This window comes from Momordica charantia (genome assembly GCF_013281855.1).
Source record: "Momordica charantia cultivar OHB3-1 chromosome 6 unlocalized genomic scaffold, Mcharantia_2.0 BLBB01000006.1, whole genome shotgun sequence".
NCBI lineage: Eukaryota > Viridiplantae > Streptophyta > Magnoliopsida > Cucurbitales > Cucurbitaceae > Momordica > Momordica charantia.
Window position 1 is genome coordinate 9,336,505 of NW_028275164.1, and position 72,089 is coordinate 9,408,593.

Sequence of the window (72,089 nt, forward strand, 5' to 3'; positions counted from 1 at the left end):
TGAATTTTGGACTATGCATAATTGACTTACCACTCCTACCGCATACGCAATATCTGGTCACGTATGAAAAAGATATTTTAATTTTCTAACTAACCTCTGGTAAGTTTCCTTATTTACTCGAGGACTCTCTTCAGATGCACATAATCTATGATTTTGATCAATTGGCGTTCTCATTGGTCTGCTACCAAGCTTTCATGTTTCAGAAAGTAAGTCAATCACATATTTCTATTGTGATAGGAATATGCCTTGTTTAGAATAGGGAACTTTTATTCCAAGAAAATATTTCAGCTTTCCTAGTTCTTTAACTTCAAACTTTTGGATTAAACAATTTCTTAATTTATCTTGTTCGTTATTATCATTACCAGTGACAATAATATCGTCGACATAAACAATTAGTGTTGTTACTCCCCCTGTGGTAGAATGTTTTATAAACCATGTATGATCTCCCTGACTTTGTTTATAGCTCATCAGCTTCCTCATAACTTGAGAAAATCTACCAAACCATGCCCTAGGAGATTGCTTTAATCCATACAACGCCTTTCTTAATTTACAAACTTTATTTCCTACTTACTCATACCCAGGTGGAATCTCCATATAAATTTCTTGTTCAAGATCACCAAGCAAAAAACCATTTTTTATATCATATTGTAACATGCCCCATCCATGATTTACAGCAAGAGATAGAAGTACTCGTACTGTGTTCATCTTGACAACAGGGGCAAAGGTTTCAAGGTAATCAACTCCATATGTTTGAGTATATCCTTTAGCAACCAATCGTGCTTTGTACCTCTCAAGTGTTCCATCTGCTCTATACTTCACAGTATATATCCATCGACATCCTACAGCTTTCTTATCTTTAGGCATAGTAACCAGCTCCCACGTTCTATTATTTTCTAAAGCCTACATTTCAAGATTTATTGTTTGCCTCCATTCTTCATGTTGTGTTACCTCCATATATGTTTTTGGAATATTTACCTGAGTAAGATTAACCATGAAACTTCTGTACTGACTTAAGAGTTTGTCATATGATACAAAGTGAGACAATGGATACTGAGTACAAGTTCGTTTTCCCTTCCTTAAAGCAATAGGCAAATCCAGGTCTGACTCATCGTTAGCAGATATTGTAATATCTGATTTATCACTATTCTTTTATCGCCAATTTCAGTTCCAGAGATATGTTCAGACTCTTGAACTTGCGTATATTTTTCAATGTTCCTTCTTGAATAAACCTATAATGGTATAGTAGTAGAAGGGTTAGATGGCCCTGGTGAGGTGCCTATTGGAGGTAAAGGGTTATTTGGCCCTGGTGAGGTGTCTATGGGTGGTAAAGATGAGGAGGATTGACTAATGTTGGGGTCAATTTCAAAAGGGTTTGGTACTGGTGATGGTAAAGGATTTAATACAGGAAATGTGAGGTTGGGAATGGGCAAATTCTTATGTATTTCCTCCCCCTGAAGATAAGGTGAGGTAAAGAAGCTCATGTCTTCATAAAAGGTAACATCAGCAGAGATGAAGTACCTTTTTGAAGAAGGATGATGGCATTTATATCTCATTTGAGTGTTCGAGTATCCTAAAGGCTACACAACCAAATACTCAAGGAATTAAGTTATTTGTCGTTCAAAAATCAGGATAAAATTTTGATAGGATATCCGTAGGAGTTTTCTGATCTAGAGTAGTAGATGGTAAACGATGATTAAATAAGTGGCTGTTAGCACAGCTTTCCCCTAGAAGAATTTAGGAACATTTCTTTGAAAAAGAATGACACATGCCACAGATAGAATGTGACCAATTTTTCTTCGACCACTCCATTTTGTTGAGGAGTGTCCAAACAAGATGACTCATGGATGACTCCATTTTCGTGAAAGAATGATGTTAGATTGAAATAATCTCAAGCATTGTCAGAGCGGAATCGTTTGGGTTTCATTCCGAATCGGTTTTCTATCATATGAAAGAATGTTTGAATGGTAGAACCAACATCAAATTTTTGTTTAAAAAAAAATCCATGAGACCCGAGTACAATCATCAATGAACACAATAAACCAGCGAAATTTGGAAACATTTGACACATTGGAGGGACCCCAAACATCAATATGAATAAGAAAGAAAGGAACCGATATTTGTTTATTATTACTAGGGAAGTGTACACGCTTGTGTTTAGTGAGTTCATAAACTTCACACTGAATTGACACTGGATTAATATTGTTGAATAAATCGAGAAATAAAATTTTAAGAGTCCGAAATGAAGGATGTCCTAGTCTATAATGGTTCAACAAAAGCTTACTTGAAGGATGATGAGTTTGTGAGGTGAAGGAGACTGGAAAACTATTTTGACCAATAGGTTCATCAAGATAATATAGTCCATTTTTTCCGTTAGCAAGTCCAATCGTCTTCCCATTGCCCTGTTCCTGTAAAATACAAGAAGAATCAGAAAAAATTAATCTGCATCCTAAATCTTTGATCAAATTCTTCACTGAGATCAAATTAATAGTTCGAATTTTTCTTTCTAAGGTCCCATCTGTTGTAGAAATTTTTTTTATTGCTCAGACAAGGACTATAAGAGATAAAATGACAGCTACTATTCGTCATATGGTCAGTTGCACCAGAATCAATAATCCAAGTACAACGTTTAGGCTGAGAAGTTGTACTTGTCAAAGTTACTGAATGTACCTTCACTAGGAGTATTATCCAAAGTTTTTAAGAGGCTCCTTAATTATTTGATCTCATGTATGTCCAACTTTTTGGTAATTTTAGACGTTTGTGATATTGATGCTAAAATAGACTAAACAACAACTCAAAAATGGAGATCTACGCACAGAACTGAAGGTTGAAGTACCAAATAGAAGGATGAGGAAAGTGATCAGCAATGAAGGCCAATCGAAAAAGCCTCAACGCTCTGATGCCATGTTAATTGATAAGAAAAATAATTATTTCTTACTTACTGCGAATTGCCTGATTGCGACAGCTTATCGAGACTTGTTACTAGACCAAGAACAAAAAATTCCCTAGAAGAAAGCTTAAAGAGGGCTGAAGTTTAAAGAAAAGAGACCATAGAAAATAAGTCCTGAACTCTAGAATGAGGGGATAGATTGAATACTGAAATCGTGTTTCACTACGATTCGGCTTTGCTTTTGGTTTCACTAGAAAGACCTCATGCAAATGGAGATAATTGTCCTCTCTATATACCGTGGATCACTCCTTTCCCTAACAAATGTGGGACTTTGTTTGCATTCACCTTACATACCCAACAATATCAACTTTGGAAATAACCAACTGGTATTAAATTATGTACTAGTGGTTCCTAAAATTAAAAAGAAACTTTTATCTATTAGCATCGGATATTGATTTGTTCCGTTGAGTTATTTGCTAATGGATTTGTTGTAAATAATCCACAGGGACAAATCATGCCAAGGGATTTATAAGCAATGGCCTCTATGCTTTAAGAGAACAAGAAGATTTTGCCAACAAAACATTTACTGCTTTCATTGCTTCAAAATCTGCTACTTCTTTCAATACTAATTTAGTTGCTTCAAATAAACATTTCTCATCCATTTGGCACAAATGTTTGGGTAATTTGAATGAGAAAGCCTTAAAATTTATGCATAGCAAAAGTATTATTGATATATCTAATTGGAAAAAGACAGAGTCTGTTTCTATAAGTTGTCAAATGGCAAAAATCTGAAAGCTTCCATTTGTTTCCACCTTAAATCTAAGCATGTTTCCTTTAGAAAAGGCTCATTGTGACTAATGGGACCCTGCTCTTGTCAAAATTGCAAATATTATACTTGTTTTGTTGATTATTTTTCTAGATATACATGATTATGCCCTTTAAAAAAATCAAACTTCTTTCAATGCTTTGTTAGGTTAAAAACAAAAAGTCGAAAATCAACTTGATAGGAAAATTAAAGTGTTTCAAAGTGATGGGTGGATAATTGACCTCCCTTAACCTTAAAATGAACTCACTTAAAACAAAATTGAATCCATCACCAACTCTCTTGCCCTCACACACCTCAACAAAAACAAAAACAGTGTAGTAGAACGAAAACATAAACACATTTTAGAAACGGAACTAACATTTTTCTTTCAGTCTAATGTACCTACGACATGTGACTGAGTATGCAGGCATGGAAGAATGGATTACTATATAAGACTCAAATTCTCCACAACAGCCAGCAAAATGCGAGGAATGACAGTCAAATATTAGTGCTAACTATCTAAGATCAAGAAACAAATTCCTCTTTGAGGAAAAATTACCTGCTATTAATCAAGAAGATGCATCTCAGCCAACTACAGGTGATGCAAGGCCATCCAATATCAATAATGACTGCCAAACCCACATAAAGAGACTCTTCATTGAGGAATGACTGCTTACTAACAGCACTGAAGAGGCTACATCGCTGCCAACGGCACCAGAAGTGCAAATTCACAACAACTTAGAACCATATCTCAACCACAACCAATAAGTCATAAATCAGGACAACTCTAACCTCTTAATTACCTCTGATTTATCTAATAGTAGTGATCAACTCTACATTTACTTATCTATATCTTCTACAGGTATCCATGCCACTTACACTACAACTCAATCAAATCAGAACATTCACCCTATGATCACTAGAAGCAAAAGCATCATTCAAAATCAATCCCAATCCTTTATTGCTACAACACAAATCAGTGAGCCAAACACATATAAATTAGCCCTTAATATCCCTCACTGCATAATACTATGAAAGAAGAAATGAATGCCTGCCCTCCAAAAAAATCATACACGGGAACTTGTCCTTTGTCCTCCCAAATCCAAAGATCATCGAATCAAAGTGGGTCTTCAAACCAAAACTCAAAGATAATGACTCAATAGATAGATATAAAGCTTGTCTTGTGGCTCAAGGCTACTCTCAATTAAAAGAAATTGAGCATGCTGAAACCTTTAGCCTAGTTATCAAACTATCTACCATCAGATTAATCCTTAGCATTGCGGTTACATCAAGCTGGTTCCTACGACAATTAGATGTAAAAAAATGCCTTTCTCCATAACATTATCAAGGAATAAGTCTATGTAGCACAACCTCCAGGCTTCCAAGACCCCTACCCTCCAAGCCATGTTTGTGAACTAAACAAGTCTCTATATGGTCTACAACAAACTCATCGGGCTTGGTTTGGGTGACTGTTCAACTATCTCATGAAACTTGGATTTAGTTGTAGTCACGCTATCCATCCCTTTTCATTCTCAAACAAAACAATGTCAGCATCCTTATGCTCATTTATGTAGATGACATTATTCTCACTAGAAATGACCAATTATTCAAAAAGTCATTACAAACCTTGGAAATCTCTCTTAAGTTGTCAATCGAGTTTGTCAACATCACCAAATCAAACCGAGAAAGATTTGTGGGTTGTCAAACAGATCCTTCAATATATCAAAGAAACCATAGACTCTGGTCTTCCAATCTTAAGAAATATAACGTCTAATCTTTATGTGTTTTGTGATACAGATTTGGTTGGATGCCCTTCAACCAAATGTAGTACCTGTTGGGTTTAGTGCCCTGAGCTTGTGAGTTTATAATTTGTTTGCATTACTCGTATTCCAATAAACAAAAATCCAAGGTTATTTAATGTAACTTGAATAGTATATATTTGATATACAGTATATATTTAATATACAATGTATATATTTGATATACAATATATATACAGTATATACTCGATATACAAGTGGATAATGTTCCAGTAATAATCTAGATGATCTATAGTACATGGATAAGGTTGGGTATCTTATCGTGGCAACACTATGGATACGACTCGCTTTGTAATAATTACAAACGCATTATCCAGGTCATTCATGTAGAGACATGCGAGTGGGGGTATCCTATACAATGAGTTTGTATAAGACCGGACCGCGAAATAATTAATCATTGGCTCTAACATCGTTAGTCAATAGATTGTTATCTCATAGGATGATCAGGTAACTCGATCTTAATCCTGAGCGAGTTATGGACTTCTGTCTATAAGAGATCGTCCTTTGATTTGTACGGTTAAGAGTGGCTTGAGTTGCTGACTCAATAATCCTACCATTTTGTGGACGAGACCGAGTGAGGAGCTGGAAACATAACTACGCAAGATGAAATTCACTTTTTCCCAACATTAGGGAAGTAGATGAGTGTTCCCTTACATGCTGATTCTGGGACTTGAACAAGGGGCTCCATGTTGGGTTTGTAAGGTGATTGCAAATAAAGTTCCACATTGGCTAGAGAAGGTAATGATCATAGGTATATAAGAGAGGACAATTATCTCCATTGGCGTGATGCCTTTTGGGTGATACCAAAAGCAAAGACGTGAGGCTATGCTCAAAGCGGACAATATCATACCATTGTGGAGATACTCGGGGTACTTGGGGTACCGTTGTCCTTAACAAGTGGTATCAGAGCCATGGTCTAAACCTAGCTGTGACGGTGAATCTTCGAGTGCCGAACAAAGAAGTGGTGAGCCCCAGAAGGTGTGGTCACATGGTGTAATCCGTGGGTGTGCTCTATCAAGGTGTGCCTAGAGCCTAGGATAAGAGCAAGCTCTCGTTTGGTCTTCGAGAGTAGACGAATTAGTGACTACTTGAGGAGAGGCTCGGTGGTACTTTGTTCAAAGGGAGAATTGTTGGGTTTGTAAGGTGATTGCAAACAAAGTCCCACATTGGCTAGGGAAGGGAATGATCATTGGTATATAAGAGAAGACAATTATCTCCATTGGTGTGAGGCCTTTTGGGTGATACCAAAAGCAAAGTCGTGAGGGCTATGCCCCAATATCATACAGTCTGAGTAGTAAGAAGAGTGCAGCTGTTCAGGCAAGATCTAGTACAGAAGTTGAGTATCATGTCATGGCAAGTGCTACACTGCTGGACTCACATGGATAACTCTCCTTCTTTATTATTTCATTCTTTCTTTTCTTTAGTAGCTTGTTAGAGCGCTCTGGTATAAATGTATACATTTCTCGAGTCAAAATTCTTACAAGTCAATTGAGAATTATTTCCATGTTATCATTGAGATTGATTTTTTTTCTTTTTTTTTTTAGGATAGACGTACGCTAATGGAAGAGGCCACTTGTTGCAGTTGATTTTGCTCCATAACAATTTGCTCTTTACAGTGACCTTATCCTACAATTATATATTTTAATATTCTTATTTTATATAGGAAAGTACTTTATGCTGTGCATTAAAGTAAAATCCAAGTGTACTGTGTTAAGACTAATCAATAGTGAGCTTTTGTTATTTCTGTTAGTTTAAAATAACAAAACATTGCAATCTGTTTTAGTTTAGTTAAAGGCCCAAGAGTAAAGCCTTTATGATTTCAGTATTGAGTGTGAATTGTGACATAATTGAAAAATTCCGTTTACGTGCATTTCTCTCTCTGCATTTTATGATGTTATCAGAGGCTTAATGTCTAAGGACGATTTCAAAGCATGACTGATTTCATGGAAGAAAATTCATAAGTTACCGCAGATCAAGGAACATAGCTAATTACACCAGGAAATAAAATCACCACCGTAAGATTGATTGACATTAATTTCCTACCATGGAAATTTCAATTACTTTGCAACATTAGAAGGTAATGATTTAGAAAGTTATATTGATGAAACATCTGAAATACTACAGCAATACGTTACTAGTACAGAAAATGTGATACCTACACAAAGATTAAAGGCAGCGAAAAGATAAGACAGACTTATTATTTTTGGCTTTTAGGATTGATGTCAGAGGAGATTCTTGCCGATCTTATTCACTGCAAAACAGCATAGGAACAACCTTCCAACAAATGTTCTATACGAAATCCTTCCAACAAATGTTCTATACGAAATCTTGCCAAAGTGATGGAAATAAAAACCAAACTTTAAAATATGAAGAAAGGCAACTTGAGTATCAAATATTATATACCGCAAATCAAGAATTTGGTAGATGCTTTACAAGCCACATGAAAGACAATTCCTACGAGAGATCACATTCTTCATATTTTGTCAGGATTAGGCTCCGAATATGAGTCTACCATCTATGTGATTATAGCAAAAATCGGTTCAATTTTTATTCAATAAGTCACTTCTTTATTACAATTTCATGATAGCATAATGGAAAAAGACACAACTATAATCAAAGATACTACTCTACCATTAGTCAATATTGTTCAATAAAATTTTAACTCGAACAGTGGTGATAATCAAAGATTTCATAATTCTCAAACTTACGAGACTTCTAGAGGACGTGGTAGAAATCACAAAGGTGGAGGAAGCCTAGAAAAAGAGTACAATGCTAAATTTGTTATAAATTTGGCCACACAGCAGATAAGTGTTATTTCCGAGTACCAAATCTCTCCAATAAATGTTACCGTCATCCCCAACAAATGTTAGCCATGTTAATGACATTAAACCTTAACAAAGTACGAACTGGTATCCTGATTCAGGAGTGACAAACCATATCACCCACGATATGGATATCATCTCCAAATTCTAAAGGAATCTCAACTATCAATCATATTCCCCCAGCCACCACTTCTTTCAATACTAGTACTACACCAAATTGTAATTCACACATAGATATATGACATACAAGATTAGGACATCTCTCATCTCCTCTTATAGACAAAGTTTTTAACAATTATACTCCCCATATTCAAATAAATGAAAAGCTTTCTTTTTGTCAAGCATGTGCCATTGGCAAAAGCCATTCCATTCCCTTTTTCTCCTTCCTCTACAATATACACTCCCCCACTTCAACGGGTTGTATCTGACCTCTAGGAACCATTTATAAAACATTTTGAAATGGTTTTAAATACGATGACTATTCTAGATTTACTTGGATTTATTTTCTAGAATCCAAATCCAAAGCTTTCTCTGCATTTCTTCATTTCAAAGCTTTAGTAGAAAAACTTCTTAATAATCCTATTCTATGTTTCCAATATTTGATGGAGGGGAGAATTTAAATCCTTTACTCCTTACCTGAAAAATAATGGAATTGAACCTCGCCTATCATGTCCATATACTTCCCACCAGAATGGGATTGTCGAAAGGAAACACCGACATAAAGTCGATATTGGTCTCACCATTCTCTCTCATTCTTTTATGCCTCTAGAATTTTGGGATGGTGATTTCTCAACAGCAGTATATCTAATCAACAGATTACCAGCATCATGGGCATGTCCTCTTGAAAAACTACTTCACCAAAAACCAAGTTACTCATTCCGAAAAACGTTTGACTGTCTATGCTATCCATGTCTCCATCCCTATAATGATCATAAACTTCAACCCCGATCTATTCCATGTATTTTCATAGGATATATAGTAATATCCATACAGATTATAAATGTCTCGCCTCCAATGGACATTTATATATCTCCGACCATGTCATCTTTGATGCAACATCCTATCCTTTTCGAATTCAATAACTCTTGAATACCAGATCATCCTCACCTCCAATCTCTGTTACTACATCCCAATTAACATTACCTATGTCACCTACATTATCTGCTTCCCCACCAATGTCCACACCTCCAACTTCTAATGTTCATATTCAACCTGATATTTCACCTCCTGCCATAGACTCTACAAACTCTACTCTATCATCCCCAATGCCTACAAACCTCATATTACATGACTCTGACATTACACCTTTATGTCCTGACATAGACCTTACAAACTCTAGACCAGCTATATATACCTGACACTACGCCTACAAACCTGGCTCCAAATGCTACTTCATCTACTGTTAGACATCCCATGATTACTCGAAATACACATGCTATGGTAACACATGCAAATAGTGGTATTTTTAAATACAAAATATATCTGGCTGATTGTTGTTCAAATTCGCAAGTGTACGAATTGTCACAAGTAATATAGAAGTAAGTAAAGTATCGAACATTTAATGGTGGTGAAATGAAGTAATTTTAAAAGAAACTAATTCAATAACAAAAGAAAATATCACAACTATAAAGAATCAAGAGTAAATTCAAGCCGATTAAACTCTATAGAATGACTTCACTAATATCGTCTTTTAACTCTTCCTACTACTTTATTCAAAACTTTTCTAAACAATGGTTGTTGGCGAATTCTACCTATTGACTCAATATTCTTTCTCAAGTAATAACGATTTTCTTCGAAAAATAGAGTATCTATATCCCTATGACTATTCCGACGATTCAAATAATTAAGCACGTAGAACCCAAAAACTATGCCACAAAATTCACAAGAATATCTCTACCTCTTGATTTAATTTCAGGAGAACTATTCAAATCTAGTCAATAATCTTGTTTTTTAACCTCGATTTATAACAATAAATCAATGTAAAGAAGAGCTAGATCTCAACAATGCATTAAGAATATAAAAAGTTCTCACAACCAACAAGTTTAGAAAAAAAATCAAATAAAGAACATAGAAGAGTCAAGTTCGATAAATGCTACATCAATGTCCTAGAAAATGTATTTAGTTCATGCTTGAATCCACAAAGAAAATCTCAATCAACATCATTGAAGGAAGTTGAAGCTAAAGGAGAGAAAGAAGAATAGAAAGATAACAAATCCGGTGATCTCTCGAACCTCCGTTCTTCGCATTCCTGCCGATCTTCTCAAAATCTCCTTTTCTCTCTCTAAACAACGTTCTGCTTCCCTCTGTTTTGCTCCTCGGCGGCTAGGGGTAATATGAAATATTTAACCAATTTCGGTGCCTAGGCGCCTAAACACGTGCTAGCAAAAAAACCTGCTTCCAACTTTGTAGCGCCTAGGCGCCCAACATTCTGCCATTTTGTCAATTTTCGGCGCCTAGGCGCCCAACACACTGGAATTTGACTCGATTTTGCTTCTTTATTTGCTCTTTTTCTCCTCTTCATCAACTCAAGTCCTATAAAAGAAAGAAATACTAAAAACGATTAAACTACCCAAAGGAAATGTCCGTAAAAACTATCAAATAACTCAAAAACACCCTAAATTACAAGAGTCAAAAGTCACTTATCAATGATTTTAAAAAGGTGGAACCTACAATAGCCCAGGAAGCTATGAAACATAGTCACTAGAGAAAAGCTATAGAAGAAGAGTAGTTAGCTGTAATGAAAAATAACACCTGGGAGTTAGTACATGGGAAATTTGAAATTTTGACCCCTCCCATAATTCACCTTGGATTTATAACCTCATTTTGAAAAAAAAAACTAATCTATGACCCCACTCTTCCTTATTTATTAATAATTTCATAATTTTGAAATGTAAAATTATCGTAGTACCCTCATGTTTCAAAATCAACATCTCCCCCCACAAATCTCGGGAAATTGGGATTTTTGACCCCTTTCAATAACCACTTTGGACTTTTGACCCCCTTTTGATTTTTACCTATTTATGATCCCTCCACCTCAGATTTCTGACCCCTCCCCTTATTTTGCTTTGTAAATTGACTAAATTGCCCTCATTTCATAATAAATGCATTTATGATATAATAAATTTCCAACCAACTCACCAACGACCAACTTAACAATTCGCACTTTGTTTTTTCAACTCCAAATCACCACACACACGCAAGTCATGTTTTTTTTCCAATACTCAAGATTTTCTCCACGTGATTGTTGGCCCACATTATCCAATCGATCGGTCCCCACATAATCCGTTATCTCGAATCCATTGTTTTCACAATATAGGTATGTCCATTTCATCATTTTAGAATATTGTACTTCTTCAAACTTGTAATGATACGAAATTTTATCATTTTTCTAGAAAAAAACGTTATTTTACGGAAAACAGAAATGAAGTCTAGAATTTAACTTGGACCGGGATTGGTACCGGGATGAAATTTAGAACTGGGTTTGAGACCGAGATAGAAGGTAAACTCAAGCCCGGTCCTTCATGTCCAGATACGACCGGGACCGGGACCGAGATGGGGATAAACTGGGGTAGACCGGGATAGGGATTGGGACCGGGACCGGGATTGGGACTGGGACCGGGATCGGGATCGGGATAGGGACCGAGACCATGCAATATAAATCTTGAATTTTTCTTGTTTGTTTGTAAATTTATTGATTTGTATTTAATTATAGTGTTTTGGTCTATTTGCAGGATGCCTCGTGTTTTTATATCATTCGGTGGAGAATAGAAAGATATTGAAAAGGATTACGTGGGTGGTCGTACAAGAGGATTGACTGTGGATAGTAAAATCACCTATGCTGAATTTCTAGGACATGTATGTAGGCTAAGTAGTATAAATCCATTACAGGAAGATATCATAATTAGACGTGTATATAATTTTAAGGCGAAGGTTTGTGTAATGGAAATAACTGACGACGATGACCTGACTTTCTTCTTAACTGGTGAAGATGTCTCTGAATTGCCGCTATACATATCTACCGTGCCAAAGAAGGTACATCAGAATGAACCGTACATGCCTTATTTCCCATATTATTTAGGCCAACACGTGTCCAATGTTCCTATTCCCTCAGCTTGTGCCCCCCCATTTGCAAAACCCTTATTTCCGAGACCCTCATTTTCAAGTCTGTCAGTTCCGTCCTCGTCGTCGAACCCCTCTTCTTCCCGCCCACCACCCCCTACTTTGGTCATATTGGTCATGATATAGCATCTCTCGCATCGTTAGGGTCAAATGTTGTTCCTTGTAATTTGGGAGATGATAGGGCATATGATTGGGATGTGTCTGGCTTGTGGAATGGAAGTGAAAATGTGGATGAAGATAGTGATGAATCATATCGTCTAATGACCGACACGGAAGAAGGAGACGACGAAAGGGAATATGGAAATGAGCACGCCAGTGATCGACTTGATGTGCAACATGAGCATGAAGAGGTAACAATTCATAATACAATGGCTGAATATCCTGTAGATGTCGTCCATGAAACGGCAAGCAATAGACTCACCGGTCATTCAGAAGCTGATAGATTGCAAGCCATGGTCCAATCGGCTGGGACCAATGATGTTAAGGAGGGTGATGTATTTGACTCGAAGAAGGAACTAGTTATGAAAATGCATTTACTTGCATTGCGGAAGAACTTTCAGTTTCGAGTGAAGAAGTCTACGCCGGAACTATACTTGCTGCGATGCGTCGATCCTACTTGCACGTGGCGACTTAGAGCCACTAAGATTAGAGATTGCAACTTGTTTAAGATAAAAAAAATATATCGCAGTCCATTATAATCTCAATGGTGCCCTTATGAAACAGGATCATCGTCAGGCGAAGAGTTGGGTGGTCGGTCATCTAGTACAATCAAAGTTTACTGATGTTTCTCGCACGTACAGGCCGAAGGACATCATCCAAGATATTCGTGAGGAGTACGGTGTAAATATGAGTTACGACAAGGCCTGGCGTTCGAGCGAAGAAGCACTCTGACTTATCAGAGGGGATCCAGCTTCATCGTACGGGCTACTACCCGCTTATGGGGAAGCCGTGAAAATCATGAACCCAGGTACTATATTTGAATTGGAGTTGGATGATAGCAAGTACTTCAAATATGTATTCATGGTCATGGGTCAATCAATTAGAGGTTTTATGTGTTGCATTCGACCAGTTTTGGTTATTGACGGGGCACACCTTAAAGGGAAGTACGGAGGTGTATTACTAACTGCTTCTGCTGTTGATGCGAATAACCAAATATACCCAGTTGCTTTTGCAATAGTCGGGAGTGAGAGCGTCGCATCATGGGTATGGTTTATGGCTCAATTGAAGAGTGTTGTCGACACCGTTCAGAATTTGGTCTTCATTTCTGATCGACATGCCGCCATCTGTAAAGCGATTGATGAGGTATTTCCTACTGCATTTCATTGCTTTTGTATACATCATCTAAAGATGAACTTGCTGGCCAAATTTAAAACGCCCGCGTTGGAGGAATTATTTTTTAAGGCTGCGAAGGCATTTCGCGAGTCATATTTCAATGAGAACTGGGTCCAACTGTGCGCACACCCAGGAGTGAGGGAATATCTGGAAGCTATAGGAAAGGAACGATGGGCTCGCTGCTTTCAGACGAAACTAAGATACTCACAAATGACCACCAATATTGCAGAGTCCGTTAATGCCCTTTTCAGGCATGCACGTAAGTTGCCAGTCACCGCATTACTTGATCATATCAGAGATATGTTGCAGAGGTGGTTCTACAAACGTCGGACGCTTGCTTCTTCACGTCAGAGTACGTTGTCTGACTACGCAGAGGAAATGATTGCCGAAACTTCGGATAATGCACGGAGACACATTGTTATGAACATCGACCAGTTTAATTTTGAGGTACGCGACGGGAACCTCAATGGGGACGTTGACTTGCAATCGCAGACGTGTACTTGTCGGGAGTTCGATTATTTTAAAGTCCCGTGCTCCCATGCTATTGTTGCAGCCTGTTCTCGTAGCATAAATCCGTACACACTATGCGATGAGGCGTACACGGTCAACAGCTGGATGTTGGCGTATGCATAACCAATATTTCCAGTGGGTTCATCCTCAACATGGAAGAGTTTTCCGGGGTTTGTGAATATCGATGTTCAACCACCGAAAAAGGTCGTTAGGGTTGGACGGCGACAGACGGTGAGGATTCCTTCCACAGGCGTGGTCCGTCCACCGTGCAAGTGCAGTCGATGTGGTACGTTGGGACACAATCGTAAAACTTGTCGCGAACCACTAAATACTGTGTAGCAATATTATGGCTATTTACGTTGTAATATGTAGACATTTATGTATCTCAAACAAAAATTTATTAGAATGACTAATACATTGTATTTTGGGAAAATTGACTTTGCCTCCTGGGGCCTTTTAAGTTTTTTAATCGCCCTTCTCAAACCAAAACTTTCTAATCATTTGCTGACATCACCTACTTTGCCAAATGACCTCCAGTGCCCCTCCTTAACTTGGTCCAAATCTCCCTTACTTGGGTAATATGAATAGTTCGTTCCATCTTTAGCGCACTCACACTGTAGCATTCTTCGCTCAACTCAAATTTGACTGTCTTCACCTGCGATTGAAATTACATTTCTCTAAATCTCTTGTTCTTTCTCCTTCGTAATTCGATTGCGACTCGCTAATGTAACTCTGACCCTGTCGTCTTCAAGCGGGGAGACGAAGTGATTTTGGTTGCAGATTACAACGAAGGAGATTTCATCGTTAACTTTGGGTTAGTGCATTTATCTCTCGAATAGATTAAGATTTTCGTTTTAATTACCACTATTTTAGATATTGTTCGTAAGTTCTGTACAACCCCGACGTTGTTCTTCTGTCTCTTTTGCGATTTTCGTGGATTTTTTACACTGCACATCTAGGGCTTTCGAAGAGGAGGAAAATAATACGTAATCGGCGCCAGGGAAATGAATCGATTGAGACTAGCCAAAGAGCCAAAAATGAGATCGAGAAATACAGTGAACATGAAAGGTCGAGAGCTAGAAAAATCGACAGCTAGAAAGATCGAGAGCGAGACATATCTAGAACAAGAGAATCTCCATTGATTGACAATTAACGTGAGTGTGCTAGGAAGAGCGAAATCGAGCGCTAGAAATATCGAGAGCCAGAAATATCGAGAGCTATAAATATCGAGAGCTGGAAATATCGAGAGCTATAACATCGAGAGCTAGAAAGATCGAGAACGAGAAATATCGAGTACGAGAGAAGCTACATTGATTTGCAATTATAGGTTGTGAAATAGATCGAGAAACATCAAGATCGTGAAACATCGAGATCGAGAGACATCGAGATCGAGAAAAATTACAGTGTTTTACATTTTGTATTTGAACTAGTTGCATGTTTCCCTTTCCCTGTCTTTTTAATCCGTGATTATGTATCATGTTCAATTATTAAATTTTTGAACTACTTGCGTGTTTCCGTTTCTCTATCTGCTTAATTTGTCATCATATATCTTGTTCAATTTGTTGCAGGTGCACAATGGACCATCAGTTGAGGATTAAGAAGAATGACCGCTTTCCGGCTCAAGCTACCAGCATGTCTCACTTGAGCAATGTCAACAGGCTTATCAAGGATAAACTCACAGCGGACCAACTTGATATGTTCCGTAGAAGAACAATATTTGGTCGATTTGTCGACTTGGAGATGATGTTCTGCAGTGGTGTAGTTCATCACTTTCTGTCAAGGGAGGTTGCTGGGAGCAGCGCACGACAGCATGAGTTTCTTAATTGGTGGCAACGTGTTGACATTCTCGAAGGATCAATTCATGCTTATAACGGGATTGTGGCGGCTGCCCGGTAAGGTGGTTCAGAAAAAGATTGGAAAGAATAGGTTGCGGAGGAAGTACTTCCACAATGAAGCCTCCATGCTGCTCGAAGAGTTTGTGGAGGTTTAAAAGCAGACTGATTTCGAGGACGACGAGGACGCTGTTAAAGTGACATTCATTTTGTACACGGAGCTTGTGATGATGGGAAAGAGCAAGAGCAAGTCGAAGGTTGACATCGACTTGTACAACCAAGTCGATGACTTGGACTACTTCAACCATTTGGATTGGGGTTCTAATGTCTGGGGTAGGACAGTTAACGGTCTGAAGCGTGCGATGAATGGAAAAGTTGCGGTATACAAGAACAAAGTAAGAACGAACAAAAAGTATCTAGTAAAGTATAGCCTACCGGGATTTCCGCTTGCGTTTCAGGTAATCAATACGTATGCATACTCGTCCTTGTTTGTGAAAACTTTTTTCAGGTGTGAGACTAAACTGAAATTTTATATTCAGGTGTGGATATACGAGGTTGTCCCATCTCTCATCACTCCTGGTGTCAATCGTTTGAGCGAGACCGCCATTCCCCGAATAATTCGGTATTCGTACAGTAGAGTCGTCGGTACAAAAGATCTGGGGGAGGAGGTCCTTGGTTCAGCGGTGGTAAGTGATCTATAATATGTTTATTGTTGTCTAGTTGTAATGGTATTTACACTTCCTTAGGTTCTTGTGATTTACGTTCAGTTGGTCATATCTTATCCACTCGTGGAGACGGAGCTGGATAAGGACTACCAGCGGTGTCCATTGGACGAAAGAGAGGTGATTGATTTAACTGCGCCTGGGTGTTCCACCTCCGACAGTGATGATGGACACAATCCTTCCCCCATCACCGACAATCTTGGCGCGGAAGACGATCTCCCACTCGACGATACGCATTTGTTGGAAACGAATGTACAGACAATGCCGGACGAGTCTTCGGATATGCCACGTACAGAGGCCGCATCTGAAGGTGGGCAACGAACACCGGTCGAAGTACTTCGACGAAGTACTTCTATTCGGTCGAATGTGGGGCAAAGCCCGCGACAATCACCGCGAGCGACGTCACGCGCTGCTTGCCCTACACAATGGCACGACACCCGTCGATCGAATGATAGATTCGGGGCTATGGAGAGAAGGCTGGATCTTTCAGCTTCGGACATGGCGGAGGTGAAGACGGATTTGGCGGAGGTCAAGTCCGACTTGAGTGAAATGAAACTCCTGCTTCAACGGTTGTGCCAGGTAGCCTTTTCCTATGACTTGGTATAGTTCGTATATTGTACGTACTCATTCAATCGAAGTGCTAATACGTTAGTTCATTTGCAGATCGATAGGCGAGAGGTGAATATTGGTGTCTCTCCGTCGGATACAGTCCAAGTGTCACATCCATTGGTATCCAATGTTATCCCCGAGCATGATGGGGATGCTGATGACCACAAACCTGGAGGTTCCGAGGGTGGAAAAGAGGACGATGTGGTTCCTGTAGAAGCGTCGTTGCATGAAAAGACAACGGATGGAGTAGAGATGACCATACCCCCATTCGATCTTGGAGATGCAGAACTAGCCAACCCCGCATGTATTGTCGATTCGGTGGAGTTGGACGTTGCAGTGGTGACACCCATTGAGATGGTGGAACTCGAAATGGCACCGCCAATAGTACAGGATCCACAATCCCATACGACGACGTCCGATCCAACCTTCGAGCCTCCTGCCTCAACCAACATTGATGGTCTGTGTGGCATGATCCATGGGCCTCGTCAAGCCGAGCATATTGAGTTGGCCCTTATACCAGCGGATACGAGCCCCACAACTCAGTCGGCCAGGAAAATCGAGGTACGGTCCTGCACACCCTTTTCTAAACTTAACAAACTACGTACAGCATAAAAAATTACCTATTTCTTGTGTTTTGTAGGTTTCGTATCCCGACGAAACAAGAAGGACCGAGCGTAAGGGGACGAAAACGAAACCATTCAGTCCGGAGGATACGCGTCGGCAGAAGAAGAAGCAGAAGATGGTGGATGTGGATCCCGTACCTGCCAGCCAGGTTAGGCCATTCCGTCCCAAATACAACCCGTTGCATAACTTTCCGGATGCCAAGTTTAGGGAGATGATGCGTTGCGTACGGGACCCTGGGAGTGACAAAACAACGCGGCCGTCTACAACTTGGAATGTGGAGAGCGGATATTCCAGAAGATTCTTCATTAACATCCTCAATCCTGTGGAGAAGGTGGAAGACCCGGTAAGTGATACAACACATCCTATTACCCTATGCCCATTACTGAACTGTGTTTCACCAAACATATCTGCTGTCCTCGTGTGTGCAGGAAGCTGCTGGCATTCTATATTTCATTATGAGGAAGCTCGGTAGTCGGCCGCACCTGTGCGTTCAGAAGTTCTCTGTCCTGGACCCACTACAAATGGTAAGATGGGTAGTTTTTTTAGAATACACGCATAATATTTGTGTTTCGACGAACCTAATGGTGACTGTGCTGTGTGTGTGTGTGTGTCTCAATCTCGATTTAACTCGATCTAACCCTCTCGCTAACTCGATCAAAATCGCTTTCGATGTTATCCAGTCTCGATCTTGATCTTACTCGATATAACTCGATATAAATCGCTCTCGATGTTATTCACTCCCCATCTCGATTTAACTCGATCTAACCCCCTCACTAACTCGATCAAGATCGCTCTCGATGTTATCCAGTCTCGATCTCGAATCTCTGTAGTAGTATATGCTCGATCAAACTCGCTCTCGATGTTATCCACTCTCTGTAGCAGTTCCTCCTCTATGAGAACACCCAACAACTTCTGTAGTAGTATATACATTTGTACTTCAGTATCTGGAATCTGTCTCGCTTTATGACTTATTTGTCTCGCTCTCGTTGTCTCGATCTCGCTGTATCGCTCTCCTTGACTCGTTCTCGATGTCTCGCTCTCGTTGTCTCGCTCTCGATGTTATGCTCTCGATGTCTCGCTCGCGATGTGTCGCTCTCGATGTTATGCTCTCGATCTCATTCGCTATCCTTCTTTTTTTCGCGTCTCCATTTATGTATATTTATAAGATCGCAAAGATAACAACCTATCTTTCTCGCTATCTCGCTTTCTAAATTTCTCGATTTGTCTCTTTCTCGCTATCTCGCGTTCTAGACGTATATACCCATACCCACTTATCTTATAATTAAGAGGTTAGTAAGAGGGAGGGTGGTTGATTAATTAATGCGCCCTTTCAAATCCTCCGTCCCAGCCCAGTTGTCTTTCCATCTTTCCAATGCAGTGATTAATTACTCTTCCTCTTCCTTCCTACCCGTTAACCCAATTTTCGATTTAATTATTTTTTCAATTTTCCATGAAACCAACCAAGAATTTCTCTATATATAGATACCACAAAGTACACAACAACGACATCCAGATTAGAAGTATCTATCTATCTAACATTTATTAGAAGCAAACATGTCAACATCTTACGAGTCAGACGGTTCCTCTTCCGACGGAGCAACCAGTCCTATCTCAAACCATCCCTCCTCCTTCGCGGAGAGCAGAGTGCCAATTAATGGTCCTCTTCAACAAGCACGGGAAGAAAACGACCAGCTCAGGAGAGAGCTACGTCGAACGCAACATGAGCTCAACAACACGAGGTATAAGTTAGCCCGGGTTGAAGAAATGCGGGACTTGCTGGAGGGACTGCTGAAGGAGGAGAAGGAGGAACGACTTCGTCTAGAGGACAGGGTGGATCAGTTACTGGCCCGTCTACGCCGATACCGTAATAATAATAATAATTTGTAAAATCCCATTTTAGTAGTAGATTATGGTTGTTGTTTTTTTTAAGCTACTAAAAAAACACTTTTTGTAATGGGATGGATGGATGGAACCCCTGTTTCCTACTTTAATGAATCAATTATTATTATTTTTGTTGTTACTGCTTGATTACTTTCTCAAAATCCTACAGTCTTCTTTCTCTTACACGCTCATTCTCGTTCGTGGTAATTTTCGCTGATTTTCGTTGTACTTCTAAAAAAATTTATCCTTATTGTCATCACGGTCGCTTACTTATTACGCTATTTTTCTTCTTCCACATTATTATATATCCACTTATATGCTGTTAATCGTTCACGATGACGTCTCATTTTCGTTCAAGATCATTCTCGTTCAAGCTTATTCACGATCTGTTTCGTTATCTGTTTTGCACTGTCGCTACTATTTTCCACTGCACCCGTTTACTCTCAATAGACTGAAATCGAATAAGTACTAAAAAAAAAAATAGATGCAGCCTTTCTTTAATTTAAAGAACATCAACCAACAATTGAAAGAATTAAATTTCACGTCTTTTCATCTCTCTTGCTCTCGTTCATGCACGCTCTCGATCAAGCCCATGCACGTTCTAGATGTACGCTCTCGTCAAGCTCATACACGCTCTCGCTGTACGCTGTCGATCAAGCTCATGCACGCTCTCGATATCGATCACGATCAACCTCATTCACGCCCTCGTCAAGCTCATGCATGCTCTCGCTGTACGATCTCGATCAAGCCCATGCACGTTCTAGATGTACGCTCTCATCAAGGTCATGCACGCTATCACTGTACGCTCTCGATCAAGCTCATGCACGCTCTCGATCGCGATGACGATCAACCTCATTCACGCTCTCGCTGTACGCTCTCGATGAAGCTCATGCACGTTCTCGATCTCGATCAGATCTCGCTCTCGCTCATGAACGCTCTCGCTCTCGCTAATGAATGATCTCGATCTATAACATACTCCAAGTAGCTATCCATATCCATTTAACGCGCTAACGATCTCCTTCTTCTTCACGCCCTGTCCGTCAGCAAATGATTTGGTAAAGTAGGTGATGTCAGCAAATGATTAGAAAACTTGTGTTTTGAGAAGGGCGATTAAAAAACTTAAAAGGCCCCTGTAGGAGGCTTATTTTGTCAATTTTCCCTTGTATTTTGTTAGATATGAATAGGTAGCTTGTACCGCAAGTAAGAATCCATGCACATGCATGAACAATAGGTTGCTATTCTTTCATATATGATTACAAACGTGTTTTATGTTATGCTACTGTTCATCAGTGACTACAGCTTAACATAAGTATGCTAAAACAAATTATGATAGGTCATATTTAGGTCCGTGGAAAAAAAATCGATACAAAGAATAATTACAACTAAAAAAAGGGTCTGCGAGCCCACATTTGTACAGCATATTGACAACGAAATAAAGAAATGTTACTTTGAGTCAAAGTGTCCATCTTTGACCCAGTTACATCGTACTCGAAAAATCTAACACAAAATATGCCGCAATCTGTGAACCCGGCTTGCTGAGGTATAGTACGTCTTCGGACCCTCCACGGCACCGTGGGCAGGTTAGGCCGAACTGCGAGCATCCCGCTCCAATGAAGAATCGCTGGGATTATCGTGCACATTGGCTTGATCGCCTTCTCGAGATCATCCAACGGGGTGATCGACTGCAGTGAGTCCCATACGGTTAGATCACCCTCCACAAGATCAATCCCGATCATGACCCAGTGGTTGCCGCCAATATTCATCGGCGTGTACACGATATCGGCCTCAGTCCATGGGGTGTCGTAGTCCGATTGTCGACCAAGCACGTACCGAAAGATGGTACGCTCTTGCCTCCAATCATACGTACATTTCGACGGCAGGACACCCGGCTTCATAGCTGCATATGGTCTGTCTGTTCGTTGTAGCAAGTTCTGAAAAAAAAACCCCCACAAACGTCATTCACGTATCGAAGTAATATCGTTCGTTACATGGGTGAAAGGTAACCCGAACTTACGGATAGAAGTACGTCGCCTATTGCGAATCGCACGCGCAATAGATGTTTACACTTCTCAACCTTCCTCGCCGTTAACATCATAAGCGAGTCGATATACTGCATGTGACATTATAAAAAGTATAAGTCTATAATTAAAAACAACTTTGCTGCTTCTAAACTTCACTAACCTCGTCGTCGAGTTGAAACTCAGGATCCAGGAGCAGGCCAAACCAACTCTTGTATTTGATCCCGACGGACGTTGAACGAGAATTGCCGTCGGTTGATGGGTCGTCCATCCATCTCTGGAACCCCTCGTCCAGGAGCGGTGGGATGGGGCATGTAGGGTCGTACGCTCGAACTTTGATACCACGTTGGCCGATGGGCGTGCATATGGCTCGCAACTTCCACGGATATTTCCTCTTCCGAAGACCCTGGCCAAGTGGGCCTTCAATAAACTCAGGTTCAACCTGTAACAAGTATAAAAGAAGTTCAATACAATACTTAATAACGTTGGAGTTGGAGTTGGACGTTGGCATTACCTTAACAACGGTCAGGTGTGGAGTTCCTCCATGTGATAAGGGTAGGGGTCGACTTTCTGTCCTATCAGTTTGCTTTCTCGGTGGCCCTGCGGGTTGCGGTGTCGGTACGTTAACCATCTGCCCCTTACTTGCCTCCCTGTCACTGGCGCACGTACCTAGAGTAAGATCCTAAAAATGGACGAATATTTGCTTTAAGTAAATAAAGTTAGGTTAACATAAAAAAGTTAGTATCGTTACAGAAATACCTCAATTACGTCTACCGGACTAGGGTGGCCACTTGAGACCTCCTGGGTAGCTCCAACAATGGTAGGAGCGTGATCCATCTCCACGTCACTCTCGTGAACGTCGGTGGGTTCTTCACAAGTCTTCGGATCCTCGTCCATCCTCGGCTCGTCCCCTGTCTTCGGATCCTCATCCATGTCCATATCCTCCTCGTTACGCCCACTCGGATCACGTCCACCCGAAGAACCATCCTGATCCGGCACACCGCCCCTTCTATCATATTTATTCTAGCCCTTCGACATAACCTACGTAATAAAAATTATAAATATACGGATGTGAACAAGAAATTCAGATAATACAATACAATAACCCTTACCTTTGTTAGCCTATTCATAAACTTCTTTATATCCTTTATGTCAGTCGTCATGCCCGTCAGAGTTGTCTCAATGGCCGTCACTCTGTCGCCGAGCCTCCGCAGCTCCCGACTCCACGTATGCTTCGACTTCTTCTTCTTCTTCTCCGTCCCTTTCTATGGCAACAATTGATCTTGTCCTCCATCGGTCCCAATAATATCTTCTGTTACATGATCAACCACTGGGGAAGCATCATTTGCTACATCATCGAGCTCAACTAGATCCCCAACCTCACCAGTAACGAGAGACTTCTGAGCGGTGGAAATAGTAGCCAGTGGTTCTGTAGCAAGTTCTGTGGGTGCAGGAGGTCCGACAGGGGGCCACTGGTGGATGCATAACGCGAGTCATATGCTGTCGTTCGACATCAGTCGCCTCCAAACAAACTACAACCTTCGACTGTATAACACAAATAGTTAGGTCAATTTTAATATTAAATACTAAAAACAATAAGAACATGTTGTACTCACCTTGACGTTCTCGAAAACCTCTCGCTCCAAAACATTAAAAGCACGCGAATAGGTGCAAGACCATCTAAGTAGACGAGGAATAGCATCGTCATTCAGCCTCAATGCTACTCGAGTCAACAAGGTTGATATTGTCTCGTATGCTCAAACCTGCAGTCACGTCAAGTTAGACTCTACGGTATTTCACAGGTACATAAATATATAATAAATTACATTTAAATTTCACTAACCTGAAAAGCGTATGGAAACCCATACAAGCTATACGTCTCAACATGGCTCGAGTCCATAGCGACCTTCTGTTTGTACGCCTCGACCTTGTCCTTCAGAGCGTTCTTCAAGCTCCAGAGAATCCTTTCAAAAATCATTGAACTCCAGTCATAATTACAGAAAACTTCCCACCGATCCACAATCCCAAGGAGGCTCGTGTCCATTTTCTGCTTCCTTTCCTTGCCCATCATGGCAAGCTCTATGTAGTACACTATAGCAATCTTCACAGCGTCCTCGTCATTTTCGAATGTGTGTTCTAAAAAAATTTTCTCCAACTCCAAACACTTCACACTCGCATTGTCTTGAAAATACAGAATTCTAAGTCTCCGGTTATGAACATCCTCGTCTACCCTATTCATGGTGTGTCTAAGACCGGTTATTAGGTCGAACTCCCGCTTCCCAAAAGAGACCATATTCCCGAATAGGTTAAAGCTAATGAGGTTGTCTCTAGGTTCCTCCACCTCTCTAAGCAACAGGTGATGGAGCAGCGGACCGTTAAATACAACGTTCATCCCTAAAATCGGACCAAAACATGTTTGACTAAACATGTCTAACTGAGAGGGAGTTAACCTAGCCTTAAGACGAGAAGAGGTTTTCCCTACGTGAGCGAGATTTGACAGCGCGGCCGGGAACCAGTCGTCTTGGTTGATCTTAAGTGTCATATCCATGTCTCCTGTAACAAAACAAAACGATATTGCTTAGAAATGGACCGGGTTGAAGCCTGTGATGGAATCCAGAAAGTCGAAGTACAAGATATGGACTTTCTGGATTCTATCTCGGGCCTCGTCCCCGTCCATTTTGAACCGGGATGAGTCCCAAGATGGATTCCAGAAAGTCCAACCATCTTTCTTGAATCCATCTTGGGACTCATCCCGGTCCGAAATGGACCGGGATGAAACCCTGAAAGTCCATTCCAGAAGGATGGTCTTTCTGGATACCATTTCGGTCTTCATCCCGGGTCTATTTCGAACCGGGATGAGGCCCGAGATGGAATCCAAAAAGTCCATCCTTCTGGAATGGACTTTCAGGGTTTCATCCCGGTCCTAAATCCACCGGGCTTAAAGCCGAGATGGAACCCTGAAAGTCAAAAATTAAAACAAAACAATGGAAGCAACAATAAATCAAACTTCATAATAACCTTGGCTACTTCAGATAGAGCCGAAGGTTGAAATCATTCACACCCACGCAAAGAACGAAGAAAAAAAAGGTAGAAAATCATTCACAATAAGATCGCGAGTTCGAAAGAAAAATTACCTCAATTAGGGAAGGGGGAAAGCTCTGATAGAGACGAAGTGAGGGAGACGAAGAAGAAACGACGGAGATGAACTTTCTCGTTGTGAGGGAGAGACCGGGATGAAGACTGGGATCGACAACGAGATAGTGAATGAGGGAGGGGAAAGACCGAGACAGGGAGGGAAAGGAGGGGAGGGCTGGGTTTGATTTCTTTTTTTAAATTGAGGGTAACTTGGTAATTTTACAAACCAAAATAAGGGGAGGGGTTAGAAATCTGAGGTGGAGGGGTCATAAATAGGTAAAAATCAAAAGGGGGTCAAAAGTCCAAAGTGGTTATTGAAAGGGGTCAAAAATCCCAATTTCCCACAAATCTCTTTACAAATCTTTATTCCCTCCACAAATTTCTCACAATAATTAATTTCAACGTTAAAAAATCTAAGTTTTAAGAAAAATATCTAACTCAAATAGTAAATTAAAAGTTTAATATGGAAAAAATAAAAAAACGTACATAATTACATAATTTGTGCGAATTTAATTACAAAAAAGTCAAGATTACAAAAATCTCGGGACAATATTGCATTAAATGCTCAAAATTTAATTGATAACAATAGGCCCAGAGGGGAGAAAATACAAAAAAAAAAATCTGGAATTTGGGATCCCGGATCGGGATTGGAGGATCTCGGTCCAGGTTAGAAGGATCCCGGTCCGGGATTGAACCATCCCGGACCGGGATTGAACCATCCCGGACCGGGATTGCAGAATCTCGGACTGAATAGTAACCTGGTCCGGCTTTCTGCAATCCCAGTCCGGGATGGTTCAATCCCGGACCGGGATCCTTCTAACCCGGACCGAGATCCTCCAATCCCAGCCCGGGATCCCAAATTCCAGAATTTTTTTTTTTTTTTTTTTTGCATTTTCTCCCTCTGAATTCCAGTTTCTTTTAGCCTTTATTGTCAAGTAAATCTTGGGCATTTAATGCAATTTTGGCACGACATTTATGAAACCTTAATTTTTTTTTGTAATTACTTCCGAACAAATCTTATGTATTTATTCTTGGATTATGCAAATCTTTTTTTCACCATAATTTACTTATTGGAGAATTTAATCTACAAATTTTTTTGTGTGGATTTGTTTGTTAAGTAATAAATTAATCTATATTAGATTCGAAATTAAAAAAAAATGCTAATGGTTGAGAGAAGAGATTGTGGATAATTTTACTTAAAATAAACAAGGATATTTTGGTAATTTTACAAAGACGAAAAGTGGGAAGGGGTTACAAATTGGAACAGTAAGGGTCACAAATTAGTTTTTTTTAAAAAGGGGTCAAAAATTCAGATGAGTTATATAATGGGGTTAGAAACCCCAATTTCCCTCAGTACATCCTTTACCAAATCAGAAAATAGTGCAAATGGGTCTTCAAGATTAAATGGAACACAAGTGACTTTATATCAGATTATAAAGCTCGTCTTGTGGCAAAAAGGTTTCATCAGATAGCAAAAATTTATTATTATGAAACTTTAAGCCATATCGTAAAACCAATCACTATTAGAGTTATTTTTACTTTAGCCCTTGCAAATGGTTGGGAGCTTGGTCAAACAGACATCAACAATGCGCCTTGTTACATGGGCTATTACATGAAACTATCTTAATGGACCAACCACCGGACTTTATCTATCCAAATTTTAAACACTTAGTCTGTAGACTTCGAAAGGCTTTATGCAGCCTCAAACAAGCCTCTAGAGCATGGTTTGAAAGGTTAAACACATGTTTCTAAACACACTTGGTTCATTGGATCTAAAGTTTGATCCTTCTTTATTCTACACAGTTACAAATGGTCACACATGCTACATTTTAATTAATCTATGTTGATGACATAGTAATGTTCTTCCTCAGACATTCAAGGCTGATCTCTACACTTAACAACAGGACTTGGGTAAGCTCAGCTATTTGTTTTCAAGGAATTGAAGTATTTTTTCCCAATTCTACTAGTCTATATATTTCTCAATCTAAATATATCACAAACCAATTACAAAGTGCTTTAAGCCAATGACATAGCTACCTCTATGTTTAGTGGCTCAATATGATCCGCAAGGCAAGGGGATTTATTGCCTGATCCCTTCTTATACCACAGTGTGGTGGATGTCCTACAATATGTGACTCTTACTAGACTTGAAATTTTCTTCCCCATTAACAAAGCATGTCAGTTCATGCATACACCGACAATTACCCACTGGCAACTAGTAAAAAGAATACTCAGATATCTCAACCGTTCTTTTGACCATGGCCTGTTACTATAGAAACCTACTCAAATGCTACCCAAAGGCTTGTCGATTTCGCAAAATTGTGTGACAATCTTATTTCGGTTCATCTCAGCTCCAATCATGTGCTACATTTCAAGACAAAACACATTGAAATAGATATCTATTTTTCGGGGACTTGGTAATTTTAGGGCAGACTAGAGTTCAACATTTACCTTTGGTGGCTCAAATTGCTGACGTGCTCACAAAGCCCGTCCCCTACTCGATTTCATAATCTAAAGAGCAAGCTCAATGTTGGTATTCCTATTACCATTGGCTTGAGGGAGGCTGTGAAGACTAATCATTAGTGGGCTTTTGATTTCTTTTGTTAGTTTAAAATAACAAAATATTGGAATCTGTTTTAGTTTAGTTAAAGGTCCAAGAGTCTATACATGGTCTTTTATCATTTTTGTATTGAGTGTGGATTTTGACATAATAGAAAATCCCGTTTTATGTGCATTTTCTAGCTGGCTGCCATCTAAGAGCTTGTAAAACTTTAAATCACATCTATATCAAAATCCCTCGAGTACAAATAGAATTTAAAAAAAAAAAAATCAGTAAATTTATAGTAAATTTATGTTTAAAATGAAAGATCATAATAGAATATGCCTCAATAGTTATTTCTTCATTCCAACTCTGATGACATCAACATCAACCCAAGTACTAAAAAAATGAAAAATAAAAAATAAAAAATAAAAATATCAAAACCCATGAATTTTCCCACTTCCCGGCTCACACACTGAATAATTAAATAAAAGGACATATTAGGTATTTGATAAAAAATGGAGAGTAACATCGTCTGAAAAAATTCGTTATATTACTTTTATATATATTACAGATATAGATATATAATACAAATTCTTCGTACATTGAGCAGAATTTTGAACATTTTTTAAACGATGTTGTCAAAATATTTTATTTATTTATTTAGTTTTTTTAATACAAACAATAGAATTTGAAACTATGGAAGTTATTAATGCCTTTACTAATAATTTAGTGGGATAAATACATTTTTAATTGGTGAGATCTAAGAAATAGTTTTATTAATTTGATCCTTAAATTTGGAAATCATATAATTTAAGAACATGTGAGGTTGTCATAAGTGTTATCATATAACTCAAGGACCCGTGAGACTGTCAGAAGTGTTGAACTGAACAATAGGAAAACATATCTACCACATTTTTGTTTTTTAAGATTTTATAAAAGCAATAAATTGAATTTGTGTGGTCTACATTATTTTATTTATAAAATAAAAAATCTTCGGATATCCAGCCTAGAGATCTGCATATTTTATAAATGAATAAACTTTTGTTTTATTTATTTATTTTTATTCAAACAGTGGGAATTTGAACTTAATTTTTTTTTTTTTACTTTAAGTATAATATATAAGAGGAGAGATTCGTACTCACGACCTTTTAGTCGAAGATAAATGCCTTTAACTAATTAAGCTATGTTTAAACCGGCAAAACTAAAATTTGAAGGTAAAGAAGTTATTAATGCCTTAATGTTGGAGGCCATTTATCAGCCGCCACGTGTCAACGTCTGGAGTCATTAATGGTTGAAATGAGAAGACAACTTATTGAAGAGGATTCTACAAAGTTGAGTTTTCTTAGCTTGGTGTCTAGCTTTCGAGCTACCATATATTCTACATTTCGGCTGACCTACGATAGGTACGAGCCGTGGTTAAAGAGCAACCGAGGGAACATAGACGACATATATTTTTTCTACAAGACAGCACAGTTCTAGATTATTGGAAGCCCTGTCGGGAACTCATCTTTGTAAATAGAGTCTCTCACCTCTCATATAAGGCATGCGAAATATATTCTCTTCAATATAAGTCGAATTATATACTCATTAGAATGTTAGAGTGCGAACTCTGTTCTGTAGGTCTACTGAACTTCGATGCATACAGTCAGAACTTCGGGGATCCGAGGTGGATCATTTTCACAATCAAACACCTTACTAATAATTTCTTGAGATAAAATACATTTGGTGAGATTTAAGAAATAGTTTCATTAATTTAATCCTTAAAATTTCAAAATCGTATAATTCAAGTGCACATGGGCAGGTGGGTGTGACCGTGAGCGAATGGGAAACATGTGTGTTTATCATTAACTACCACATTTTTGTGTAGATCAAATAATAATAATAATAATATAAATAGCATTTTTGTTTTTTTAATATTTTTATAAAACGTATTGGAGATCTTTCTGTTTGTTATTTTGTTAGTCTACAAACCAAATCTTGTTTGTAACTATAATTATTCCGAGTTTTAATGAAGATTCTACAATAGGAATTTTTCCCTCATTGTGCTTCAAGTTTATGTGATATGGTATTAGAGTAAAATTTTTCTTTTTTTTTTTATTTTTTGCTTGATGTGATTTTCTTCTTTTGTGAAATTCATTGTCTCCCAATCGTCGAGTAATTGTTCTCCATGACATTTCAAAATACTGTTATTATGCTCCAATCTCATTTTTATGCCACGAAATTGGACACCACAACACCAGCGATAACACATGTTGTGCATTTTTTTCATCTATCTATACTGATTCCATTTTGTGGATAGTTGACTCGGGTGCGTCTAGTCACATATGTCATCAACGTGAACTTTTCACGGATTTAAGACCTACTTCTAATATTACTGTTGTGTTACCTATTCATTCTCGGATCGCTGTTGGTTTCATTGGCACCGTTTGATTATCATAAAATTTTATTCTTCATGACGTGCTCTTCATTCCTGAATTTACATATAACCTGCTTTCTGTGAGTGCTATACTTCAGCAAGGATATTTTTCAATTGAGTTTTCTGGTACTTCTTCATTCATGACAGGTTTTCGAAGATGATTGGCAAGACTAATTGTGTGAATGGACTCTATTCCTTACCGTCTTCACCAAATACTCTTGGTTCCAAGCAGATTACTAAATCACAAGAATTTTCAGCCTTGGTGTGTCCGACCACAACTGATATTTGGCATAAGCGTTTGGGGCATACTTCTTCTACTAGGCTTACCTTTACAGCTTTCTAATAATTCATCTTCTACTGTTTGTCATACATGCCCATTGGCTAAGTAGCATCACCTTTCATTTACTGCTAATAATCATGTTTCTGATGCTATTTTTGACTTGATATATTGTGATGTTTGGGGTCCTTTTAATACCCCTACTGCTGCTGGATATACATATTTCTTAACATTGGTCGATGATTGCTCTCGGTTTACTTGGGTATATCTCATGCGACAAAAATCTGATGCTCTAACTATAATACCTCGGCTTTTAAAGCTCATTGAAACACAGTTCTCCAAAGTGATTCAGTGTTTTCATTTTGATAATACCCCGGAGCTTCATTTTACTGAGTTTTTTTGCATCTAAAGGGACTTTACATCAGTTTTATTGTGTTAATCGACCACAACAAAAATTCTGTTGTCGAACGTAAGCATCAACATCTGCTCAATGTTGCTCGGGCTCTCTTTTTTCAATCCAGAGTCCCTTTATCTTTTTGGGGCGATTGTGTTCTTACTGCACCATATTTGATTAATCGCACTCCTATGTCATTGCTTGCTAATACATCTCCTTGTGCTGTTTTATTTGGCTGAGAATTTAATTATACTTCTATTCGGGTTTTTGGGTGCCTTGCTTATGCTTCCACATTACCTTTACACTGTACAAAATTTGATCTAATAGCTCGTCCATGCGTTTTTTTGGGTTATCCAGCTGGCATTAAAGACTACAGGTTATATGATATTACTAAGATACAGATATTTGTTTCCCGGGATGTCATCTTCTTTGAACATTTGCTTCCATTTCATACTTTGGATTCTACTGTTGAACCTGTTATTGCTGATTTTTTGTCCAATTTTGTCTTACCCACTGCATCATCAGACTTGCTTTCTAATGGTCCTTCATTGGGTGATCAGTTTTTTCCAGCAGATATTAACCCTTCTGATGGTGTTTTTCCCCGCCTATAGCTGATATGTTTTCTGAGTTACAGCCCAATATGCCTCCTGATATGCATAACGTGTTCAATGTTGCTCATCCTATGCCCATTGACACACGTGATGTGCCCTCTGTCGTGCCTTCTGATGTGAACAATACATCTGTTGCTATGCCTATTGATGTTGCTATGCCTACTGATGTGCCTATGGATGTTATGAACCAATCTACTGCACCATTATCTCATCTGCAATATGATTTTTTGACTGCACCAATTGATTCGTTTCATTCTGATCTACCAGATACATCTCTTTCTCACAGACCACAACGTACACGACGCCCTCCTTCATACTTGAAGGATTTTTACTGCAACCTTCTCAAAGAAGAGTCTTCTTCTGAATTCCCGGTTTTGCAATCTGGTGCTCCTTATTCGTTGAAGAATTTTGTGTCTTATAACAATCTTTCTTCTACTCATCGACGATATGTTCTTAATATCTCCACTGAATTTAACCAGTCTATTTTCATCAAGCTGTCAAATTTCCGCAATGGAGGAAGACCATGGATGATGAAATTGCTGCCATGGAGCGGATAAACACTTGGTCTGTTATTGTTATTCCTCTCCCTTCTGGTCAGCATGCGATTGGATGCAAATGGGTGTATCGTGTCAAATACAAAGCTGATGGTACTATGGATCGTTTCAAGGCAAGATTGGTGGCTAAAGACTACAATCAATAGGAAGGTATTGATTTTGTAGACACATTCTCTCCTGTTGCCAAGATTGTAACTGTCAAAGTTTTGTTAACATTGTCTGCATCTTATGGTTGACCTATTGTTAAAATTGATGTTAATAACGCTTTTCTGAATGAAGATTTATTTGAGGAAGTATATATGTCTTTACCTCTGGGGTATAAATCTTTTGTTTCTACATCAGGGAAGTCTTTTGTTTGCAAATTAAATTGATCAATTTATGGTTTAAAGCAAGCTTCTTGTCAATGGTTCACGGAGTTTTCTCATGGTTTCATCTAGTTTAAGGGTGACTATTCATTATTTACACGTGGTTGTGGTTCCTAATTCATTTCATTATTAATCTACGTTGACGATATCATCATAACTGATCCAACTCCACATGAGATTGAGTCAGTCAAGGCGATTCTTCGATCTCATTTTCAACTGAAGGACTTGGGATCTGTTAAATATTTCTTGGGTTTGGAACTTTCTCGTTCTCAGCATGGTATTTTTTTGTCCCAATGGAAGTATTGTCTACAAATTCTTGAAGATACCGATTTGTTTGGGAGCTCGATCTACTACTTTTCCTATGGATCCGAATCTTAAGCTCTCTAAGGATGCTAGAGAACCCCTTTCTGACAAGGAGGCTACTTCTTACCGACGATTCATTGGTCATTTGCTTTATTTACAAATATCCCGCCCAGATATTTCATTCTTAGTACATAGGTATAGTCAGTTTCTTCAACAGCCTTTTACTGGTCATTTGGCAGTTGTTCATCACCTCTCACGTTATCTTAGAAGGACTTTTGTTGATGCTGATTGGGGATCTTGCTTAGATACCTGCCGTTCTGTTACTGGCTTTTGCATCTTTATGAGTGACTCTTTGGTATCTTGGAAATCCAAGAAACAACCAACTGTTTCACGTTCTTCTGCCGAGGCTGAATACAGGGCTTTTGCTGGTGTAACCAATGAACTGGTCTGGCTCCGTCACTTACTTTCTGATTTGAATATTCATTTTTCTTCACCTACTGTTGTCTATTGTGACAACCAAACTGCTGTTTCTATTGCATCTAAACCTACATTTCATGAGCGCACAAAGCACATCGAAATCGATTGTCACTTTGTTCGTGATAAAATTAATGATGGATTTTTAAAGCTGCTACCTATTCATTCTAGTTCTCAACTTGCTGACATGTTTACCAAGGCATTACCTTCTACTACTTTACATTTTCTCATGTCCAAAATGGGTGTTTATGATATTTTACGCTCCATTTTGAGGTGGAGTATTGAAGATCTTTCTAATTTGTTATTTTGTTAGTCTGGTAGTTTAGTGGTTATAACAAACAAACCTTGTTTGTACTATATATATAAACTATAATTATTTTATACATATCAGAGAGTTTTAATGAAGATTCTACAATATGAATTTCTCTATCATTTTGCTTCTGAGTTGATGTGATAAAACGCAATAATTGAATTGTGTGGTTTAAAGTTCATTTATTTGTATATAGTACAAATTCTTCGGTATATAGAACATACAATTTTGCACACTTTTTAATGGATGAATTTGTGGCCAACTTGCCAAAATATTTTATTTAATTATTTTTTTGAATTCAAACGGAGGGAATTTGAATATAAGTAAACTATTAATGCCTTCTCTAATAATTTCTTTAGATAAATCATACAAACCTATCAGAATCATACAATTCAAGAACGTGGGGTTGTCGCGAAGACCATGGGAGGAAAAAAATTGCTTGGACCAAAAAATGTTTTTTTGTTAAAGAATATATATATATTTTATTGGGTGTAAAACGATGACCTTTAACAATTTTTTATCTTTTCATCTTTCAATATATTTATCTTCAAGACTCAAGTGTTCAGTTTTCTCGATATGTTGGCACTTCTATATATTTATGGATTTGACACCGACAAAATATATGAAATATCAATAAAATTTGGACGTAATTAATATAAATAATTTAAAACTTATTTTTAAAATGTGAAATATTTATTTGTTATCAACGGTTTGCTTTTGTAATTTTTTTTCTATAAATATCTATCACAACATTTTCCATAAAATTAAGATCTTGACATGTGATTGACATTGATATTTAAAATTTTGATGACAGGAATGTTATCATATTATCGCAAGTTTGAAAATTGTTCCCAAGGGACATATTTAGTTTTACTTTCTATATATATTTAAATCAATTTAATTAAAATAAATATAACTTGTGAAAAATAAAATCACGCTTGTAGTGTTCCCACCAAAAAGGTTAATATAAAATCATAACATGCATACTTTATTTATCAATAATAACGCTCACACGACTTTTAATTATTACCTAACATAACTATAGAAATAACTAAGTGGAATGATGCCAAAGCATGAAGATACTTGAGCCGTGAAAGTATAATATCTACCCGACAATTGATTCTTTATATTCAATAACGTCAATTATACTACAATCTTCAGATCGTTGGTGAACAATATTAACATCGTATTGAGAGAACTCTACCTTGCTCATTTCTGGCATTAAGCTCCATGAAAACCCTTGAAGCAACCTAGCAAATAGCATCATGGTGATGTTTGTGCCTAGTGTGCTATGCATGCAACCTCTCTTCGCTTTATGATAATCTCAAATTACCCATTGTCTTATTCTTGAGATGGCGTTCTGGATTGAATCGCATCGGATCCTCCCAAACTTTTCGGATTTCGGCCGAGACCAATTCGACTTAATAGGACTTGGCTACCTTTTGGGATAAAGTAGCCAGCTACAATGGTATCAGAATTTGAGACATGAGGGACATTGAACGGTGAAAATGGAGTCGAAAAGATTCTCTAACACAAACAATAAGATACTTAAGTTGTGGGATATAGATTCTTAAACAAGTCTATCTCTTCCAACAATCCTGTCTAGTTCTTCGATTACTTTTTGGAGAATTTTTGGTTGATTGAGTAACTTTACCATTGCCCATTCAACAACATTTGAAGGATTGTCAATTGTTGCCGTTGTAGCTCCTATTAGACAAATTATAAAATGAACATGGATTACAGGAGAAAAGCTTTCTTCTACCTCTTTCTCATTAAAAATGAAATGATCAATACAGAGAGGCTTATATATTTCTCAAGAAAGCTAAAAAACTCCTACGAACAATTTCTCTGTAATGATTCTCCAAAAACCAATAATTACAAAACTATTGTTAAACTAAAATTAACTGAGTCACCAAACTAATGTCATGTGTCAACCATCCGGAAACACTTTTAATGAGCTGTCTTAACACTATTATTATGAACGATGAGAAGGTTGAAGTTAAGTTGACATATGCATGCATATATAGAGCTAACAACTTATCTATCACATGAAATTTTACTGATAATTGTATTCGAAAAATACTTTAGTGCTAGCTTGTAGTAGACCACCAACAAATTAGACATATAAAACTTAATTAGGTGTTTATCGATAAGTAGACATCTTCTTACTTAGGTTCCAATGATAAAGAATCTATCTCTATCTTGATCACCACTGAAAATTTGACAGCTCATTACTTTTTTAAAAAAGTGTTCTGTTTTTGAATTACTTTTTCTGCGTTGTCAAGCATTTGATGATGGTCACCACTACTTAAGACCGGTCACCACTACTTAAGACCTAAAGTACTTTCTATTAAAAAGTTGATGAATAAGAGAGATTTAATGTATGAAGGAAAGAGAGAGAAAAATGGGAGTAAACTTTTCTTACCTAGCTATAGTAACCGCAAGTTTTATCCAATAAAAATTTGTCGATTTTACTGTTTTTTTTAAATACAAAATATATCCTTTTTTCCCTTTCTCTCTCTCTTCTGCATGTAAAAAAAGTTTAGTCGGTGAAAAATGAGTGTACCTAAATAAATATTATTCTTGTATGTGTGACAAGAATTCTCACCGTGATTTCAGCTTTAATCTCTTCGATCGATAGCAACGATTTTCCATTTTCATCTCTAAGCGAGATAAAGATATCAAGAAAATCTTGAATCTCTTTCCTATTCCCATCTTTCCGTTGTTGCACTCTCTCATCTACAATCGGTTCATCATGCTTTCTCACCATTTCCAAGCCTTCTTTTACAATCTTCTGACGTTTGTCGAGATCAAACAAGGTATCAAATCCGACACAGAAAAGGCACTGACATGCATAAGCAATGTTAGTAATGCTTGAAGGTGCTCTTCTTCTTCAAATGTTGGCCCTCTATCTTCCCGGCCGGTATCGTAGTATCTTCTATTGAATAGCATTCTTCTGACAACGTTGCCACAATAATGAAGCGTTATGCTTCTCAAGTTGACCACCGCACCACCTTCGGACTTGGTGAGGCTGAAAATGTAGCGTAGAACAGTGTCGGCTTCGTGGGTTCTATGAGCAAGCATTTGACGGAGGGTGGAGGGATTCAGTATTTGTGAAGTACTTTGCGCATCTTCTTCCATTGGTCTCCCAATGGCGAAAGTGCAGTAGTAAGGAATCCACGGATTATGATTTTGGAAGTGTGGAGTATTGGTCGTGATGCAAAGACAGAATCATGGATCTTTGAAATTCGAGGGCAAGTTGTGGAGAAGCCACTGGAATTACATAGGTATTCCCGAGACGAATTCATGCTATGTCAGTGTCGTATTGCTTCATTATTGCATGAATCCATTGGTGTGGTGGTGTGTTGTTCCTCCACATTGTTGGGAGGCAGCCGACGAGGGGCCACGGTGTCGGGCCAGGCGGGAGAGCGGCACAGCGGTGGACGGGGAGCTTGCTTTTCTGGTAGTATTGAAAAAAGATGAGAGAAATGAAAGCCATGAAAAGGGAGAAGATGAAGGTTTTGGTTATGGCTATTGCATAGTTTTGATATGTCAATTGAGAGATCAATAAGAAAGCTTGTATGGCCATGTCCGATATCTCTCTCTTTTATCTCTTGTACATGAGTGAGTGCATGAAGGGATAGGAATCAGAATGTCTGTAATAATAGTGAGAATTGAAGAGGGAGAATAAGGTTATGGTTATAATGCAAAAAGTGTTCTAAATCAAAGCCAAAGTGTTGGACTTGTCTCCGCTTATCTTTTTAATTTCTTAAGGAACAATAGAAAACACCTGCACATATATAGTTTGCCAACTAGGCTAAGAACATATGGTTTTAGGAGCGTGGTGGTCCACTGAGTATTTTTACGCTAATTTGATATTATTTACTTTGAACATAAATCTCATACCTTTTGTTTTGGCTTCACTCAAGAGGCTTCGTACCTAACAATGAAGTTAATTGTCATTATTTATATATAATGGATTACTCTTTTCTAGCCAATGTGGGACTTTGTTTACACTCTTTGCAACACCAACAAGCGGTGTCACTGTCCCTATTCCCGTCTCATTCTCCCATTCCTGCGAAATCTCCTACGAAATTTCACAAAAATTCAATGCGGGTAACTCGCAAGGATCAAGTTCCAATAGGGAGTTATTTTCCTTTTATTATTATTATTTTAAGGAAATTTTTAATTAAATATTAATTATTCATGGAGACCACTTAAGGAAACGCAATAGAAGCAAAATATGCATATATCTTTGGCATCTGTCAACACTTTGACTTAATCCTCGTGGTTTTGCGTTTAGTTTTATCTAAAACGCTTCATACCAACAATGATAATAATGAATATTATTATCCTCATCTATATACTATGATCACCAATTTCTCTAGTCAACGTGATGGAAACAAATCAAGAATTTTGGTATATTATTGAATTTGTACAAACTCAATTTTTTAACCATACTAGGGAGAAAAAGTTCTTATATAAACTTACACGAATGTAACAGAAAAAGAAAAAAAATGAGGAAATTAGCCATCAAACTTGTTATGGATGAGAAAATCCTTATTTTCTACAATTCAAATCCCCTTTATTGAGGGATTCAAAAGGGAGATATCTTGATGATATGATTGAGGAGAAGATATCATATATTCAAAAGGAGAAGATATCCTGATTGCCTCAAGATTCTCTCCAGATTCAGATAACCAGAACGATCAGGATTCAAGTTCTATAAATAGGGAAGTAAGTCAAATCCTAAAGGGGACGACAAATCTCTACTCTTTGCTATGCTCACAACACTCTACACTTTATACTCAACTACTCTGATTCTGACTTAAGCATCGGAGCCTGTGTGGCAAGAGTCACACCGGTCTTTAATGCTATTCTGTTTTGCAGGTCCGACCTTTAGTGTTATGCTGTTTTGCTGGTCTCGTCAATCCCTTTTATTCTAGAAGATTGGTGCGAATTTGGCAGAATCCCAGAAGGCCAAATTTCTGCATCAACAATTGGCGCCGTCTGTGGGAACGACTAAAATCTAAAAGTCAAGACGAATTGACCGAAACTGCTTAGTTCCAAGGAGATCTCGGGAGAAACGAATCGACATGTATTCTAGAGGCAGACCACAACTTTCTAACGACGAATGCCATACGACTCGGGGGCTTCCCCTACCTGAGGTAGTCGAGGAAAAAACAAATCAATAAGTTATGAGACATGACCCAGAACGAAGGAATCAACAAATCCCAGAAAAGAAAAAGCAACCGATTAACATACAAAGTTTCTACTTCAGACGACGGTAAGTTTGCTGTGTAATTCTAGTTGTTTATGATTACAAGAGTTTAGGTTTAATTTTATGGTAACCGCATATTTAGTAGATCGCATAATTTAGGACTGGTTTTTTGATAACTACATGTTGATATTATGTTTCCAAAGATACTTACTCGTTTGTGATTTAAAAAAGTTCATAGCATCTGAAATTTAATTAATTACTTATTACTTGAACAATTATCTTTTTATATATTATGAATAAAACTTTTGGCATCTAAAATATAATTACATAATATTTACTACTTGAGTGTTTATCTTTTACTCTAAATGAAAACCTCTCAACTTGGGGCATGGGTAAGTAAATCAACAACTGGTCAAGGAACTCGAACAGGGAAAAACCTAGAAGCAGGCCAATAAGCTAAATGCCAATTAGTGAAACTAGGGAAAAGAATCCTGAGGTGCTAAAAAAGACATGCGTACAGGCCCAACAAGGTTAAAACAGAAAGCAGGCAAGCCTAACCAATCAATGAAACTCACAGGTAAAAAACCATGTGGCAAAAGCCAAAATAAGTTAGAAACCTGAGCGTGTTGATTTAACTTGGGGTAAAAATAGGCAGAAGCCAAATATGTTAGAAACCCAAGGGTGCCGACTAAACTTAGGGTATAAAAGCCATTGGCAAAAGCCAAATGGATTAGAAACTCGAGAGTAAACCTTGAGGTATAAAACATGGGCAAAAGCCAAAGAGGTTAGAAACTCAAAGGAAGTACCACTGGCCCTATTGAAAGTTAGATCCCAAGGCCAAAATCTAACGGTTAAAACTAACCGTATAGCAGTGCCTAAGAGACTTGATTGCAGCCAACTACAACAAAAGAGAATGGGGGCTATGACAGCCATCCCATAAAACGACAACCGACAACAACAAAAGGGTGTTGACTGGACTCAGTGTATAAAACTATTGGCAAAAGCCAAGTAGGTTGGAAACTCAGTAGTAAACCAAGAGATTTGACTACAGCCAACTACGACAAAAGGGTATCGACTGGACTCAGGACCATTGGCAAAAGCCAAGTAGGTTGGAAACCCAAGAGTAAACAAAGAGACTTGACTACAGCCAACTACGACAAAAGGGTATGAAGGCTATAACAGGCCAGCCCATAAAAACGACAACTGATCACGACAAATACTCTCAACACTAAGGGACTCGATTGCAGCCAACCACAACTAAAGAAAATGGGACTATGACAGTCAGCCCATAAAAAGTGACAGCTGACAACGACAAGTACTCTCAATGCTAAAAGACTTGATGGAAAGCCAACTACAACAAAAGAGAATGGGGGCTAGGAAAGTCAGCATAATTAAAATGACAATCAACAACGACCAAAAAAAGGCTATTCCACAAAAATAGTCAACCCATGAACGACAAAATACTGTCAAAGCAGAACTTTGACAATCTTCAACTTCTAGAGTTGTGATGGATGAGAAAATCCCTATTTTCTACAATTGAAATTCCCTTTATTTAAGGAATTCAAAAGGGAGATATCTTCATGATATGATTGAGGAGAAGATATCCCTATATTCAAAAGAAGAAGATATTCTGATTGCCTCAAGATTCTTCCCAGATTCAGATAACCAGATTTCCTAGATGTATCAGGGATTCGAATTCCACAATCCCTGGAACGATCAAGATTCAACTTCTATAAATAGGGAAGTAAGTCAAACTCTAAAAGAGGCGACAAATCTCTACTCTTTGCTATGCTCACAACACTTCACACTTTATACTCAACTACTCTGATTCTGACTTAAGCATCAGAGTCTGTGTGGCAAGAGACACACCGATCTTTAATGCTATTCTGTTTTGCAGGTCTCGTCGATCCCTTTATTCTAGAAGATTTGTGCGAATTTAGCGGAATCTCAGAGGCCAAATTTTTGCATCAACAAAACTTGTAATTTATTGGTCTTAATTAGAAAGGAAATATGGTGAGACTAATGGTCAAGGCTGGAGTAAATATATGGCCATTATTGTTGATTAATTTACCATACAATCTCAAAAAAGGAAGATACCAATCATAAGGAACGCAAGTTTGTTCCTTAGTGAGTGAAAGGACACCTTAGATAAAGGCTTGGTAAAGATGTCAGCAAGTTGATCATATGTTGGTACATATCAAATAATTAGGAACCAAGAGCAACTTTTGATAATCTTATTCAATATGTTTTGTTGTGGCATGAATTAGAGGATTAATAATAGACATATGCAACAAAATAATTGGGGAGTTTTAAGCAAAGGAATGTGCATATCTCTTAGTAAAAAGTCGTCCCAACTTCTGATCTCTTGGTTGTGTAAACAAACCAAGAATCACTGCCATCTCCGCCAACGAACAGCAGCAGCATAATGGGAGATGCACCAAGTCAATCAAATTACAGTAATATTAGGAAAATTGGAGCCAGTTAATTCCCTCCTTATTTGGCCTTTATAGTTTTAATTTTTCCTCATAAATGACTGATTCTCTTTCTAAAAGTGTGCACTAATTTTGTGCCTTTTAAAATCAATACCGTTGGACCTCTGTATAGAAGGAAATTATCAATCTTTCAAGATTTTGGTAAATTTCCATCCTTGCTTTCAACCGTGTGTAATATAGAAAGGTCTTGAGCAACCTTTGCTTAGACAATCTTTTCTGTAACATTTTGTAAATTCAATAACAGAGGAATTCTTCACTTTTCTATCAAAGGGCTCCAAACTTTTTAGGTTGGAGGTATATGCCAATTATCGTTGAGCTATGCTCGCTTTGACGATAGAAAATAATTCTGGATATCTTTTATAGCATTTATTGAATCTTTTATAACATTTATAATATGTTTATAGTCGTATTCATTTTTTAAATCCTATTGCCAAATAGAAGTCAAATAAATATATGATCCTCTAAATAAAAACAATCAAAATTCGTCTTTACTTGAATAAATAATCAATACATAATTCACACTGCTGTAAAAGAATAGTGTTGATGCGTGGATTATACTCTTCCGGTTCCTCCCGAGATTCGCACCAAGCTTGATTATCAGAGACTCGAAGACCTGTTCGGCTAGACCGGTGTGACACTTGTCACTCGGGCTCCGATGCCTAAGTTAGCAAAGGGGAGCAGTAGAGTCATAGAATTCAAGGGTCGAATTCGACTTACCCTAGTGTTAGGCTGCATAGCCTATTTATAATAGTTTGGAGAGTTCTAGAGCCTTCTAGGTGAGTCTAGATAACCGGTGTAAGGCCAAAGGCATCGTGGGCAACAGAAGAGGGAGGATGTCGGGCTCGGCGGTTCAGGTCGGCTCGACGGCTCTGCTCGGCCCGGCTTGGTTTGGTCGGTCATCTCGTCGATTCTCTTATGTTCCCTTGGTTGGTTTGTTTGTCGTTTTCCTTCCTATAACAAATAAGTACAGTAATGAATATCTATATAACTTGGTAAATGATACAAAACATGAACTTTATGAGTCTACCATCCCTTCATTACAAAATATGTTGTTCAAGGTGTTTTTTTGTTCGTGTTCTTAAGACGACATTCTATTTTGATGTGAAGTAATTCTTTCTTAAACCTACAAAAAGTTAGGAAAGAAATAAATATAAATATAAAATCATTCAAATAAAAATCTAATTTAAGAATACATAATTTTAGTTAATAATAAATAATTAAGTATACACGTAACTTTGACAATAGACCATTGACCTTCAACAACTACCTCTCATGTACCACACCAATCTAGCAACTATGTAGCGTTAGAAAGTTGTTCACTTTTATGAACCTAAACTAGAAGAATTAAAAAAAGCATATACATGCTAAATAATAAGAAATCATGAACCTACAATAATTCTACTGGTACTTGCATACTTGAAATCTGAGGATGTGAGACATCAAAGACCTCATTTAAGACATTTGTTCCTCCATCTTTTCATATATTCTTCTTCAAGTTTCTCTTAATTGTATTCTCTTTGAGCCAATATATTGACAACCTTGAGAAAGCAACTCCAAATTCAAGTACTCAGATATGGCCACAATAAGGCCCAACTTTACTTATTGCATAGCTGACTACATTAGTTGAAGAAGTGTTTATTCCTTCATTGTCAATTTGTTCAATATGCTCATAGTATTATGTCAATTAGCAAAGAAGGGAAAAAAAATCTAAACAAGTATATTAAAATTGTTAACTTCCACCCTCCCAACAAGAATAAGAAACGACAGAAAAAGAGCAGCAACTACAAGAATATTTTGAATATATAAGTACTTAAAGGGAGAAACATAAAAGAATCAAAAATAAAATTTACAGCCTGTTACAAGAATTTTATACTGTCACAAGGATATAATGAAGAATTATGAAGTAAAATGCATTTTCACATTGTTGGCATAAAATTGTGGAGTCAAAAACAAGTGGGCAAAAAATTGGAGAAGGCCCATTAGCTAATGTTGCCCTTATTTCAAGATATATATATGGAGTTTCTTTGGTTTTAAACCTAATCGTGGAAATTGAATCTTTTGGTGTTGGTGCAAAAAAGTGAGTGTGGCGGCTATAGTGTGTTGGCGCACAAAATCAAAGGTAGTTCTTTGGCAGAGCAAAGTTCAAGATTCTGGGTTGTAGTGCATCGTCGGCAACTAAATCTCGTGAGTATTGTGAGGTTTTTCATTTTTGTATTTCCTAGGATCGTATTGTTGTAGTTCCTAGAAGCTAGGTGGCTTTTGTCGAGGCCTCTAGATTTGAAAGATTTTTATTGCCTATTGTATTTATCCCAATATCATAGTAGAACTCGTTGTCGTGGAAGACTAGACGTAGCCCATAGTTGGGTGAACCAGTATAAATTGCTTGTGTCGTTTCTGTGCTTTTCTCTATATCTCTTATTATTGTGTGTGGCTTAGTTTTCATGGACGAACTGTGGAAGAGAAAAATATTATTGGTAAGTAAATTTTCTCAACAGTGGTATCAGAGCGCAGATTGCAGAATCATGGGATCCAGTGGAACGTCACATCATTACTTCAAGGCAGTTTTGAGATTTGACGGGAAAAATTTTGGGTTTTGGAAAATGCAAGTGACAGACCTTCTTACATACAAGAAGACACACAAAACCTTGAAGGAACGACAAGATGGGATGACAGACAAGGAATGGAGCAACAAGGTTGAATGTTTTTACTGCCATAAAAGGGCCACTTCAAGAAACACTACAGGGAGCTTAAAGAGGATCAAATGAGGACACTCTAAATTACGTGTCAGCAGATGTGTTAGCTTGTATTGAAGGTAACACAACACCTGTAGACCGATCATCAGAGTGGGTAGTGGACAGTACAGCTTCGGTTGATGTATCTTTAGACAGGAGCTGGTTCACGTCCTTTACTGCAGGAAATCATGGCACGGTGAGGATAGCAAATAGGAGACTCTCCAAGATCAGAGGACTTGGGGATGTACGTCTGAGGACTGACAGTGGGATCGAGTTAGTTTTGCATGGTGTCAGGTATGTACCTAGTTTCAGGATGAATTTGATCAGCGAGGAAACTGGATGACGAAGGCTACAGAAGTGAGTTTGCAAAGAATAGATGAAAACTCACAAGGGGATCCGAGGTAATGGTTGTTGGCCATAGAAAAGCTTCAGTGTATGTGTTAAGGTTTGGCGTTGCCAGAGGATCAGAGACAAGTTATGCACAGGGCTGCAGATAGTTCAGGGGGAGACTTGAAAGAACTAGCAGCATTGACAATCAAGATAGATCAGGAGAATCTGCCATCAGTTCAAGTACAACAGCTGGGAAGTAGATGAAAGGGAAAGGGAACAACTCAGTGAGATGTTCAACAGACTGTTAGTTTCGAGCCCCAGTTGTCAGACGGATTAACGAGCTGATGAAGTCGCGTAGGCGAAAAGGTGCATTGAGAAAGACTATAGTTGGTGCCGAGGTCGATGGTGGTGTCTCTAGAGTGGCAACAGACTTGAGTGGGAGTGCAAGTCATCAGATGGAAAATCTTTCTTCATAAGTCATTGGGTGCGAGTCAAGAAGGAAGTGTTGGTGACCACTTAGTTCGAGTGGGAGCACGTGATTGTATCTCTAACATCTGGGAGACAAGACCACGTAGGATTGCTCAGTCTCACGGCAATCACAAATGAAGCCTTGGTTGGTGCTAAGAAGATACTAGAAACTGTCGGTGCAGTGGGAGTTAAGCCTTGGTTGGTGCCAAGAAAACGTCGTTCAATTGGAACCTGTTGGTGCAGTCAGAACTGAGTCATGGGGTCACTGTTGTTGCAGTGGGAGGCGAGATTGTTGTTTTGTCTCCAAGTGGGAGATTGTTGGGATAAAATTGTGGAGTAAAAAACGAGTGGGCCAAAAGTTGGAGAAGACCCATTAGCTAATGTTGCCCTTATTTCAAGATATATATATGGAGTTTATTTGGTTTTAAACCTAGTTGTGGAAATTCAATCTTTTGGTGTTGGTGCACAAAAGTGAGTGTGGCGGCTAGAGTGTGTTGGCGCACAAAATCAAAGGCAGTTCTTTGGCAAAGTAGTACAGAGTTCGAGATCCCGGATTGTAATGCATCGTCGGCAACTAAATCTCTGAGTATTGTGAGGTGTTTCATTCTTGTATTTCCTAGAATTGTATTGTTGTTGTTTCTAGAAGCTATATGGCTTTTGTTGAAGCCTCTAGATTTGAGAGATTTGTATTGCCCATTGTATTTATCGCAATATCATAGTAGAACCCGTTGTTGCGGAAGACTTAACGTAGTCCATAATTGGGTGAACCAATATAAATTACTTATGTCATTGTTGTGCTTTTCTCTATATTTCTTATTATTGTGTGTGGCTTGGTTTTCAATGACGAACTGTGGAGGGGGAAAATATTATTGGTAAGTAAATTTTTCCAGAGACGCATACTTGAAAATACAAGCTAGTCTATTGTAATAGTTGAAATTAAGGACCTGCAAGAGTTGATAATCATCAAATTGGAATGGATTATTCGACAAAATGAGGTTATATATGCCATAAAATGACCTTGACTGACAAAGCAATCACATAGTGAAAATTCTCAATTCATTGAAAAAGTTCTATTTGCTCTCGGTAGCCATCGGCTTCCTTCTTCTAAAACATGCTGATTTAGTACTTATTCTCATTAATGCTTTTATTGGTAGTAAAAAATAAAAGGAAGGCGACATTAAAGCATATGCTGATAGACTTCTACTTAGAAGTTCAGTTTAATAGTTTGACCCTAAACTATTGCCAACATTGTGTTATGATAGTGTATTTTATAAGCCACATTTCATGATATTTAGGTGGAAATTATTTGGCAATTTTCGGTTGTTCATGAAATATTTACGTACCTAACTTATATTTTTACAGGATTGAGCCATTAGAAAGAATTGGAGCATAAGTGATCAATTGAGAGGAAAATTAGAGTCAAAGGGAAGCTTAATTCAACCAAAGCAGTGTCACAGTGCCATCACTTAACGCCATGGCGCTTACAGGTCAGAGATGGGAACAAAAATCCGAAGAAACAGCACCATCACACAGTGCGTGCAGATAAAACTTGGGGACTTTTTCTGTGATATGACAGGACCGCAGCATTGTCTTGTAGCACCATGGTGCTACGACCTTTGTAGCAAGCAATTTTATTGACCTGTACACTTGCGGTAAGCAGTTTTTGCAACATGTTACCTTCAAATTTTGTGAAATGAAAGTTCTATAAGATTAATAATTAGAATCTTTTAAGATTATGGCCAACAATTGTGTTAGTGCTAGTAATAAAATAAATAATTATCTTTAGTTTTTGTGGAAAAGAACTTTACCCACTAAATTTCATTCTCTCTTATTCTTTTTGGTTTAACCAAAAATTATGTTGTTCAATAAAAATAAGTAATACTAAATTATGCAGTTAAGACATAAAAACTGGAATAATTATAAGGAAAATATGGAAACCGATGCACTTAGCATAAGTTCAATGGAGAAGTATGAGTAAGCAACGGGATGCAATATAAAGGAATAGCGAATGTTGAAGGTAGGAGAGGTTTCAGAGTGGTTAGAATTGCCACAAGTAGAGTGCGAAAATGATCCCAATCGCTTAGATATTAAAAAGAATGTCAGATATGAACAGGAGCAATGAAGCAAATTCAAGAGAAAAAAATATTCTAGTTTTAGAAAGCAAAGTGGATTAGAGGTAATGAGATTGAAGAGATTACCAAAGTGGATTAGAGATAATGAGATTGAAGAGATTACCATCAATATTGGATTACTAATTTAGGGTGTTTTTGTGTTAAGGATCCCACATTGAAAAGAGAAGGAACTAATAAGGGTTTATAATAGACATGAACTACTCTGCTCATTCCCAATTGGTTTTGAGATGGAAGCCCATGAATATTAATATTTTGAATTGTTTCATAGTATTTGTTGGTTTTTTGTTGACTAGTTTATTTGTTTTTTGTTATTCTTTTTTTGTAGGAGCTAAGTTAAAGTAGTGAAGAGGAGAGCAAATAAAGAAGCAAAAGCGAGCCAAATTTCGTAGTGTTGGATGTCTAGGTGCCGAAATTGGCGAAAATGCATAATGGTCGGCGCCTAGATGTGGAAATGGGCACCTAGGCGCTACGAAGTTGAAACAGCGATTTTACAAAACACACATTTGGGCGCAATTTAGGTTAAGAAATAAGATTATTGACTAGATCTAAATTAGTTCTCCCTGATTGCAAGGGATAGAGATATTCTTGCAAATTTTGTAGATCAAACCGGTTACATTGCAAATGATTAAGACTTCTGTGCAGCTTTGTAGCTTACCCAGTGAAGATCCAAATGCCCATGTCTCTAACTTTTTGGAGATATGTGACAGTTTTTTAAGTATATTTCAGTGATGGACGATGCCATCAGACTCTGGCTATTTCCATTTCTTTAAAGGATCGGGCTAAAAATTGGTTGAACTCCTTGCCGACAGAATCAATTGAAACTTGGAATGATTTGGCTCATAAGTTTGTAGCAAAGTTCTTCCCACCTGGCAAAACAACAAAGATAAAACTTGAGATTGGCAATTTTGCTCAACTTGAGGGAGAAGAGGCATGGGAAAAGTATAAGGAGTTATTGAGAAAATGTTCTCACCATGGGCTATCTAAATGGATGCAAATGCATAATTTCTATAATGGGTTGGCTAATGTGATGAGAACTACAGTTGATGTAGCATCAGGAGGGGCATTCATGGGTAAAACTAAAAGTGAAGCATATGAGTTGTTGGAAGAAATGACATTGAACAACTACCAATGGCATAGTAAGAGGTCAACTAAAAAAAGACCGATGAGAGTAAATGAGGTGGATGTTATAGCTATACTAATCTCGCAAGTTGCTTTACTTACCCAACAACTTCAATCAAGCTAGCTTGTGGTAAATGCTATTAAAAGACGACCTATCTTTTGTGAATATTGTCAAGGTAACGATCTAAGCGAAGATTGTCAAGGTTGACGACCCATCTTTTATGCAAGGCCAACATGAGCAAGTTCAATTTGTTGGAAATTTTAATCGTAAGCCAAATAACCCATATTCCAACACTTATAATCCAGGTTGACGCAATCATCCTAACTTGTCATGGAGGCAAAATCAGAGTTAGAACTCTCCTTCACCACCTGGATTTGAACAACTTGAAGAGACAATGATACAGTTGGAAAACACTATAACTCAGTTCATGGCCGAAACCAAGACCAATTCCAAAATCAAGCAGATTCTATTCGTAACTTAGAGGTACAAGTTGGTGAGTTGAACAATATGATGGTGGATAGGCTTCCAGGTAATTTACTGAGTACAAAAGAGATCAATCCAGTGGAATATTGTAAGGCAGTTACCTTGAGGAGTGGAAAGGAGTTGGCTTAACAAGAGCAAAAGAATAAGCCTACAAAAGAAGTTCAACAAACATATATTACACCAGAACTGTCCACTAAGCTAGCTGAGGACAATGCGACATCATAGTTAGCCACTTTGTTAGTCATTCTATTTCCTTAATGCCTCCCGAAAAACAAAAAGGATAAGTAGTTTACTAAATTTATTTTTAAGAAACTGTATATTAACATTCTGTTTGTAGACGTCCTTGCATAAATGCCATAGTATATGAAATTCATGAAGGACATAAGAAAGTTGGAGCATTGTGAAATGGTCTCACTCACAGAGGAGTGTAGTGCCGTACTACAAAGGAAACTTCCACCCAAACTGAAAGATCCAGAGAGTTTTTCTATTCCTTGTTCAATTGGTGATATTGTCTTTGAAAATGCTTTATGTAACTTAGGAGCTAGTATGAACTGAATTCCTTTATATGTTTTCAGGAAATTGAGACTTGGAGAGATGAGGCCGACCACAGTTTCATTACAATTGGTTGATATATCAATAAAGCACCCAAGAGGGATCATTGAGGATGTTCTGGTCAAAGTAGGGAAACTCATCTTTCTTGTGGACTTTCTAGTGTTGGATATGGAGGAAGATGAAAACATGGTTATTATTCTGGGAAGACCGTTCTTTGCATCAAGAAGGGCGAAGATTGATGTAGAGTTGGTAGAGTTGAAACTAAGAGTTCAAGATGAGTCAGTTATTTTCAAAGTCTTCAAAGATCCCGACCCTTATCGTAAGCCCACGAATTGCTCTTGCATCCTAGGGGTGAGATCACCATCATCCTCATCTTCTTCGAAGTCATATACATCATAATACTACTTTAACCCACCTTGAAGAGGAGAATAAAAGTCAAGCTAAGGACTATAAATCAAGAGCTATTGGGTGACAACCCAAATGTTTCTTTTGCAACTTTTATTTTTTATTTTTTATTTATAATTTTTTGTTTTATTTATTAACTACTTTACCTTTTGAAGGTAGGAAAGAGCACAAAACGAAAAAAGAGAAAGAAGAAGTCATCAAAGTTATTGCATCTTAAAAGTCACGCCACTCAAGGAAGTTTCAGTATCCCTTATCCTATTTTTATTTCATTATTTGCTTGTCATTGATGCATTTTCATACATTAAGGACAATGCATGCTTTAAGTTCGGGGGTGGTATGATCCTTGTTGAGTTGTGATAGACAATGATAGTGAATATAGTGATTACAGTTTTTGCTCTTATAAAATAAATGGTAAATTATTTTCAACTATGTTGAATTTGTTGATTGCGTAGTTGGTTTGACTTTATTTTTTGGTCTTTTTACAATCTTATTGAGCACACAATTCTTAGTACCTTGTTTTTTTTTCTCTCAATGTTTAAAGGTAGCGCTTAGCAAGTTAATTGTCCATGAAAAGCATGCTAAATCTTTATTAACTCATCATTCAAGTGTATCTCGTTAGTACCTCATGTCTATGATGATATTAAGGAATTGTGAACTTTAGCATTTATTGTTTGCATAATCTGTGAGTCATTTGACAATGTGTTTGTTTAATAAGTTTTTTTTGCTCATCTGGCCTAAACATAAACTTTTAAAACATTATATGAAAAGTCCTTGTCCTAGTTGTCCAACCTTTTCTCTACTTTAAAAATATATTTTCCCAGTGAGCATACTGTTTCATATTGTATTTTGCTTTTTTTTTTATAGAAATAACATGCTTATTTTACTTTTTAGAAAGAAAATGTTATTTAGAAATAAAAAAAAATTTTGTTTGCATCTCTGTACATCCTTTACTTGAGAGAAAATAAGAGATGGAAAAAGATTAGCAAAACTAAGTAAGGAGAAAGAAAAGAGCGAAAAGAAAATGGGGAGGAAAGAAAATGCAATTATATTTTCGAGTATCACTTATAAACACTTCGCTAGCAATAGGCTATGAGTGTGTTTTTAGCTATCTCAATAGTAATCTATTGAAACTTCGTGCAACTCATTGCCGATATATTATGATTGGTCAATTACTTAGAGATCTTTATAAAGTGACTGTAGTGGAGGACGGAGAAAGTGTGTCTTGAGCTGCACGGCTAGTAGCCAGTCCATGAGTCACCTACGTGTAAAAATTGTTGAAACAGAAGGAAGTGTGCAGATTTTTTAGTGCTTGAAAAGTTTTTGAGTGAGAAAAAAGATTGGATTTATAAAACTCTTTATCATTTAAACATAATTGGCTTATGGTGACTTGGCTTGTAAGAATGATATATACTGAAGTTTTGATTTCTTTCTTGAGACGACATATATGAGCGAATTCTTGTCTATCCTATAATTGGGATGTTATGTAGTATTTTTCGTGTTGCTTGTGAATGATAAATGGTTAAGTTTGCTTGTGCGTTTTTTGTGATGAGAGATGATAATTTATGAAGAATTGTGGGCACAAACCTATATAGGGCCAAAAATAGAGACAAATTAGCATGTCGGTTAAACATTCTTTGCATTGGCTTGAGCTTAGTTTCATTTTATTTTGTAAGTAAGAAAGTGTTGTTTTGAAGCTTGAGCATATTTATCTTCAATGATATTTTGGCGGCAGGTTTAAATCTCCATTGCATGTCTTTGCTCGAGAACGAGCAAAATGATAAGTTTGGGGTATTTTGATGAGTCAATTTTGGGATTAGCAAGTTAGGGTGATTTTGAGTTATTTCATAGTTTTATGTAGGTTTTTCGTTGGATACTTTATTTGTTTTTTGTTATTCTTTCTTTTGTAGGAGCTGAGGTAACGAAGTAGAGAGAAGAACAAATAAAGAAGCAAAAAGTGAGCAAAATTCTAGCGCGTTGGGCACCTAGGCATCGAAAATTGGCAAAAAATGTTGAATGGTTTGCGCCTACATGCCGAAATGGGCACCTAGGCGCTACGAAGTTGAAACAATGATTTTACAAAGTATGCGTTTGGGTGCCTAGGCGCCGCAAACAGATTTTGGGTTTTAAGTTTAATTTTACTCTAGCCACAAAGGAGAGAAAGGAAGAGGATTTTAGATGAAAAGTCATTTTTTTTTAGAGAGAAAAAGTTGGGATTTAGGAAGAACTGAAGGAACGCAAAAAGGAGGCTCCAGATATCACTGGATTTGATGTAGCCATTATCAAACTTTAGTTTCTATGTTTTTTATTGAACTTGTTGGTTGTAAGAACCTTTTTCATTCTTAATGCATTTTTTGGATTTAGTCGTTCTTTACATTGATTTCTTGTCATAAATTTAGGTTGAGAATCAAGATTATTGGCTAGATCTGAATTAGTTCTCCCCGGTTAAAGCAAGGGATAGAGATATTTTGTAAATTTTGTGGCATCCTTGGGTTTTACTTGCACAATTATTTGAATAGTTGGAGTAGCCATAGAGATATAAATACTCTACTTTTTTATGAAAATCGTTATTGCTTGAGAGAGAATATCGAGTCGATAGGGTAAAGTCACCAACAACCTTGGTTTAGAATAGTTACAATTAAAGTTGTACAAGAGTTAAATGACGATATTGGCGAAGTCATGCTCTAGAATTTAATCCCCTTGATTTTAATCTTATATCTTGATACTTGTGTCGTTTTCTTGTTTTCATTGAATCAGTCTAGAATCATGTCTCTATTCATTCCATTTGATATTTCGGTGTTCAGATAAAATTGAACTAGAGAGTTTGGTAATTAATAATAATTCATTCTCTGTGGAAATGATACTTTATTCACTTTTATATTACTTGTGATAGTTCGTACACTTGCGGATTCAAATAACAAGAAATAACATTAAAGAACTGATGATCGAGATGGATCCCAACAGTTGTTACAAATGATAGTTGATGAATGGATAATTATTGAGGAAAAATCCACATCACACAGTTAGCTGCATATTTAACAACAAATGGAAAGTTTAAAATACAGCTTGGAATGTCAAAAACCAACCTAAAATGGAAAGTTTAAAGGACAGCTTGGAATGTCAAAAACTCCCTCAATATATCCAAAGCAGTTAGAAAACCATCGTTCCATAGTAGCCAAATCAATCCATATATGGAGTGCCATAGCAATTTTGGATAAAATACACTTTAGAACCTTTTAGATCTATTTTTCAAGGGTCAGGACCAAACTGTGACTTTTTGAAATTTAGAGACCAAATAGAAACATACCTTCAAACTCAGAGATCAAAAATGTATTTTACTCAATAATTTTTTATTGTATACAAAGAATTAATACCAAAAGATTCTTTTCAATTTTGGTCGACCAAAATTGAAGGACGTCCTTCAATACTAGGTATAACATAACAGTAGCCTTTTTGTTTTTGTTTTTAAAATATTTTTGTTAAAAACGTTAATGAAACAAACAAATACATTTTAGATAGGTAAATCATTAAAAAGAAGATTTAGAGTTATGAACAAGATCGTGTATCCTTGAGTTCTTAGAAAAACAAGATTTCGTTCCTATCACCAAATTACCCATATTTAGTACCTTAAAGTAGAAAAACCATATTAATTACATATACCAATAACTGAAAAACCTCCTAAGGAACTATTTAACTACAAAATTGAACTGCAAAACTTCGTAAGAAACAATTTAACTATGAAATTGAACAATCGCATAGCCTCTTAAGAAACCATTAACCATAAATGTTGTTGATGCTGAGATTTTGGCCTCCTTAGTTTTCGCCAAATATGCACCAAGCTTGATGATCACGGGACTGGATACCTGCAAAACTGAACAATCCTAAACTGATTTGACTTCAGTCACACGGCCTCCGATGCTTAAGTCAACGATGGGAGAACTACTTAGAAAAGTAATTAGGGTATATTTGCTTACCTCTACGATTAGTAGTTCTATTTATAAGAATTCTGTCTTCTAGAACTTTCTTGTTGAGCCCATCTAACTCGTTGTTGTTGGATCATAGTGACTCATGGACCGGCGTACCTCAACAATGGGAGAGGAGGGAAGGTGGGCCCGGCCAATGGGCCGAGCCCTACTTGGTGCCAAGCAGGGGTCAGGACCAAGCCCTGGTCGGCTCGGTCTTCTCTTTGTCGTTGCTTGGTTAGGCCTCTCCAGTCTGTAGAGGCCCATTTCTTTGATTGATTTCTATCTCATAACAGTTTTCCCCTACTCTCAAGATGATGCACTCTCCATTTGTCCGGATTCATCATTTGAGAGTATATCTGTAGATGTCGAAATGTCGGGATAAGGATTTAACCATTTTTGCCAAAATTGCTACTGTAGGTAAGCCAAGGGTTCTTCATAAAGAAAGTTGTCATTGACGATCATTGGTTTGAACAGTGTTTCAACAAGCCCGTGACCGACCCGTCCTCATCACACGGCGTGTAGTCCCATCTTTTGTCAAACCCATGGTGATAGGTCCGATCAATTAGTGACTCGTCACATCTCGGTCAGACCCATGATCAAGATGGTCTCAGATTTTCTTGTGACCGAACAGGTCTCCGCCTGAGGGTCTTTAACTAGTGGTTGTCATACCCGTGGGTGATAGGTCCCATCAATTAGTGACCCGTCACATCTCGGTCAGACCCATGACCGATATGTCTCGAATTTTCTTGTGACCGAGTAGGTCTCGACCTGACGGTCTTTAACCAGTGGTTCGAGGCATGCTCTTTTGATTCTAGGGCTATAAAAATCGATGACTTCCTTTTGAATCCTTGCTCATTTTCTTTGTCTGAGGTAATCTTCCTTACTCTCTCCTTTTTCTTCTTGTTTCTATGACGTCTGGTAACGGCTCGTATTTTGAATGGACTACTTCAGATGACGAGTTGTCATCAAACCCATCTTCTGAGACTGGGTCCTATCGACCTTCCTAGTTGGATAATTAGCCTCACTGCGAGGGAGCTACGCCGTCTTCGTGTGAAGTATCGCATCCCGAATTCTATTAGTCTCCGGCTTCCACGTCCCAGTAAAAGCATCGACGGGTCTTCCCCTGGGGAGGTCGTGTTTTATGCGACAATGTTCAAGTTCAATGTCCGTTTACCTCTTCCCTCATATCTCCAAAATTTTCTAGCCTTTAACCAAGTGGCTCATTCCCAAATTTTTCCTAATGGGTGGTCCACGTTAATCAGTTGCTTCATCTTGTGGTCTTACCTTGGGGGTGACCAGCCTTTGACCGGCCACCGCCACTTTCATGTCGCTTTACTATCTTAAACATAGCTCCGTTGACAATTTGCATTTCTATGTTAGCTCTTGAAATCAAGTCCAAAATATGGGCCCTTCTTCTCTAAAGAACTGGAAGGATGAATGGTTTTTTGTCGAAGGTGACTGGCTGGCTCATGATGACAATAGGTTGCATTTTCCTGTCCCGACGGAGTGTAGGTAGTTAGGCGAATAGATTCCCAAGCTCTATCGAGACTACTTTTCCTGTTGTTTTCTGAACATCCTTTTTCTTTTGTTGACAGTTCCTCGTAATTGCAAGCTTACCACTAAAGCGTTTCTACAATACCATCATCAAGTTACCAGACACTGAGTGGTGGGGTCCTGACATGGTGAAGGAGCAAAATCTGGTGGATTTTTGTTGGCACCTTCTCATTGGACTCCAGGTAATTGTCGGACTCTATTCATAATTTTGTATCCAAGTCGATTTTTCACCTTTGTGTTTCTTTTGTTGAGATGTCAAGGCGCGCTACTTCCCTATTTGAGTGGGAACGTCGGTGCAATGTTCGAAACTCTGGAGATGGATCAAGTCGAGCTTTCGATGTTGAAGTGACTGATTTAACAGAGGATGACCCCTATCTCAGCATCAAGCTTGGCCTTCGATGCCTCCTACCGCACCTCGTCGTTCTACTCGCCTCCAAGAGCTATCAACCTCGTCCTCTTCTCGTGGTCACCTAGGGTCCTCTTCTCATGCGTTGGTTTTCCCATTTTCTGGCCCATACACAACCGACACTGATGGGGCAGCTTATCTAGAGAGGGCGTTTGACCTTTGGCAAGGACTTGGTGAATCATCTAGTGGATCGACCTTTGGATACTCGAATCCCAAGCAGAGCATCAACACTTGTCTCAGTAACCTCCACCAGGTCAGCTACTGTAGATATCCTCATGTATTTGAAGTAGCATATATTCTAATGCTTGTGTTTTGCCTTGGCATACTTTTAATCGCTTGGTCGTGTTTTCGGGTAGGGTTGTTGATAAGACGAAAAATACACCCATATTTTATATATTTATTTTACATTTTATCAAGTTATTATGTTTAAATATTTGAATTTAATTATAATTTATTATTTTGTGGCAGATTGAAGATATTCAAGAATAATAATTTAAAAACACAATTTTAAAGGATAAAGCGAACTTCAACAAATTGGGAGAGCTCAACAAATAAATACAGACATAATTAATATGGCGGGACGCTTCAATTTAAGAATTATGAATTTTTAGGATATTTTGTAAATAAAGAGATATAATCAAAATAGGAAACATTATCCTAAATTGATTAAGAACTCTTTTATTTAATTTGTTCTCTTTTAAATATGATCTTCCTAATAAGTTAAGAATTCCTTATTAGAGATAATTCCTCTTTAAAAGAGGATAAAATTAATCTCTATAAATAGGGAAGCCTTATTGGGAGATTGAGGATCCAAATTGCAACAAAAAGCTCTTTTCTCCAAAATTCAAGTTCTCTCCCTCTACGAGTGGCTAGGCTTTAATTCTTCCACTCAAGGGTGATTCAAGTTTGATTGTGAGCTAGATGGATATTTCTTCTTTTTTCAAGTATTCTTTGTTTCTTGTTTTTATTATTCATGAACAATTTATATTAATTAAATTGACGCCTTAATTCATATTAATTATTCTACTGCTATCCGTGAGTTTGTGATCCGTACTTGTCATGAATGATTGAAATAAGTAGCAAGGGGTTGGCTTATGTGTGTGTATTTATGGCTTTTCCATGTTTACATAGCTGGCATAATAGACTCTAGGGAAACAAATGGACAAAATTAGTTAACTTGCAGCTATCTCAAATTAATTGATATTGGTTTAGTCATTCTCATCATCCTTAATGCTATTCTTTGATTAATATGGAACGCTATCATGCCCAGTTGATTAATTAATAAGATTTAATTTTGATGCTTGGTCTAAATTAATTAAATTAGGAGAATTAAAACTTACCACGACTGTTCCGGGTAAGTAGACTAAGGTCTTGAATCAATAAATCGATTTTTTTATAAAGCCTATGATCAAAATTACAATTGGATGAAAATCACACCTTTGGATTGGAAGCTTGGTAAGATTAACTTTCGTTTTCCTTTTAGTTTATCTTTTTAAATTTAAAATTTAAATACAAAACCCTCCATTTTTTTTAACTTTGAGAAATTAATTTCACTGATTCCCTTGGGATTCAACCTGGTCTCACTGCTTCTACAAGTTAGACTTAGTAAAATCAGTAATTATTTTGGAGGGCCTCGACAACCCTTACCAATTGCCAACAAGATTAATAACCTCCGTCGCAACTATGCTCCTAGGGTTGAGTTGGATCAGACTCTCTCTTCTCTGAACCAGGCAAACAGCTTGCTAGAGAATGCCCAACGTGACCTGGAGGCTGAAAGGAGGATGTCTTGGGTTGAGTTGGCCGACTTGCAGAGGAAGCTTGACGAGGCCAAGGCTCAACTTTTCAACTCTGAATTTTTGGCCGAAGAGTTTAAGAAGACCCAAGAGTAGATTAACTTACAAAATGCTGCTATGGAATGTGGCGTCTCATGGTCTCTTCGTCATGTCTCCAATGAACATCCCGAAATCGACTACTCCTTCCTCTAGGAGTGCATTAGAGCTGAGTGTAATGCGCCTGATGACATGGATGATGACAATGATGAATAGGGCAATAGCGAGTCCAGTTATCTGTATTGCTTTCTTTGCTTTCCATGTTTTGGAACATGGTCTGTTGTTGTTACTGTTCCTTTCTGTTATCCTGTTGGTAATTATCTTCGATGGAATCTTCAATTAAATCTCTTTTGGCATTACTAATGGTTTAATTTCACCATTAGTTCCATTAGCCTAGGGCTCCAATCTTAGCGAAGCTAATTCGCCTGCCTCCAACTTCCATAGGTTTCTAACTCACTTTGGCTGTGGCCAATGGTTTTATACCTTTTGGTTTTGTTGTTTTTGGCTTTGGCTTTTTTGTTCTGCCTTGTATTTTAACCTTGCTAGGCTCGGTGGCCCCCTTTTGGTTTGGCCCTGATTAAGATCTTTAATCGTTTTCCATCTTTCTTTGATCTATACACTATCCATGCCCCCCACTTGAGGAGTACATGGAATGGATGAGAAAATCCCTATTTTCTACATTTCGAATTCCCCTTATTTAAGGAATTCAAAAGAGAATTATTCTGATGGTCTTAGGTTTCCTTAGATTCAGGAGAATATATCCTATATTCGAAATGAGAAGATATCCTAATAGACTTAGGATTTTACCTCTATAAATAGAATATAGGATATATTCTAAGTCTTTAGTGCTGCTATGTTTTGCAAGTCTTGTCAATCCCTTTATTCTAGAAGATTGATGTGAATTTGGCGAGATCCTACGAGGCCAAATTTCTACATCAACAATTGGCGCCGTCTGTGGGGACAACTAAGATCTAAAAGTCAAGACGATTGACAACGAATTAATCGAGAATTACTCAGATGAGGAGATCTTGGGAGAAACAAATCGACATGGATTCTAGAGGCTAACCACAACTCTCTGACGACGAATGTCATACGACTTGAGGGCTACCCCTACGTGAGGTACCGAGGTAAAAGCAAATCGATAAGTTCTAAGGTAGGACCCAGAACGAACGAATCAACAAATTCCAGGATAGATCTTGGGTAAGTTAATCAACTGCTGGTCAAAGAACTCAAATTGAGATGAACTTAGAAGGAGGCCGTTAAGCTAAAAGCAAGTCAGTAAAACCAGGGAAGAGAATCCTAAAGGCGCTGAAGGCATGTGTAGAGGCCCAGCAAGCTTAAAATAAAATCAGGCATGCCAAACCAATCAACGAAACCTAGGGTATAAAACCATTTTGAAAAGCCAAAATATGTTAGAAACCCAAGAGTATTGATTTAATTCAGGGTAAAAAACTAGCAGAAGCCAAATAGGTTAGAAACCAAAGGATGTAAACTAAACTCAGAGTATAAAACCATTGGCGAAAGCCAAATAGGTTAGAAACCCAAGAGTAAACATTGAGTATAAAACCATGAGCAAAAGTCAAATAGGATAGAAACCCAAAGGAAGTATCATTGGCCTTCTTGAAAGTTAGATCCCAATGCCAAAATCTAATTGTTATAACTAACCGTATCAGAGCCCAAGAGACTTGATTGCAACCAACTACAAAAAAAGAGAATACGGGCCAGGAAAGTCATCCCATAAAGACGACAACCCACAGCGACCAAAAAGAGGGTTATTCCACAAAAATAGTCAACCCCATGAACGACAAAACACTCTCAAAGTAGAAGTTTGACAATCTTCAACTTTGAAAATAGGAACTACTGTTATGGATGAGAAAATCCATATTTTCTACAATTCGAATTCCCCTTATTTAAGGAATTCAAAAGATAAGATATCCTGATGGTCTTAGGATTTCCCTTACATTTAGGAGAATATATCTTATATTCGAAAGGAGAAGATATCCTAATGGTCTTAGGATTTTACCTCTATAAAAAGAAGCTAAATACTCATAATGAAGGTACACTATAAGTCCGTACTATTTGTTACGACTAAATACCCTACTTTCCATACCCGACTACTCCGATTCAGACTTAAGCATCGGAGCCTGTGTGGCAAGAGCCACACCGGTCTTTAGTACTACTATGTTTTACAGGTCTCGTCAATCCCTTTATTCTAGAAGATTGGTTCGAATTTGGCGAGATCCCAAGAGGCAAAGAGTTGCAAAGTTGAACTAATTTATAATACCAATAATAACTGAACGGTGATATTAAACATTTAAATGTATGTAGTAAATATTTGACAATAATAATCTGTTGGAACTACGTGCAACTTAATTCATGGCCTCATAGGTTTCAATAACAAATAAATAAATGATGCACAATTGTAGAATTATATATATCCTATGAGAGTAAAACACGATCAATAAACAGGAAATAATACCTCCAAGGGAAAAAGACTTGGTGTTTGGTGAAGTGGGTGAGTTAGCAAAATAATGGGAGATAATAATAGAAGCAGCGGAAAACATACAGAAAATTTAACCTATCATCTTCATAGCTTTATAATATTAAAATATTATATTCTAGATCGTTAATTCCAATCTCTGTTAAGAAACCACTCACTAGACCATTCTTAAAAATGAGACCAAACAAATATCTATCTAAAAATACAAAACAATGAAAAATTTTCCTACTTTAATTATTCTTTTGGTTCAACTTTTCCTTGTGCTTCAATATAATACCACAACACACAATAATTGAAAGCAAAACTACCACACTTTACTATGTTATAAAGCAACAACTATAAACTTTAGGAGCAAAACACCCACACAACTTAAATCACACAAATCAAGTCTATTGAACATTTTGCAAAATACAAACAATACTCAAAATATAAAAAAATATTACATTGTTTTCACATGCCCTTCAAGTTACGTAAGCAAAGTCCCACAAGAGAATCGGTAAGGAGGTAAAGACCCGACTATTTTGGAAGGTTTTTATCAAAACGTCACAAAAAATAGTAGTCCAAAGACTTTCAATTTCCCTCCTCAAAGATATGTTATTTACCAAAAACATCCAAACTCAATCCCAACAACGAGAATCCTTTTAAAATAGCAAGGGACCGTTCAAAAGGAGTTGCAATGAGTGGAGTGAGTAAAAAACTCCACTTCTTCAAGCGAGGATTTAAAAATTCCATATAATCTACTGTTCAACTCCCTCGATTTACTATTCAACACTCCCAATTTTACATTTCAACTCCTCACTTTATTTTATTTTATTTATTTATCTTTATTCAAGTGGGTCTCACATCAAATCATATATTTTTCTCTTATCTCTCTTCACACAATGTGGCCACGTCATCCCAAATTTGGTGGGTCCTACAATCTTTTTTCCTTTTCTTTTTAATTTTGATATTTTCTACCATTTATCTCTCTTATATATATTTTTTTACTTTCATAACTTTTCCAATTTTAAAATTATTCAACTTTTTTTTTTACAATTTAATTGTTTCGGTTTTACCTACCTCCATACTCACAATTATAAATATTGAAGTTTTTTAAATTGTAATGCAAATGTATTTTTTTTAATTCATAGATATATATAATTTTCAATTTTTATAGATTATATGAATTACCATTCAATTTTATGTTTGCATAATTTTTTTTTTCAAAAAAATATATATGTATATGTAGTTATGTCTTGTTATAAGAAAATTTAAAATTTCAAGCTTAAATAATTAAATTTAGCTTAATTTTTTAGTGAATTTTTATTGTTATTTTAACAATTATTATCTCTTGTACACATACTTGTAGTTTGTAACAATATGTAATTTTAAATGAGTGATCACCCTACAATAGAAATAATAACAGTTTATTTTGAATTTATACAAATAAAGATACTTAATTTCAAGCGAACAAATATTAAAACAAAATAATATATTTATGTTTTAAATTAGTCATAGTAACAAAATAAATAGTATTGTATTTTGAACCTACTAAAATAAAATCTATATTAAAAAATGTTTAATTTTTAAATTTAATACAATCAAAATGATAAATATAGAGGTATGATATTGATTTTGAATTTAGTTAATTAAAATAATCTATGATGTTGGCGATGGATGGGTGCAAAGTGGTGGTTAGTGTTGGCGATGGATGTGTTCTTTTGGAGATAGAAAGGAAGGGAAAGGATGAAAGGTGAGATTGGATTGAGGTTTTCAAAATTTAAGGGTGATATGGTAATTTCACATTTTTCTAAGAGGGCTCAAAATTTACTTATTGCTGTGGGTCACAAATAACGATTTTTCGAAAGGGGATTAAAAATCCAAATATATTTAGGAAATGGGTCATATATCTCAATTTCCCAAGTGAGTTAAATTAATCTACATCTATAATCTACGAAAAGCATTTTTGACACTTTTGTACCTTACTAAATTTACTCATTTACTCTTAGTACATTATTATAAATATTAAATTAATTATTAATTATGAATACTAATAAATTTATAGAATTTAAAAGGTTAAAATGCAAAAAGTTTTCCTACAACATAAAATTAATTTTTTCTTTAATTGTAATTCATACTAGAATTTAAAGAGTTTAAGAAGTTCAAAAGCTTTTGTAACTTTTTATTCTCTGGAATTATAAAAATAGGCTTTCTTCCACCATTTTTTCCACAACACTTTTTCACTACTTTTTTATTTTTAATTTTCTCAAAACATCTTAAGATTATTCAATCTCAAAAATATCTCAAGATGTTGGTGGCATATTTGCAAATGATGTACGTGTCAAATCTATATATCTCGAATACTAGGCTTGTGATGTTACCGTTTTACAATTTTATGAAGTTGGATGTATCTAAAAGATGAGTGTATAGTTGCGATTTGAATTTTTTTGTCACTATTTTATTCTCTTATTAAGAAAAAGAGTTCTTCCCCATTGCTCTACTCACAATATGAGCCCTTTTCCAGTATCCATAAACTCAAAAGCAATTTACGATGGTGTGTGCTGTTAAGGACAAATAAATAACCACTCAACCAAAAAGCTTAAGTTGATGAGTCTGATACCATGTTAAGGATGAATAAACCATCACTCAACTTAAAAGCTTAAACTGATGGATTGGGTAAATTTAATTCATTTATTTGTATCTCAACATGTGCAAGGGAAAATGATACATAGTCCATCTATATTATGAATTATAGATTTTAGACATTACAATTTGATTGTAAAGCTAGGTACGTTTATCTTGCAATATTAAGATACTAATCTTAAAAGAGGAAACATGGTGAAATCGACAGATTCTATGAATTTAGTTGGATTGAACTTTGATATGGAAACTAAGTGATAAGTCTAAAATGCGTAGAAAACTTGAAATTAGAAAGGGACGAAATAATGAGTCAAATCCTTAATATAAAACAATGTATAGATATGCTTATTTATTTATTTATGAAGTTTGTATAGATACACATTTTAATTTTTTTCTTTGTTTATTATTGTTTTTTTTACTATTAGTGTATTTTTTATAAAACTAATTAAGTTAAAAATACTTCATGCTGCGCACTAATATATTAAAAAGTATGGATGTGGAAGAAATATTTATTAGACGATTTTAACCTAGATTATTTATATAATACCCAATCCTTAGTTTCATTTATGTGGTCTCACCACTCCAAGTTTTCTCTCTCTCATATTCCATAGTAAAACCCTATTTCCCCTCTATCCTCAACTCATCAAAATTTAGTTTTTTTTAAAAAAAAAAAACTCATCAAAATTTCATCTCTCCTCATTAATATTATTTTTCATTAACTTCATCTCTCACCTCTCTCTACCCATCTAAATCCCTCCTTTTTTTAGTCTCTCTCGATGCTCTCTTCATTCCCAATGCTCTCTCTTCATGGCTAACCTTTCCATATTCCATTTTTTGTTCAAACATTTCCACTCTCTTATTTATTGTGGCGTCTCTCTGTTAGTTAATTAGTTTATGTCTTCTCAAAAAAAAAAAATTAATTAGTTTATTAATATTAGCACTAAAAATTCTTAATGTTACAAAATCCTTCAAATTACTAAAAATTCTTCTAATTATCTCTTTCAATTAATTGAATTAATAGAAAGTTAGGCTTTAAAAATTCTTAACCTCCACAATATAATAAATTAAAAAATTACTATAGATATTAATATTAAAAATATCAATGTTACAAAACTACTCCCAACTATCTCTCTTAATTAATTTGGTCTTAAATATATTTGATTTTAGAAATTCTCACACTCTCCTAATGTGAAAATAATGTTACTACATATTTTAACCATTTAAATAAGGTTAAAAGAAAGCTATCTTATCCTATTTTATAATTAAATATAAATCTATCTTTTATCCTATTTTATAATTAAGTATAAATCTATCTTCCATCTTAAAATTAAAGTAATTTTTAAATTTATATATTTATTAAAAATATACTTTATTTAAGTAATCGATCAAAAGAAACACGTCGCATAAATAAATAAGAGAAATAATTGTAAGCGTTTGAATCCAATTAAAGAGAATATGGAAGGTGGTCCGTGGGAAGAGAGCATTAAGAGAGACTTAAAAAAAAAGGAGGAATTTATATGGGTAGGGAGGAAGGCTGAAGATAATGAGAAGAAAATTAACTAGAGATGAATTTTGATGAGGTGGGGGAGAGAGTTTTAAGGTAGAGGAGAGAGAAAGTTCATATGAGAGAGAAAAAAATTTAATTTAGAAGGTTGGGAGAACATCAATGAAACTTAGATAAATACATAACTTTTCATTTTCTCATTTTTAACTAAAATTATTACTATATATACATAGTTCTAAAGCAATGTTATTAGGGCCAGATAACATTCTTCGTTTTTGGTCTATTTTATATATTCAAATTTCATCTTTGTTTATTCTACATTGTCAATATTAATGTGGTTCAATCTCAAAACCAATTAACAATGAGCTAAAGTGAATACCTTGCTTAGATCATCAATTAGTTTCTTCATAATAGAAATTTAAATTTCTTGACATACTCTTCAATAGACAGATTACCTTTCTTGAGATTATGCAAAGACTCACTAATATGAAATTCATTCTCCTTGGTGATGGCTAGGAGAGTTTCTTCCAACGATTTCCAAAACTTGATGGGCTATTTCCAATAATTCTTCAATCATTGCCAAAACTTTCTCCGTGAGGCAAGTCATGTATGGGGGATTGGAAGGGCTAGATGAAGTGGTAGCCTTCTTGGTTTGATCTCTCAATGTACAGCGCTCCGATATGATATAATAGTCATTGGAATTTCATCTCAAAATCAATTGGCAAATGAAAGAAGAGAGGAGTAATCAATGTCTATTATAAACCTTTGTAAGATCATTTTCTTTTCAATGTGGGATCCTTAACAATCTTGAGCAATGTCTTAGCGAGTTAGAACAACGTCTTAGTGAGTCAGAACAATGTCTTAATGAGTCAGAACATCGTCTTAACGAGTTAGAACACCTTCAAAGAAAAGTTGAGGTACAAACACTCAAACATCAAATTAGAAAATTAGAAAATTGTTTTGAGCAAATTTCAAGCAATAATAGATCAGATGATGTATAAAAAGTCTTAAAAAGTAGGATTAGAAAATCTAGATCTAATATCAAGAAATTTCTACTTGATATATATATATATATATTATACTTCAAGGACTTGAAATGTTTTCATTAGTTGGGTTAGTTTTAGAAAGATCGCAACGATCTACTTGTTCATTGTTGAATACTTGTTGACGGTCTGCTTGTTCATTATTGAATACTTGTTGACAGTCTGATTGTTAAAAACATTTCAAAAGATTGTGACTTTTAGAAAATATTCAAATGTCCTGCAGTGAAAATTGATAGTTAAGAGATTTATTAGAAACTTTTTAAATTTAGGAACCTATTATAAAAAATAGAAAGTTAAAAACTTATTATACATTTTTTATAATTCAAATATTTATTAGACACAACACGAGAATTTAGAGACTAAACTGAAGTAATTTAACCACAAACAAGACTTGAGGTATGTTTGGGAGTGATTTTGACAATGACAAAAGTTATCCAAATCACTTCCATTTTGATTGATCATGTTTGACAAATTAAAAAATTGATATTAATAAAACATAAAATTAGTTAAAATTGATTTTGAAGGCACAGATTTTGTTATTCTTAAATCTTTTTTTTCAAAATCACTCCTTCTTCCATCACTTCCAAACACACTCTTAGTTGAAGATGTTAAATTTTTTTTTTTCAAAATGACTCATTCTACCATCACTCTCAAACATATCCTTAATTGAAAAGCATAAGCTCTGATTATTATTATTTTTATTGTCTATATTTATGGGATTTTTGTAAGGGTGAAAGAAATCAAACCAACCCGAAGAATCGACCCGAATCAAGCTAGATCGAGTCGGTTCGATTTAAATAAAATATGAACTGAACCAGTAGTATTCTCACATACAATTCAATGATCCAATAAAAAGGGATCTCATTGAAAACTAAGCCGGAGGCTTACTCACTACTCACCAATGCGTAGCATAAATTTTTTCTCATATAAAATAACAAAATGATTGTGTATGGAGATATTTTTTAAATGACGGATTGTGCATGCGGTCAGAGATATAACACTTCATAACTCAGGGCCAACTCTTTCGAGTGAGGGCACTATTATGTGACATTGAGTGAACATGCCACCTAGTGTAGGGGTGGAACAAGTTGGAAAATTAAGCATTCAAAATAATTTTTCCTTCCATAGTTATATCCAACAAAATCATAATCAGACAATACAATAAGAGATTAAGGGAAGAAACAATAACCATACAGGAATTTATACAAGTTCATCCCCACAATTTATGGGCGACGTCCAGTCTTCTGCTTAGATGCGGTTTCCACTAAAATTGTTGGGAAATTAACGATTTTTTATAATTTCTCCTTCCACAGAAAATATCCAAACACAACCAAAATATGCAAATAGGAAAAAAAATAACTATAAAGCACAAGATAAATAACAAAGCAAATTATATTGGTTCACCACTAGGGCTACGTTCAGCCTTCCACTCAGATGTAGATAGTTCACTAATAATTATTGTTAAGGATTGGATACAAAACTCTCCCCAACCATATCCCCTAGAGGTCTCAAGAAAAGTCCCTTAGCTTCTAAGTATTTTACACAATTAATACTTAGGTACAAGAATGAAAAACTCACAAGAATCAAAATCTAATTACCCCAAATATGTTGATCTTGATTAGCCCCAATGCCTCTATCAATACCCGAGCCGCTGTCTCTGATTTTTTGCCAAAATCCGCTCAAAATCCACTGCAAATAACCCAGCTTCTTTCGGCTGGTAACCCCTAAAACTCGAATTGCAGTATTTATAGACTCGAAACAACGCCATGGCGCTGTCCTCAAAGCCATGGCTTACAGATTCAAAAACGTGCCCACATGCCCACTAAGATAGCACCGCGGTGCTGCCTTCTCGACCCGTGTGTCCTACAACATCTCGCTTCCCTGTTTTTCATCGCCGCTTCGACCCGATGCATCCCGGCTCGATCCCCACTCATCCCTAGCTCATTCCGACGTCGTTTTGACTCCACCAATCCCAACAATTTCCCACTTAGAGACAAAGCGACAATTCTCTGCCTCCCACTGCATCAACAGTGTCTCATCATCTTTCTGACACCCTTTGTCAAGACATAGTTCTAACTACTCTATCAATGAATTGATCCACATTGCTCGGCCGTACCTAAGCTCTGTCTATGATTGCCCCGAGACTGAGCAATCTTACGTGATCTTGTCTACCAGACGTTAAAGACACAGCCACATGCTCCCACTCGATCTAAGTGGTCCTTGTTGCTTCCTTTCTCGATCGAACCCAACCACCTCTGAAGGAAGATTCTCCTGATGACTTGGCACTCCCACCTAAGTCTATTGTCTTTCTAGAGACATTTATTATTACCCTTGACTTCAGCACCAATTGTAGTCTTCTCCCTCAATGCACTATCTCGCCTATATGACTTCATTAGCTCGCTCATCTGTCTGACAACTGGGGCTTGAAATCGACAACCTGTTGAATAACTCACTGAGTTGTTCTCTTTATCCTTTCCTCTACTTCCCAGCTGTTGTACTTGAACGGGTGACAGATTCTTCTAATCTGTCCTGGTTGTCAAGGCTGTTGATTCTTTCAAGTCTCGCCTTGAACTATCTGCAGCTACTCTATACATCTTCTATCTCTCACATCCCCTGGCAACATTAAATTCTGACATATAAACAGAAGATCTCTTGTGGCTTGTTGCTACAACCCTAGATTACCTATTGAGCTTCCAACAACCCCTAACAAAGTCACTGTTGTAGCCATCGTAGTCTAACTTCCCTGTGAATAACAAGTTAAATCTTAAGCTAGAAATATTGTTCTGAGCTACCAAAGCTGATTCAACCTCGTTTTATACCCCTGAAGTAGATGGATACATTTTCCCTAATTTTCTCCGGGCTTCCTTAAATAAGGCGGCATCACAAATAGCTTAAAATTTGAAGTTATTATAAGCTATTATTTCCTAACGAATTCGACACCGCAATCTTCATTGTATACCAACTGTTAGGCAAAGATGTCAACAGCCTCATAACCTTCACCTCCTCATCAATCTTGACACTCATCCCTTCTAATTTGTTCAAGATATCACTAAGCTTATTAATATGAGAATTCACTGAGGTTCCCTCTTCCATGTGGATATTAAAATACTTCGTCCACAGAAGTATTTTTGTATTGGTAGAAGGTTTTTCATACCTATCTTGCAAGGCCTTCAATAGTTCTTTTGTTGTAGTCTCTTTCACCACCGAACTACAAACATTTATCAACAACGACATTCTGATATTCGCAACGGCTTGCTAATCCATCTCATTCCAATCCTTGTCAATCATCTCCGCTAGTCTCTCCCCCAAAGTCTTGTGAATCTTCTTGCACGTAAGAATATCCTTTACCTGCATCTTCAAAAAACTGAAATTATCCCCCGTGAACTTCAGAATTCCATCATAGTAATGGTGTGCGTGATATTTGACTCCCATGATACTGCAACCCTACAGCGCTGATATCACTTTGTGGGAAATTAACGATCCTGCATAATTTCCCTTTCCATATAAAATATCCAAACACAACCACAACATGCAAATAGGAAGAAAAACTGTAAAGAACAAGATAAATGACACAACAAATTATATCGGTTCACCAAGGGCTACGTCCAGTCTTCCACTAAGATGTGGGTAATTCACTAATAATGTTGGATCGATATGGCAACACTAGGGGGGTGAATAGTATTGAAGATCAATTTACTAAACTTTTTCGATCTTAAGCATAAATCAAATAACAAAGTAAACTTTTTAAGCAAATACAATTTATGCACAATTTATACTAATTCAAAATATCATGAAACAAATATTCAAGAGATAAACACAGTATATATTTGCAATAAAAGAAAATATACTTGAAAGATAAATTGCAATAAATAAAAAGTAAAGGATAGAGAAAACGTCACGCAAGAGATTTATAGTAGTTCGCAAACTCCGACCTACTCCACTCCTTGAGCACCTCTCGAGATTTTCCACTAAGCACGATCCTTTTACGGGTTCAAGATCGGAAACCCGGTCCTTTTACAGGATCAAGACCAAACCTTACAAATCACTCTTTTTACGGGTTCAAGATCGGAAACCCGGTCCTTCTACAGGATCAAGACCAAACCTTACAAATCACTCTTTTTACGGGATCTAGAACTAAATCCAACCTTTTTCCCGGGACAAATATCACAACCCACACTTCGTTCCTTTTACCGAGATCAAGAACGAAACCCAACTAAGTGTGGAAATAAGAAATTTAACACACTAAACCTCTCCAATATAGTAGATTTACAAGTTTGAGCTCACAAATATATCAATCCTCACAACAAGAAAATCTCTCACAAGAATAAAAATGGAAGTAGAATTGAGAAGTTAAAGAGAGCAAAAATGAATTATAGAGGATTTGAAAATAAGAAAATTGATGTTTTTAAAATGGGATAGGAGAGGAGTTTAAACAGGAGGAAAGTGGTGGAAAATTGATTTGAAATTAAAATCAAATTGAGCCCTTGGATGATAATGATTGAAGATGAGTGGTGGAGATTAGAATTCTAAAAAAACTAATGATTATAATATAATATAATAATAATAATAATAATAACTCCCTCCGAACGGCTACTTTTTTTTTTTTCTTTCTTTCTTATTCCTGAACGGTAACTTCTATTTTTTTTCCTTTTTCTTTTTCTTTTCATTTTCATTTTCTTTCTTTTCTCTTTCTTTTCTCTTTTTCTTTTTCTTTTTTCTAATTTCTTTATTTGTTTCTTTTTTTTTAAACAATACAGCTCGCCATGTGTCAGCATATGATTCGCCCACGTCATTTTTTCGGGTATTTTTCGTTCGACTTGTTTCGATCATAATTTCTTCTTTTAAACTTCGATTTGAGTCATTCAAATTGGGTTGGATTCGAATTTTCAAGCTCTACATTATGGACACTTTGAAACACCAAAATCATCCGTATATTAAGTTTGTTATGATTAAAACATATAATATGTTCAAGTTTGGAAAGCCAACAAATAATTGTTACGGATTGAAGACAAGACTCTCCCCAAAGATATCCCCTAGAGGCCCCAACAAAAGCCCCCTAGCTTCTAAGTATTTTACACAATTAATACTTAGGTACATTAACGAAAAAATTCACCAGAATCAAGATCTAATTACCCTGAATATGTTAATCTTGATTAGCCCCAATGCTTCTATTAATACCTGAGTCTCTGCCATTAATTTTCTGCCAAAATTCGCTCAAAATTGGCTGCAAATAACCCTCCTTTCGGGTGATAAACCCTAAAGCCTGAACAACAGTATTTATAGACTCGAAACAGTGCCATGACATTGTTCCCAGTGCCATGGCGCTACAGTGCCGCAGGACAGTGCCGAAGCGCTGCCTTCTCGGCCCGTGTGGCCTGCAACGTCGTGCTTCCCTTTTTTCATCCCCGCTTCAACCCCGGCGCGTCTCGACTTTATCGCAACTCATTTCTAGCTCGTTCCGACGTCGTTTTGACTCCACCAATCCCAACAAATATCTCCCCTAGATATTCAACCTCTAGATGTGCCAACAAATCTCTAGCTTCTAAGTATTTAACACAATAATACTTAGGTATAGGAATTAAAGCTCACAGAATAATCGAGATCTAAATTACCAAAAAACAATGATCTCGATATGCCCATCTCTATTACCAATGCTCTTGAGCTACTGCCTCAAAACACCATAAGAATTCTCTCTATTTTCGACTGAACAAAATACCCACAGCTTCTTTTTTTTTTTTTTTCACGGGCACACACCAAAAAGTAGTAACATATATGTGTGTGTGTTAAAAAACTAAGGTAAAAATAATTAGTGAAATGTGGACCTTTTTGCTTTTTTTGACCCAATAACTATCATTCCCTTTTTTTTTTTGTAATATTTTGTCTCCAACCCTAACACGAGATGGGTCCAAACTTTTATGGTTCATAAAGACGAGGGATATAGATCTACCGATTCCCTAATGTTCGATCAAATATAAGAGAATTAGTTTTGACCTAATAGGAACTGCCTCAAACTTCTTAGTAACCTCCTATTATAAGTAATGATCCTGAGTTAACTTCATAGTTCATGCAACAGAAAGTGTTGACTAAGTGGGACACACTTCTAAAACCCTATAAATCCTAAAATTTTACTCCATACACGGGTACGTGCGAATTTGATTACTCAATCTAAGACGAAATAATTCGAATTGGGACTAACTTGATCTTTTCTGATTGCTTACCTTTGACTTTTTAGGTCTTTCTTCCTTGAGATTCGGTTTCTCGTGAGTGATCTGATCGATCAAAAAGTTAGAAACTAAAATTCCTACACACGTGCATAACTTCTTGAGCAAAAGCTAATGAAATTTAACATGCATAATTTATTTATTGCAATATTGCTCGCATGACATTTAATTTACTTTACCTACACAAATTAATGAGAGTACGTAGAATTCGCAAAGCATAAGCAAATCGAGAGCTAGGATGTACCGATTCATGATCAACAAGTTGCATACATAATATGAAATAGACGTGGCTTTGCATGTAGGTGTAATGGTTTCGAGAGGCAGAGTTCATCAGACTCAGAGAATCCTACCTTTGTGGTTCCTGGCAGTAAGTTCCATGAAAATCCTTGTAGTAGCCTAGCAAATAGCATCATGGTAATGCTGGTGCCCAATGAGCTACCAACGCAGCCTCTCCTCCCTCTACTGAAACTAATGAATCGTAGACTCGGTTCTGACAATCCAAATTCAACCGTTCCATCCTTAAGATGGCGTTCTGGATCGAACCGCATCGGATCCTTCCAGATCCTCGTGTTTCGACCGAGCCCCAGTCGGCTTAGCACGACTTCACTACCTTTGGGAATGAAGTAACCAGCTACAATGATGTCAGAGTTTGAGACATGAGGAACATTGAAGGGTGAAAATGGATGAAGTCGAAAAGATTCTCTAACACAAGCAGTGAGATACTTGAGTTTAGGGATATCAGATTCTTGAACAAGCCTGTCTCTTCCGACTATTCTGTCCATTTCTTCAATTACTTTCTGAAGAATCTTTGATTGATTGAGTAGTTCTGCAATTGTCCATTCCACAGCGTTTGAAGGATTGTCGATCATTGCAAGTTGTAGCTCCTGTCATCACAAAGGAAAACAATAGAATATTAAATTGGTTATCAACTACATGTTAACTATTATATAATTACATATTGTGCAAATATCAATTTTAACCTTTCACCGAATTTATGTACGCTGATATTGTTTCGAATGATAAAATTATATTTAAGATCAATCACAAATTTACACGTGTCCTTAATTTAAATCAAATATAATGTCACATTTTTTTATGACCCGATGAAGTGGTAATCGGTACGGACAATACGGTGATTGGACTCGAATCTATAG

The 72,089-nt window shown here is 36.9% G+C and overlaps 3 protein-coding genes and 1 pseudogene across 5 annotated transcripts in view; 2 read left to right on the forward strand and 2 right to left on the reverse strand.

Moving 5' to 3' along the window:
* The first annotated feature begins 13,410 nt into the window (after positions 1-13,410).
* On the forward strand, positions 13,411-16,191 carry LOC148210652 (uncharacterized). Its single transcript, XM_088124737.1, has 2 exons — positions 13,411-14,408; positions 15,864-16,191. Exons 1-2 carry the CDS (start codon positions 13,411-13,413, stop codon positions 16,189-16,191), a joined length of 1,326 nt encoding a protein of 441 aa, XP_087980863.1.
* A 13,702-nt stretch (positions 16,192-29,893) lies between these two features.
* Positions 29,894-32,203, forward strand: LOC111017489 (uncharacterized). Its single transcript, XM_088124930.1, has 2 exons — positions 29,894-31,740; positions 31,836-32,203. The coding sequence occupies exons 1-2, from the start codon at positions 31,362-31,364 to the stop codon at positions 32,054-32,056; spliced, it is 600 nt and encodes a 199-aa protein (XP_087981056.1). The 5' UTR covers positions 29,894-31,361; the 3' UTR covers positions 32,057-32,203.
* Positions 32,204-34,467: 2,264 nt separating this feature from the next.
* Positions 34,468-36,951, reverse strand: LOC111017464 (tryptophan N-monooxygenase CYP79A68 pseudogene; annotated as a pseudogene).
* A 34,099-nt stretch (positions 36,952-71,050) lies between these two features.
* Positions 71,051-72,089, reverse strand: part of LOC111017448 (tryptophan N-monooxygenase CYP79A68) — a 9,264-nt gene continuing 8,225 nt past the window's right edge. For all 3 annotated transcript variants that reach the window (XM_022293193.2, XM_088125887.1, XM_088125886.1), the window contains one exon: positions 71,051-71,819. In XM_022293193.2, the coding sequence (XP_022148885.1) occupies positions 71,190-71,819 (630 nt within the window). In that variant the 3' untranslated portion in view covers positions 71,051-71,189. The remainder of the gene's footprint in view (positions 71,820-72,089) is intronic.

Coding starts and splice junctions, on each gene's coding strand:
- LOC148210652 (XM_088124737.1), top strand. CDS start 13,411: ATGAACCCAGGTACTATATTTGAATTGGAGTTGGATGATAGCAAGTAC. Junction 14,409..15,863: donor GTCAACAGCTGGATGTTGGC/GTATGCATAACC, acceptor AATTTGTTGCAG/GTGCACAATGGACCATCAGT.
- LOC111017489 (XM_088124930.1), top strand. CDS start 31,362: ATGTTTTCTGAGTTACAGCCCAATATGCCTCCTGATATGCATAACGTG. Junction 31,741..31,835: donor ATTCCCGGTTTTGCAATCTG/GTGCTCCTTATT, acceptor GAATTTAACCAG/TCTATTTTCATCAAGCTGTC.